The following is a 72,089-nucleotide window of genomic DNA, read 5'->3' on the forward strand; positions in this document are numbered from 1 at the left end:
TTTGTCCAGCCCATTTTTGGAGTTTGATGTGACATTATGTCCAATTTGCTTTTTTTCCTCCCTTTTTTGGTTTAGTTCCAATACACACAAAGGGAATAAACGTGTGTATAGCAAAACATGTGTTACTGCAATCCTTTTCTGTGAGAAATACTACATTTTCAACAAGAATTTCAGGGGTGCCAACATTTACGGCCATGTGTATATGTGTGTGTATTTACCAAGCCCTGGAAACCATCCTTAGAACAGCCTCTATGCTGCACATGACTTTCTATTCACTTCTGTTTATTTTTTATACTTTTACTTTTAAGACTTCTATGCTGTTCTTCTCTTTTGAACTTGACCACCAAAATTTACCTACCAGGCAGCCCCTCTCCATACTTTTATATGCAACTTTTATTTTGGACTGACACACAATAATATTTTATAACCTCTTTAGCTTACTCCTTATTTGACTAGCCACATATTTGTTTTGTAACTATGCTTGCATTATATTTCATCCATTTGAGGCTGTGTTCACACGTCAGAGTCCCATTGAATTCAACGTGATTCTGCTTCGCTGTGCACATTTCTTTTGTGTCTTTTGTGTCCACAGAAAAAAATGAACCTGTCCATAGCCGTCTATGAGACGGCACATTTCGTGCAGTCCTAACGCTGGCATATTGTGCCGGGGCTCCCAGTCTGCAGAATGTCCGCACAGAGATTTTCTGTGCGGACATTCTGAGGTGTGAATATAGCCTGATACTGTATTTTAAAACATTGGAGGCCAGAACTAGAGATCATGACCATTTTAGTCACACCCTTTTATTAATAGTTCTATTATTATCTCCTAGTATTAATCTTTCCATGATCTTTGATCCTGTTCAATCTTAAAGGCATCCAATGTTACTGTCACGATTCGGCTTACAGGTAGTGGATCCTCTGTGTCAGCGAGGGATTGGCGTGGACCGTGCTGGTGGACCGGTTCTAAGAGGCTACTGGTGTTCACCAGAGCCCGCCGCAAAGCGGGATGGTCTTGCTGCGGCAGTAGCAACCAGGTCGTATCCACTAGCAACGGCTCAACCTCGCTGACTGCTGAGAAGGCGTGGGACAGAAGGACTAGGCAGAGGCAAGGTCAGACGTAGCAGAAGGTCGGGGCAGGCAGCAAGGTTCGTAGTCAAGATGGATAGCAGGAGTTCAGGTAACACAGGCTTTGGACAACACTAAACGCTTTCACTGGCACAAGGCAACAAGATCCGGCAAGGGAGTGCAGGGGCAGTGAGCAGATATAGCCAGGGAGCAGGTGGAAGCCAATTAAGCTAATTGGGCCAGGCACCAATCATTGGTGCACTGGCCCTTTAAGTCTCAGAGAGCCGGCGCGCGCGCGCCCTAGAGAGCGGAGCCGCGCGCGCCAGCACATGACAGCAGGGGACCGGGACGGGTAAGTGACTTGGGATGCGATTCGCAAGCGGGTGCGTCCCGCTGTGCGAATCGCATCCCCGACGGCCATGTCAGTGCAGCGCTCCCGGTCAGCGGGACCGACCGGGGCGCTGCAGGGAGAGAGACGCCGTGAGCGCTCCGGGGAGGAGCAGGGACCCAGAGCGCTCGGCGTAACAGTACCCCCCCCCCCTTAGATCTCCCCCTTTTTTTGTCCGACAACTGCTTTACCTGGGACGAGGACACCGGGAGTGAATGGAGGGTTTCCTCAAAGGCAGGCAGTACAGCAGGAGTGGGAATGGGGAGGGAGGGCAGAGGGCGAAGCCTGGCACGGGGCAGTGTGTCACCAGGACGGGGGCCATGAGGAGGCACTGAGGCTTGCCTGACGGGACTGGGAGGGGGGGAGAGGCACTTCCTATGGCAAGCAGAGTCCCAGTTCTTGATCTCCCCGGTGGTCCAGTCAAGGGTGGGAGAATGAAGCCGGAGCCATGGCAGACCGAGGAGGACCTCAGAGGTACAGTTGGGAAGGACGAAGAACTCAATCACTTCGGGATGGGGTCCAATACACATCAAGAGGGGTTCTGTGCGGTAACGCACGGTGCAATCCAATCTGACTCCGCTGACCGCGGAAATGTAGAGCGGCTTGACGAGACGGGTCACCGGGATGCAGAATTTATTCACCAAGGACTCCAAAATGAAATTCCCAGAGGCACCAGAGTCCAAGCAGGCCACGGCTGAGAGGGAGGAGTTGGCTGAAGGAGAAATCCGCACGGGCACCGTGAGACGTGGAGAAGCAGACTTTGAACCAAGAGACGCCACACCCACGTGAGCTGGGTGCGTGCGTGCGTTTCCCAGACGTGGAGGACGAATAGGGCAATCCACCAAGAAATGCTCGGTACTGGCACAGTACAGACAAAGATTTTCTTCCCTACGGCGATTCCTCTCTTCCTGGGTCAGGCGAGACCGATCCACTTGCATGGCCTCCTCGGCGGGAGGCCCAGGCATAGACTGCAAAGGATACTGTGGGAGAGGTGCCCAGAGATCAAGGTCTTTTTCCTGGCGGAGCTCCTGATGTCTCTCAGAAAAACGCATGTCAATGCGGGTGGCCAAATGGATAAGTTCTTGCAGGTTGGCAGGAATCTCTCGTGCGGCCAGCACATCCTTGATGCTACTGGATAGGCCTTTTTTAAAGGTCGCGCAGAGAGCCTCGTTATTCCATGATAATTCGGAAGCAAGAGTACGAAATTGGATGGCGTACTCGCCCACTGAAGAATTACCCTGGACCAGGTTCAGCAGGGCAGTCTCGGCAGAAGAAGCTCGGGCTGGTTCCTCGAAGACACTACGGACTTCAGCGAAGAAGGACTGGACTGTGGCTGTGGCAGGATCATTGCTGTCCCAGAGCGGTGTGGCCCAAGACAAGGCCTTTCCTGAAAGAAGGCTCACTACGAACGCCACCTTAGACCGTTCTGTAGGAAACAAGTCCGACAACATCTCCATATGCAGGGAACATTGAGACAGAAATCCACGGCAGAGTCTAGAGTCCCCATCAAATTTGTCCGGCAGGGACAAGCGGAGGCTAGGAGCGGCCACTCGCTGCGGAGGAGGTGCAGGAGCTGGCGGAGGAGATGGTTGCTGCTGTAGCAGAGGCAGAAGTTGCTGTAACGTGGCGGTCAACTGCGACAGCTGCTGTCCTTGTTGGGCAATCTGCTGCGATTGCTGAGCGACCACCGTGGTAAGGTCAGCGAGACTTGGCAGCGGCACCTCAGCGGGATTCATGGCCGGATCTACTGTCACGATTCGGCTTACAGGTAGTGGATCCTCTGTGTCAGCGAGGGATTGGCGTGGACCGTGCTGGTGGACCGGTTCTAAGAGGCTACTGGTGTTCACCAGAGCCCGCCGCAAAGCGGGATGGTCTTGCTGCGGCAGTAGCAACCAGGTCGTATCCACTAGCAACGGCTCAACCTCGCTGACTGCTGAGAAGGCGTGGGACAGAAGGACTAGGCAGAGGCAAGGTCAGACGTAGCAGAAGGTCGGGGCAGGCGGCAAGGTTCGTAGTCAAGATGGATAGCAGGAGTTCAGGTAACACAGGCTTTGGACAACACTAAACGCTTTCACTGGCACAAGGCAACAAGATCCGGCAAGGGAGTGCAGGGGCAGTGAGCAGATATAGCCAGGGAGCAGGTGGAAGCCAATTAAGCTAATTGGGCCAGGCACCAATCATTGGTGCACTGGCCCTTTAAGTCTCAGAGAGCCGGCGCGCGCGCGCCCTAGAGAGCGGAGCCGCGCGCGCCAGCACATGACAGCAGGGGACCGGGACGGGTAAGTGACTTGGGATGCGATTCGCGAGCGGGTGCGTCCCGCTGTGCGAATCGCATCCCCGACGGCCATGTCAGTGCAGCGCTCCCGGTCAGCGGGACCGACCGGGGCGCTGCAGGGAGAGAGACGCCGTGAGCGCTCCGGGGAGGAGCAGGGACCCGGAGCGCTCGGCGTAACAGTTACCTGTCAACCTACTACAGCTTTTCAACCCTACGTTTTACGTTCTGAAACAAGATCGTCAGCACTTTAGTCCTACTACTGAATCAGTACATATTATAATATTTTATGTGGATAGTTCCATAAAACCCCTCAAAAATATAATATTACAGTTTACAAACTACATACTTGGGCACTAAGTTTGTCTAGAATGTGTGTGTAATTCTGGAAGAAATGTAGTAGGCTGCCACTTTCTTATTTCTGTAGCATATTTGTCAGCTTTGCTGTTCAGACTGAAACAGAATGTGCAGAGCCATCCAGATGTTATTGGAGAATGATTATTCAATAACAGCTTTGTTGTACTTGGAGGCCTTGCTGGAGCAAGAAATAAACATTTTAAACATAGATGAGGTTCTGTATACATTTATGCATCTGCCCTTACTTTAAGTTCCTACCTACCTACAGTTCCTAAAGACTGTAACAATTTAGGACATTTCCCTACCAAATGTCTTCTATTAGAGCTGTTGTAAAATACACATACCTTGCTGCTCTGTCTCTACAGCTAGTAGAGGTAGGTAGTATGCCTCTCCAATATAACTGCCTTAGAAATGACATTGCCCACGTTTCATTTTATAAGTAAATTATCACTACAACTGACACCAAATGCTTTGTGCATTTTACAGAAGGTAAATGAGCCCCTACTGGACATTTATTGAGACAGAGTAGTATGAGTTAAGTCAGAGAAGTTAGAACTTAGCTGCTGCTCCTTCTAGGGGACAAGGTTTAGCTAGGCCCTATGAGACACAGGATCATGTATAGCCCAAAATGAAGAATTTATAGATGTCCTGGAACGCTTCTACCCTATTCCAACCTAAGAAAGTAATTTAAACTTTTCAGTCTCCTGTCCAGATGACCATCATCACACTAGTCCACAGAGATAAGAATGGAACAATGGCTCCATAGCTTTATTTTAGGACCCATGTGCAGCCTTTCGGCCAGGCTTAGGAACATATAGCTGAACAGCCATTCTTTCAAATCTGCAACGCAGAACCATATTTTTGTGAATGAGGAACTTTCTTTTTGGGCAAGCTCCTGGTAGTCAACCAGTGTGATTACAAGCCACCTCAGCAAAGAAACACAAAGGGACCAGTGACACACTCTAAGGGTGCGTTCACACTGAGGGATTCAAGAGGAATTCACGAGGAATAAATTAGGTCAGGAAATTGTTGCCTTCTCCATCAAGCGGAATTCAAGCGCAATTCAAGCGGAATTTCCATCCTGAATTTGGCTTGAATTCCGCTCGAATTTGGCTTGAATTCTGCATGAATTCCACTTGAAAACGGAATTTTTTACCATTGACTTCTATTGGATTCTGTTCGCGGATTCCGCTTGAAGAATGAACATGTTCATTCTTCAAGCGGAAAGGAATTCAGCATCGGAATTCTTATAGCAGAATTTCCGCAGTGTGAACAGGACAGCAGAAATAACATTAAAGTCAATGGGCAGAGGAGATGTGCATTAATTTGAAGAGGAGAATTCATTAGGAATTACTCGAGTAAATTCCTCTTGAATTACTCAGTGTGAACGCACCCTAAGGCTATGTTCATATGGTGTTCATGCTGCTTGGAAATGCGTCAGCATGGTTCAATGTTTTTGCGGACACCGGTATCAGGATTTACACTGCAGAAATTCTGCCGTGTGCAGAGTGCAGCAGAATCCCCATAAAATCAAGCATATTCCTGCGGAATTGTGCAAGGACATTCTGCTGTGTAAGCATAGCCTAAAGCAGTAGTCTACAAAACGAGTAACCATTTGTTTGCCACCAGAAATGTGAGTTTGTCTTAAATAAGTTGTTTATACATTGATAGATTGGAAGATTGATTGTCTAAGTAAAGTACCACCTGTCACACCCCTCCTCGTTTCCCTGTGTCTGGTTTACTTCCACCTACTACACCATCAAGGGCACTCCAAATTTTCACCAGCCACATACAGTACCAAGATGTGTCCCGGGGGGAATCATTACCACCCCAAAACATCAGTGCACCACAAGGCCCAACCATTCCCTACTTTAGCCACCAGTTTAGGCTCTCCCTAGGTCTAGCGGTCACACCTCTCTAGCGGTCACACCTCTCTTAGTACTGATGACTATTTTTTTCTTTTTTGCTAAACTGTCATTAAGGCAGTTGCAAACCACAACAAACCCTCCTACCCTGCTTTCACTATTGACCTACCTCTTTATGCCTGATGTAAGGTTACATATGACAGTTTACTTGGACAACCCCTTTAAAATTACTGTGTAAATGGTTCACGTTCTGTAACCACATCACTTACAATAAAAAAAACTGTTCAGATATCCAGCAGCAGAGAGAAGCACATACAAATAAATCACTGAAGGGCATAGCTGTAAAACTAAAATATAATGGGAGATAATTTTTCTCCAGTGCATTTAGTGACATGTATAAAACATAGATAATGTCTTTCAAAATGTGCATTTGCGTAAAAAAAAAGTTTAGAGAATTTAAGAGGCGAGTATCCATTTCTGCCTAACTACTGTATCTCACGGTTATGCATTCCCCAAAGTGTATCCCATCTGCTTTTGGGAGCTCTCACTGCAATATGCAGTGATTGCTGGATAAGCACACCATTTTCCTGTCAATACTTTCCTATTAGCCTTCTGGATCTATACATCATCGTCTTGCTGGCCTGCAGTTTGCTTATCTTTGTCTCTTAGTCTGCCTTTGATTTATCTAACACCCGGGTTAATGATGAGGCATGGAGCCCAGGGTGGTTCCAAGGATAATGCACTCTTGTATAAAAATGCTTAAAGAAGGATCATGTGATAATCCATCCTAGACTAAAAGGACTAGCTCTTCAACAAATGCATATCTTAATCTCAGCGTTAAGACTATAATACAGTAGTTCCCCTTAAGCTACTATTACCATCTAGCCTGGCTATATCATATACATCAATAATACTTTGGCTAAATCCTAAATACAAAATACAAAACAGTATATCGTTCATTCAAAGTAAAAATAAAGGAAGCATATGACAGATTTAACTTGTAGGATGCCATTTCTTACAGGGTGTCTGATGGACTGTGTGAATATTGATTACTATGTGCAACTCATGTTCGGGAGGATTTACATGTCTACAATGAGACTGACATGACTATCATTTTTTATTAAGGTAATGTTTTGAGCTGCCTATTGACATGCAGAAATGTTTTGTTATAAAATATGTTTACTATAGAATCATATTCTTTCTGGGATTTTTTCCTCTGGTCAAATAAATTTTGATCTTTCTGTTCTTTCTGACGGTAGTTTTTGTCATAATCTGTAACTTTTGGCCAGATCATTCCAAAATAATTATGGTCTAAAAAAAATTCCAGTGTTGAGTGTTGTAACTAAAGTAGGCGAATAAACAATTTTAGGCAGGAACTTCACAAGTAACCATGGAGCCTCAATCCTGGAATAAGGCTTCATGTCATCATGATCTTCTTCATCGCAACAAGCTATAAACATAAAAAGCTTGTTTTCGTCTCTGTGCTATGTGTTGTTTCCTTATTTACAGGAGAAATACACAGAGTGATGTCAGTAGAGGGAAAACCTACTCAGAAAGGTCGCTATATATAGATAATACACAAGGTAATGCCATAGTAAAGAGAGAATGAACACAGTGAGGCCACATGGCATAGATGACCTATTCTGTGTAGTTACAGCATAGTTTTTCTACATTTATATGCATACCAAACCACCAGTCTCACAGAGGTCTTAATGAAAGGATTCAAGTAATACTTTCACTTTTTTCCCATGCATTTAATATGGTGTAAAATGCACTTATCTGCTGCATTTAAAGGGTAGCTCCCACCATCCTATTTTTTTTTTTGCTAGCCCGTTTACCCCCCCCCCCCGCTATGGCACTAGCCCATTCACTCCTCCCCCCCAACCCCCGCCCCGCATACCCCCTTCCCTCATTACACTTGCGGTTACTGCAGAGTCCGGCAGCGGGTGTGCAGGGACAGCGGCGGCAACGAGGCTGCGGCGGCAATGTGTGGGAGGAGTTGCCTCCCAGCCAGTGGCCGGGGAGCCAATGCGCTCGCTCCCACCTGTCTGATTGACAGGCAGGGAGCGAGTGCAGCCTAACTGAAAAAGGACTGATTGCCACTCCAAAATCAGTCCTTTTTCAGTGGCCGGTTTTTAAATGTAAATTAAGCCTTTTTAATGAAAAAAAAAATAATAAAAGTATATTAGAGATATGTTGTAGTACATAAGTACTACAACATATCAAAAAATAAAGTTGGTGACAGTGCCCATTTAAGTGTCAAAGAGGTGTGGCTTAGTGTATGCAGTGCCATCGGGCTGCAAAGCCTCTCTGCTCTGATTCCTGCCCTCTCCCTGTTTATTAGACAAGCGGGGCCAAGCCATGTTGAAATCTCATAATCGTGATGTGGTTGTGTATTCTGGCACATGTGCCTGATTTTAACAGGCCTTGATGCTGGAAAGTGAGCTATCTCAAACAGGGAGAGGGTGTTGGAATCAGAACAGACAGATATTGCTGCCCAAGATACTGCAGACCCCATGCCACACCTCATTCACACTTCAATGCAGCTAAAACTGCAAGTGCATTTCACACCAGAAGAAAGGCACAAGAAAAAGTGAAGGTATTACTTGTATCCTTTTTATTAAGACCTCTATGACACTGGTGATGTTTGATCTGGATTTTTCAGGTGACATAGTACAGTAATGGCAAATAATTCATCTTGAGGCCCATAGATAGGTAAAAATACACCAACAGAGGTTTGCGCCAGAACCCTTTTCATTTTTTAATAAGTCCAGGCTGTGTGATAAATTAAAACAAGCATCCACTTACCTCCCTCACTCTCCTGCAGCCTCTGTAATTGTGGTGCCTGATCTCTGCTGAACTTCACTCACTGGAGGGACACTGCTGATGCCAGAGATTGGCTGAGTAGCAAGGATATATATTGTTTGCATCTCCTGGAATTGAAGTGTGGCACGCCACAATAACGGAGGGTGTGGGGGGAGGTATGTAGAGCCTTTGTACATTTCTTGAGTACATTTCTTAAATTTATTTTTCTGTATAATCTTTTACCAGCAAGACCAGCATGTAAAATAGTGGTGTAAATAAATTTTCCACAAGGTTTTGGATAAAGATCCCAATTCCTACCTTGTATCACACCTTAGATTAAAGCTTATGAAAGTATTTCAACAAAATAAGCATTCACTGGGTGCAATTTACCAATGAACAATCATTTTAAATGACCAGTGACAGACCATTATTGTCCAAAAAGAGGTTGGCTATATTGAAAATTTTTGGTCAAAAGTCTTCTGAGAAAGAATATTTTCAGAATATTCCCAGAAAGATTCACTGATCATGAATGACTAGTTTGAACAACGTTAAAGGGGCACTCCAGTGGAAATTTGTATTTTAATCAACTGGTGCCAGAAAGTTAAACAAATTTGTAAATTAATTCTATTAAAAAATCTTAATCCTTCCAGTATGTATTAGCGGCTGTATACTACAGAGGAAATGCTTTTCTTTTTGGATTTCTCTTCTGTCATGACCACAGTGCTCTCTGCTGACCTCTGCTGTCCATTTTAGGAACTGTCCAGAGCAGGAGAAAATCCCCATAGCAAACATATGCTGCTCTGCACAGTTCCTAAAATGGTCAGCAGAGGTCAACAGAGAGCACTGTGGTTGTGACAGAAGAGAAATCCAAAAAGAAAAGAATTTCCTCTGTAGTATACAGCCCCTAAAAAGTATAGGAAGGATTAAGATTTTTTAATAGAAGTAATTTACAAATCTACAGACTATAGATACAGAAACCGGCACTGCTGTTTATGCGGCAATTGCAAAGCTGCAAGGTGGACATTAGAAGCCCCAACTATTCCATATGGTGCTCTGTCCAGATAAAGCAAGTATATCCAATAATCCAAGTAGTGAGAAAAGAGGACAGCACTCACCCAGGATAGTAGCTTCAAAAGTCCTGCACGCTGAGGCCCTCGGCGTTACCTGCACACTGAGGCCCTCTGCGTTCCTACCCTTGCACCTGTCTGACACCGCCACCGTGTTCATAGAATAAAGGAATTTTGAAGCTACTATCCTGGGTGAGTGCCGTCCTCTTTTCTCACTACTTGGATAATTTACAAATCTGTTTAACTTTCTGGCACCAGTTGATTTAAAAAAAAAAAAAAAAGTTTCTCACCAGAGTACCCCTTTAATGGCCAATATGGACTTAAATGGGCACTCTCATTAAAACAAATTTTTGCTATTGCACTCCTTATGGTAAATGAAAAATATTTCTAATATACTTTGTTTAAAAAAAATGAAGTTTCCTATGTTTTATTTGTGCTTAAAAAAGCTCAAGAGCACATTTTCCCCCAACTCATACACAGACTTTGGACCAAAGTCCGAACACAGGAAGTGCTGGGGCGGGGGTGTCCAGCCAACAGCATATGGCAGTTATGTGTAAGAGGAGCTATGATTGGAAGAGGCTGGACCCCCCCCCCCTCAGCACTCCAGGCAGCACTTCCTGTGTTCGGACTTTGGTCCAAAGTCTGTGTATGAGTTGGGGGAAAATGTGCTCTTGAGCTTTTTTAAGCACAAATAAGACATAGAAAACTTCATTTTTTTTAAACAAAGTATATTAGAAATATTTTTCATTTACCATAAGGAGTACAATAGCAAAAATTAGTTTTAATGAGAGTGACCCTTTAAATGTGAATGACTGTGACTGACATAAAAAAAGGTTTATTGGATGTTCATATGTTTAGGGGTTGTTCAATCATCAACCCACTTTTATCTGTATGGCCACCTTAACAGTTGACTTGAACGATGTTCCTCCATCTCTAAGATCTCTTCAAACATTGCATTGATTTGTAGCATTCTCTAGGATACCAGGGCCTCCTGTATTTTTATCCACTATGAATGGAGAAATGCTTACTAGGTGTATTGTGAGACTTTGCCATTGATAGACTAAACCAGCCCTTGCTAATAAAAGTGAATATTTAACTTAGATTTCTTTGGAAATGTAAAAAAATATACTCTAAAAAATTCTCAACTTAGAAATAAATGTACATGTAAAGTACAAAACCCTGTGTCTGCTACAAAATATATTGTAATCCTATAGGAATGCGCTTTGTATCTAAGTACTATAATATACCAGCATACACTACTACCATAATCAGAATATACAGTATGTTTGTCTCTGTCTCGTCTGTATTTTGACATTAGGGTAATAGATGCAGTTCAATTATGAAATTATGCGCGGTTCCAAACAGTACTGATCTATTGTAAACATCTTTACTTAAGAGGCAGTCTTATGAGATAGATGTTGTTATTTACTTAAGTGTTTCACTGGTACCAGTAGCATGTGCTTTAATAAAGTTTTAATTACACCATCCCATTTAAAATGTAGTGTTATGTTTATACATCTCATGATACCAAGGCTGCAAATGAGATTGCCTGTGACTTATGAGAATATTCGCGCCACGTAAAAGCATTTCCATAGTTTTTAGTGGTAATTTTTAGAAACTCCACCAAATTGCTCAGATTTCTGTTTTATGGGCAGACTAATACACTTTCCGCCAAGGACTTGCATATTTATATCTCATTCTTAATCCAAACACAAAAAATATGTATCCTTATAAATGTAATATTACTACTTATTAAATACAAAAACCTGTCACATTTTAAATGATATAAGACTGTGTTCAGCGTATACTTTAAATTCTCTGAATTGGAATTTAATTGGAGGAAATGACTATTTAGGGATATATATTTTTATAAAAAATTTGGTATTTTGACTCATTTCAAGTAAACTTTAAATGATGTTAGTTACAATGAGGAGAATTCATTTTCTGTTGTCTGCTCAATGCATGTGCAGGTTTGGTTTATTTGGTTTATTAAATGAAAGTGTACCTGTTATAAGTTAGAAAAATGCTCCAGGCTTACTCTTTAACTGGAGCTGATCCTATCCTAAATCCTGGTTTTCATCTTTTTATGCTACCTAATTGCCTTTTTTTTTCCCTCTCACACTGCATGCAGTTCACTGAGGAGGAGGGGGTATTCCCATTCTTGTCCTTATATCACATGTAGGAACTTCCTTTCTCACTATTCAGAGCCGAAAACTGGCTGCTCTGTACACTAAGGCTCTGTGAAATGCCCCAGCTCAACAAGCAGGTTGATCGACAAGACACAGAGCCCTGCCTGTCCCACCCACACTTCCTGTATTTTGTCTCAGCACAGGCAATAGCTACATGGACAACACAGTGTTCTGAACAGTGTAGGGACCCCCTAGTGGTAAGAAGTATAGAGCATTTTTTTCACCTGATACTATACATATTTTTAACCAATATATATTACAATATTACATATTACCATGTTATATTATTTTATATAAAAAAACAAAAGCTAGCAAATGACAGTGACCATTTAACCCCTTAACGACAATGGACATAAATGTACGTCATGGTGCTGTGGTACTTAATGCACCATGACGTACATTTACGCGCTGCCATGACCACGAGCACCGGAGCAGTGTTCGCGACATGCGCGGCAGGTCCCTGCTGCTATCAGCAGCCAGGGACCCCCCGGTAATGGCTGACATCCGCGATCACGTGGATGTCCACCATTAACCCTTCAGATGCCGTGATCAATACAGATAACGGCATCTGCGGCAGTGCGGTACTTTGAATGGACGATTGGATCGCTCATAGCACTGCCGCAGGAATCTGATCATCTAGCATGGCAGCCGGATGTTCCCTTACCTGGCTCCGGCTGTCTCCTGGGGTCTTCTGCTCTGGTCTGAGATAGAGCAGACTAGAGAAGAAGATCACCGATAATGCTGATCAGTGCTATGCCCTATGCATAGCACTGAACAGTATTAGCAATTAAATGATTGCTATAAATAGTCCCCTATTTAAAGTGTAAAATAAAGTAAAAAAATTTGAAAAATCCCGTCCCCCCAATAAAAAAGTGTAAAAAAAATAATTAATACACATATTTGGTATCGGCGCATGCGTAAAAGTCTGAACTATTAAAATATATTGTTAATCATCCAGTACAGTGAACGGCGTAAATGTAAAAAAATAAAAACATTTCCCAAACTACTGCACCCCCCAAAGTATTCAAAATGACATTCAGTCAGCGTTTTAACCCTTTAGGTGTTTCACAGGAATAGCAGCAAAGTTAGGGAGAAAATTCACAATCTTCATTTTTTACACTCGCATGTTTTTGTAGACCCAATTTTTGAATTTTTGCAAGGGGTAAAAAGGAGAAAATTTTTACTTGTATGTGAAACCCAATTTCTCTTGAGTAAGCACATACCTCATATGTCTATGTTAATTGTTCGGCGGGCGAAGTAGAGGGCTCAGAAGGGAAGGAGCGACAAATGTTTTTTTGGGGGCATGTCACCTTTAGGAAGCCCCTATGGTGCCAGAACAGCAAAAAACCCCACATGGCATACCATTTTGGAAACTAGACCCCTCGGGGAACATAACAAGGGGTAAAGTAAACCTTAATACCCCACAGGTGATTCACGACTTGCATATGTAAAAAAAAAAAAAAAATTCCCTAAAATGCTTGGTTTCCCAAAAGTTTTACATTTTTAAAAAGGGTAATAGCAGAAAATACCCCCCAAAATTTGAAGCCCAATTTCTCCCAATTCAGAAAACACCCCATATGGGGGTGAAAAGTGCTCTGCTGGCGCACTACAGGTCTCAGAAGAGAAGGAGTCACTTTTGGCTTTTTTGAAGGAAATTTTGCTCTGGGGGCATGCCGCATTTAGGAAGCCTCTATGGTGCCAGAACAGCAAAAAAAAAAACACATGGCATACTATTTTGGAAACTAGACCCCTCGGGGAACGTAACAAGGGGTTAAGTGAACCTTAATACCCCACAGGTGTTTCACGACTTTTGCATATGTAAAAAAAAAAATATTTTTTTTTCTAAAATGCTTCTTTCCCCAAAAATTTTACATTTTTAAAAAGGGTAAAAGCAGAAAATACCCCCCAAAATTTGTAACACAATTTCTCCCGAGTATGGCGATACCCCATATGTGACCCTAAACTGTTGCCTTGAAATACGACAGGGCTCCAAAGTGAGAGCGCCATGCGCATTTGAGGCCTAAATTAGGGACTTGCATAGGGGTGGACATGGGGGTATTCTACGCCAGTGATTCCCAAACAGGGGGCCTCCAGCTGTAAAACTCCCAGCATGCCTGGACAGTCAGTGGCTGTCTGGTAATACTGGGAGTAGTTGTTTTGCAACAGCTGGAGGCTCCGTTTTGGAAACCGTGGCGTACCAGACGTTTTTCATTTTTATTGGGGAGGGGAGGGGGGCTGTGTAGGGGTATGTGTATATGTAGTGTTTTTTATTTTTTATTTTATTTTTTGTTAGTGTAGTATAGTGTAGTGTTTTTAGGGTACAGTCACACGGGCGAGGGTTCACAGTAGTTTCTCGCTGGCAGTTTGCATCTTGCAGCCGGATACTTACTATAAACCTCCGCCCATGTGAGTGTACCCTGTACATTCACATTGGGGGGGGGGGGGGGGACATCCAGCTGTTGCAAAACTACAACTCCCAGCATGTGCGGTCTATCAGTGCATGCTGGGAGTTGTAGTTTTGCAACAGCTGGAGGCACACTGGTTGTGAAACACCGAGTTTGGTAGCAAACTCAGTGTTTTGCAACCAGTGTGCCTTCAGCTGTTGCAAAAGCTACAACCCCCAGCATGTATGGACAGCGGAAGGGCATGCTGGGTCTTGTAGTTATGCAACAGCTGGAGGCATACTACTTTGGCTGGGGATGCTGGGGGTTGTAGTTATGCAACAGCTGGAGACACACTGGTTTGCTACTTAACTCAGTGTGCTTTCAGCTGTTGCAAAACTACAACTCTCAGCAGTCACCGACAGCCAACGGGCATGCTGGGAGTTGTAGTTATGCAACCAGCAGATGCACCACTACAACTCCCAGCATGCACTTTAGCTGTTTGTGCAAGCTGGGAGTTGTAGTTATACAACAGCTGAAGGTACACTTTTCCATAGAAAAAATGTGCCTCCAGCTGTTGCAAAACTATAAGTCCCAGCATGCCCTTAAGGGCATGCTGGGATTTGTGGTGGTCTGCCTCCTGCTGTTGCATAACTACAGCTCCCAGCATGCCCTTTTTGCATGCTGGGAGCTGTTGCTAAGCAACAGCAGGAGGCTGTCACTCACCTCCAACGATCCACGCCGCATCACATCAGTCCCTCGTCGTCGCCGCCGCTCCTGGGGCCCCGATCCCAACATTGACGCCGGGGTCCCCAGCTCCCGGGGTGCACGTCCCGCACCCGCTCACGTCCTCCGGAAGAGGGGCTGAGCAGGTTGCGGGAGTGACACCCGCAGCAGGCTCCCTGATTGGTCGGCCGGGAAACCGGCTGATGAATCAGGGCGATCGTGAGGTGGCACCAGTGCCACCTCACCCCTGCTGGCTCTGGCTGTTCGGGGCCGTCAGAGACGGCCCCAAACATCCTGTAATTCCAGGTCATCGGGTCACTGGAGACCCGATTGACCCGGAATCTGCCGCTGATCGCTGGACTGAATTGTCCAGCGATCTGCGGCCATCGCCGAAATGGGGGGTCATCATGACGATTTCAGCAGGCATTGGGCACCGGCTCCCCTCCAGCTAGCGGTGGGGGGCCGGGATTTGACAGGACGTACTCAAACGTCCTGAGTCCTTAAGGACTCGGAAAAGGGGCCGTTTTAGTACGTCCTGCGTCCTTAAGGGGTTAAAAGACGAGGAGGAAAAAACGAAAATGCTAAAATAAAATTGGTCTGGTCCTTAAAGGGGTACTCCACCCCTAGACATCTTATCCCCTATCCAAAGGATAGGGGATAAGATGTCAGATCGCCGCGGTGCCGCTGCTGGGGAGCCCTGGGAGCGAGTTCGTTCTGCACGTAATGACGAGCAATACAGGGTCCAGAGCATCGTTACGTCACGGCTCCGCCCCTCGTGACATCACGGCCCGCCCCTTTCAATACAAGTCTATGGGAGGGGGCGCGGCGGTCGTCACTCTCCCTGCCATAGACTTGCATTAAGGGGACGGGCCGTGATGTCACGAGGGGCGGAGCCATGACGTCACACGGCTCCATCCCTTGTATCGAACTCGCTCTGTGCTGTAATGATAGCGCAGTGCCACAGCGGGGATCCCGGGGCTCCCCAGCAGCGGGACCGCGGCGATTTGACATCTCTTCCCCTATCCTTTGGAAGCCTGTGAGAGCTGTGCCTCACCATGCCCAACACGCACTTCCTGAGTTTGGTCTCCTGCCAGGTCGGGAAGAGACCCAACTAACTTTTTGACTTGTGCAGGGAACAGAACAGAAACCCTTTTTTTCAACCACTTTAAAACATATAAAGGTTCAGAATTTTAGCAGCAAGTAAATAGCAAAGTGTCTTATAATTACATAAAGAACATTATATTAGAAGTTTAGTTTGGTGACAAGTACTCTTTAAGTATTACACTATTAATACTTGGTGACAGGTACTCTTTAAGTATTACACACTGGCATTAGAATGGTAACATCAAGGTTGACAATCACTACAAGCATGGGAAAGTCATCATTGTCAGTTACATAATAGTTATATAATCATGTCTTTGTTAATTTAGTAGGTTAGCTTTTTAGGTTTAAATCTAATAATTTTTGTTTCTCCAAAATGAAAACCATAGATAGTAGAAAATAAACACTATTTTAAGGGTTCCTTCAGCTACATCCAGGCCTGCAGTGTAGGAGGAAATAGTAGATCAAACTGATCCTATAGTTTCCTGTGGAGTCACTTTAGTGTCTGGTGACATTAGTTTTTCTGCCAGACGTCACCCTGAGCCGGACAGAGAATAGTTACATGCAGTGTTTTTCTGTCTGGCTTATAGATTAAGTAAAAGGTGCACAATTCATCAGCTGTATGTTTTGTCCAGCTCAGGTACTGATTAAACACAACTTTTACATATGAACACAGCCCTACAAATATAATTTCCAGTTAGTAGGTCATTCTATAGACATGCTCTTAGATATTTAATCTTATAATCAAATCAAAATTTTGCAACAGGTTGTTAAAAAGCAATATATTAATGCTTAAATCTTTAGTATAAATGCCTAATTTGTAAAACAGCATTGTTGAAACACTGAATCTTAGACACAAAATTCTTAAAACTTATTCTTAACAAGAACATGCTAGCATTATAAGTTGTGGTAGAGGTAGTGAAGGTCATGGATTATAGTGTAGAAGGCCTTTTTTTTTCAATAAACCTATAATTAAGTTTATTTTGGTGAGTTGTATTTATTCTGTTCACATTGTTTAAGCTATGTTCACATCTCTGTAAAACAAGATACATTATATATATATATATATATATATATATATATATATATAGGGGAATATGCAAATCAGCTCATTACATCACCTTTTCAGGCGATGTTCCCTGGTATCAGCTTAGCTTCAGTTACGGAATATAAAAAGCTAATCGGGATTAATGCCAAGCCAGAACTCTCTCTCCAGAAGGAAAGAGCACCCATCTGCAGACAGCTGTTTCTGGGTGCTTTTTTTTTAAAATCTAAAGCCGAGGAACGTGCTCTCGATTCACCCAAAGTGCAAGCGTGTTACACTAAAAAAACATGCACAAAGAATGCGGTCTATCGCAAGCCCTTCTCCGATAGGAGAGAGGCCCCCCAACAAACCTTACCCTTCGCCTCCGGACCAAAAGGTACCTGCGAGGTTCCAGGTTCGATGTCCCTTTTCGCCGAAGCTACTAGGGGACCACAAATACTCCCGGCATCCCCCTTGGCATTAGCCAAGAAATCTGCCCGCAGAGCCGAAAACGGTAGGTGCCCTGCCAAAGCAGGAGTACCCGGGGTGTTTGCAGGGAGGTGCGGAACCTAATGGCCACACACACCTCCCCTAGACCGCCAGGAGGGACACCCAGAAGGGCTACCGCATCCTGACAAATCCTGTGAACACACAACACGAAAAAAGTGACACAGTGAGACAAAAAGAAATAAATAAGTGAATGTGTGCAGATATACTGCCCGGATCTATAAAAATTTCTCTGATCCTAGCCAGAAGGCCGGGAATCAAGAGGTGAGTGCCACAAGGTGAAGAGATTATGGTGCCCGTGCTTCAACTCAGTGAGCCAATCCTCCCAGTGAGTTTCGGCACCTCGGGGTCACCACTCCCCGAGGCACAAAAGTACCTCGGCTCTAGACCCTCTCAGCCTCATGGCGAGACCCGGAGGAAACAGGTCACATCGGGGCAGCCGTCGAGCTGATTCCTCAGAACCAGCCCCAGAAAGCCCTGGTACACCTGCATCCTTCATGCAGCACCCATCCCCACCAGCATGAAAACTGATAAGAACAGATACTACACTTGATCTTAGCCAAAAGGCCGAGAAGCGATGGAGAGCTTTTGAAAGCTCCGTCACACCAGGAGTGGTGAACTCTCCCTGAGTTAAATACTCATCCCGTTTAGTTGGTCTAAGGCCCCTCATCTCAGCCAAGCCAGATTACCCTGCTCTGTACTGATGAGGGGCAAGCACCCCATCGCTTCTCGGCCTTTTGGCTAAGATCAAGTGTAGTATCTGTTCTTATCAGTTTTCATGCTGGTGGGGATGGGTGCTGCATGGAGGATGGAGGATGCAGGTGTACCAGGACTTTCCGGGGCTGGTTCTGAGGAATCAGCTCGACGGCTGCCCCGATGTGACCTGTTCCCTCTGGGTATCGCTGAGAGGGTCTAGAGCCGAGGTACTTTTGTGCCTCGGGGAGTGGTGACCCCGAGGTGCCGAAACTCACTGGGAGGATTGGCTCACTGAGTTGAAGCACGGGCACCATAATCTCTTCACCTTGTGGCACTCACCTCTTGATTCCCGGCCTTCTGGCTAGGATCAGAGAAATTTTTATAGATCCGGCCGGATGTCCACATTCACTTATTTATTTATTTTTGTCTCACTGTCACTTTTTTTTCGTGTTGTGTGTTCACAGGATTTGTCAGGATGCGGTAGCCCTTTTGGGTGTCCCTCCTGGCAGTCTAGGGGAGGTGTGTGTGGCCATTAGGTTCCGCACCTCCCTGCAAACACCCCGGGTACTCCTGCTTTGGCAGGGTACCTACCGTTATCGGCTCTGCGGGCAGATACCTTGGCTAACGCCAAGGGGGATGCCGGGAGCATTTGTGGTCCCTGAGTAGCTTCGGCGAAAAGGGACATCGAACCTGGAACCTCGCAGGGACCTTTTGGTCTGGAGGCGAAGGGTAAGGTTTGTTGGGGGGCCTCTCTCCTATCGGAGAAGGGCTTGCGATAGACCGCATCCTTTGTGCACGTTTTTTTTAGTGTAACACGTTTGCACTTTTTCTTGCACTTTGGGTGAATCGAGAGCACGTTCCTCGGCTATAAAAAAAAAAAAAAAAAAGCACCCCGAAACAGCTGTCTGCAGATGGATGCTCTTTCCTTCTGGAGAGAGAGTTCTGGCTTGGCTTAGCTCCAGTTATATTCCGTAACTGAAGCTAAGCTGATACCAGGGAACATCGCCTGAAAAGGTGATGTAATGAGCTGATTTGCATATTCCCCTACCCAGAATGCCTGCGGAGTGCTTAGTGGCCCTTGAAAGCTCCGTCACACCAGGAGTGCTGAACTCTCCCTGAGTTAAATACTCATCCCGTTTATATATATATATATATATATATATATATATATATATATATATAATTTGCAGATAGATAGATATATATATCACAAGCATATGCCCTATAGTTAGCAACTTAATTCGAAGGCTAGAGTTGGCATCATGCAAAATTGGATATTTGCAGAATATATTTTGCAGAAGTCTCTCTCTCTTTCGAATTATTAGAATACATAACTCTTCCTTACAGTGGTTTGCATGGTCCCTATGCACTTATGGTTGAAATAGAATTTTTACTGCTATCACTTAACACCTTACAGAGTATTGCTTTCCTGCACTGACATACTATAGAAACTGAGAAAAAAAAAACATAGCAAAAATTGTACATTGACATGGAAAAATTATTAGAGAATGGAGTATAATTTCTTGTTGGGGGGGGGGGGGGACGGGGGGGGGGCATACTTCTCTTTGGATTTAAAAAGACATTTGAATCTTTAAAATGATGTGCAATTGTCACATATGGTGAGTTTGGTCACCTATTATTGTACTGTCCGTATCTGAAATGTCTTTCTTACATGCAGTCACATGACTATGATGGTGGTGTTTACTTGTTGTGTAACATCCCTTACTCTGAATACATACATATCTCCCCTCTACTCCTCCCCCCACAACCACATTTGAGTATGGGATGTCCAACATTCCATGTCTTTCTGTCTTCCTCACCCTCCCTTCTTATTTAGGTAGGATTGTGTTTCACATGCTGGGCAGCAAATATTTCAGAACCAGTGAACAACAGAACTGCAGGGTACAAGGAGACATGACACTACTATTTTACACCTTCGTATAAATGCAACTGTAGACAACTTTAAATAAAAGCTATATCGGAATTAATCATTTGTTTTAAAACATTTTTGTCAATATTTACAATTTTTTGTGCAATTTGTAAAAAGTTACAATATCTTTGTCCAAATCAGCGGGACCCCGGCGATCTGTTATCTTATCCCCTATCATTTATATAGGGGATAAGATGTCTAGGGGTGCGGAGTACCCCTTTAAGAAAATAGATTGAGGGTCTATTCACACATACAGTAGCAGGATTTGATGTGCTGCAGATTTTAATGTAAACTAAAGGACATAACACAGCTTCAATTCCTGTGCATCAAATCCTGCACATAAAATATGCGCAGGATACTGTACATGTAAATAGACTCTGTAGTGTGTCATGGTTAGCTTTTTTGCAATGGGCAGGGATTTATAAACTGTGACCTTTTAATATTGTAGCAACATTTTTGCACATTTTTTTTCACAATCCGACACCAGCCTGGACCACACTTAGAAACTTATCTATATCTATGCTACTTTACTATTTATGAAGAATGTGCTCCTCTTTGATAAATGTGGGGGAAGTCCACATGATGTTTACCCTGGCAAATAGAGGTAAAAATAACTTGATTTACACAGACATTTATAAAAATTCCCCCAATGTCTGTGGGAAGGGAGATAATTCATGGAAACTAGTTCTTCACACTGCTAATCCCAAACCCTGGAAACGTCAAAACAAAGGTGACACAAAGAAATACACAACAATATTTACCTGTGAGTATTCAGACACATATATGTACTTTTTGTATTTTTTATAAACTCTGGAAAGCCCTTTTTTTTTATTACTATAGCATTGTTATTATTTGTACTTTGGACTAAAGCCATTGCCATTAGTAAACACTTTCACTGTACAACATACTTACACTTACCGATGTTGGTAGTTATACTTTACAACACACTGATCTATATGGGATGCTAATGATTTAAAAGGTCATATAACAGTATGGCCCATAAATTTTACTAGGTGTGTTACAATGCCAACAGTAAAAAAGGGAGTTCAGTTGTTTCTGAAAACTGTATTCACCTTACAGCTAACGGGGTTGAATAACTAGTTAATGTTCATTCAATTTTGAATCTTTCATTCTCTTATCAAGTCACAAAGCTACACTTTACTTTATATTGGTTTTAACTTTTATGATCTCAAATGATGCTTTGATCCTTTTAACAATCAATTTAAAATCCTCCTACTTTTTAAAACATTAACTCCATCATTTTTTTTCCACCTACAGACCCATATGAGGCGTATAACACAAAAGAGAAATCCTAGAGCACACTACAGGTACACTCCACTCTATTTCTGTCCATTTAGGACAACGGACCCTGGCTTCATGTACTAAAGGTAGTACGTACCAGTAACAGTACCTACAGGACTATACAACTTCATACAAAGATAGGTAGTCAGGTGACACTCACCACGAGTCTTCAGTGATTCATCAGCTTTATTAGAGCTTCGTTCAGATGTTCAACAGAATCACATACTGCTTGGACACTGGGAGAGTGCAGGTAAGGTGTAAAGGAAGTGATGAGACAGTCTCGTCGCTCCCGCTGCACCTTACCTGCACCTGGGTTTTTTGTTTTTACAAAGTGCACTTCACAGAAAAACTAATATGTTTTCTTTATTCTGTGGGTCATTACAATTAAAATGGTTACAGCTTTTCTATTATTGTAATGCTTTCAAAGTCCGACTTTTTTAACAAGATAATTATGTTTAAAACAAATAGAGGGAGTGGAGGTTGCACTACTTAACTCAGCGCAGTGATTCGCCACCGGAGGGGTCACCATGTAGAATCAGGTGTAGCAAATTCCAGAAATACGTGGTGCTCACTTGACGGATTTAAGTCCCAAGATATGAACAGCAGACATGAGCATGAAGAATCCAATGGCACTAAAATGATGGATTCTATCAAACTTTCCATTTATTGTACTCATATTAGGGATGACAATCGGTCATGCAAGGAGGGAACAGACACAAATGGAACGTTGAATATCAAAAGAAAAAATATTTGTATTGTGCAGCTCACAAATAAATTAGTCGAGGCTAAATGGAAGGTACTTACACCCAAACAAGTACCAGTTAAATAACTATAAAAAAAGAAAAAGGAGGTACCATAAGCCTCTAGACTAATACCATGGAAAGGTACATGATGATTAATATATATTAAAGGGGTACTCCGGTGCTTAGACATCTTATCCCCTATCCAAAGGATAGGGGATAAGATGCCTGATCGCGGGAGTCCTGATAACAGATGGGGTGCCGCATGCATGATCCCGGGTGTCCCCAGCTGCGGGACTCCCGCGATCAGGCATCTTATCCCCTATCCTTTGGATAGGGGATAAGATGTCTAAGCACCAGAGTACCCCTTTAAATAGATATATCTCCACTGAGGAAAGGGTCGGTATCAAAGTACTCTGAAACGCGTCTAGAGGAGATAAAGATCACCGCATGATTACCGCAATCCAATAACCGCAGCTTCTGCATTCTAACAGCCAGCCATATTGAGGTGTTATCCCTTTAAGCTCTACAAAGTCTGCAAATCCAGCACTCCACCTTGCCGAATTTTACCTACCTGACTGACGTCAGATGCCGAGGGGCTCTCCACGAGGCTGCTTCTACTTCCATCTCCGGAGCAGGTCCATCTATCTCCGAGACAAGCAACTTCTCATAGGCCTGTGGCAACCGGGCCAGTCGCTGCAGCACACGCTAGCGCTGCCAACGCAGCCTCTACGGGATATACCATCTGCCTCCCCAGACGTCCAGTCATACGGATTTACACTACAAACTATTCTCATCTGCAGGAACTGGTAACTATAAATGGTGTTCTTCACCACAATCTGAACTGTACATCATATATGGACACTGACTGTAATTAATTTAACATGAGAAGCGACCGATGCCGGTTTATCAAATATCGGATCAGCGGAAGATCACATTATATAGCGGTTTACTAAGATTTTACTGTTTTTATCATTCTGTATAATTTTTAATACCTCGCCACAAGGACCCTGTGTAAGGAGGTTGTTATTAATTATATTTTTTGCAATTATTTTATAATTCATTTTCTCATCTTTAGTGAAGCACAGTTCTATTTAATAAAATTTTATATATATTAATCATCATGTACCTTTCCATGGTATTAGTCTAGAGGCTTATGGTACCTCCTTTTTCTTTTTTATAGAAATGGAACGTTGTCCTATTGCCATTGGATTCTTCATGCTTATGTCTGCTAAGTAAGTTTAAAATTGCCCTATTCTGACTTTAACTTTCTTATTTTCCTATTTTTTTTGTATATGTGGCTGTTTGAGGGCTCGGTTTTTGATCTGTAGTTTTTATCCGCTACCACTTATATGTTTATATGACTTTTTTTCTGGGATGTGATGTGAATAAAAAGCAGCAATTTTTTACTTTTATTTATTTTTAACGTTTACGTCATTCACTGCATGAGATCATTCTTCTTATATTTTAATGGTTCGGACATTTCTGTCCATAGTAATACCAAACATTTTAATCCTGTTACACAATCCTTCGTAAGACAAGGAAAGAAGTTAGAGAGTTAGGAAGCAGTGGAGATATGACCGGGGTCAAGTCCTGGAAGAAAAAGTATGGGAACTCACCCAAGATTTCCACTCAAGGACTGGTCCTGCAGGACTCTTGATAATGGGAACAAGGTTCCTGCAGTGGAAAAAGTGCAGGAACTCTGTTCCCATGAGTTCCTGCAGGACTTGAGCCCTGAGATATGAGGCATGTGATGTGTTACAGGCCTCCTAAAATTCTAATAATTTTTTACCCCTCCTTTTGCCAGGAACATCTTGCAAATTTTTCCTATCCCTCTTTACATTCTAGTGAACACTATGGTATGTGGTCTTAAAGAAAAGGTTGGCTTTGAGTAAATCAATAAATTAAATCGATAAAATAAATTTTTTATAAATATGGCCAAGAGTAACAAATGTCAAAGATCATCTAAAAGCTTCTCCTCAACGGTTAGACATGTTGGATTTCAACTGCCTGACTTCATTTTTCAAAAATGATGCTGCCAACAAAGTTGTCTGGTAGCAGCTTACCCCTCCTTTATCCATTGAGAACACCTGAACATTTGGCTGTGTCAAATGTTCATGTGTATAGGAAGATCTGTATAGGGAATCTGTTAACTCAACATGTATTGAAGGTTTTTGGGAATATTTAGACAATCAAATGAATATAACAGGGGAGTTTTAATGAAAATCTGTGCAGAGGAAAAGTTTTGCATTCCCCCCATAGTGTGTGTTGTAGAAAAAATAGAGGAGAGAAGAAAAAAAATCGAATAAAAAAATACTCCTTTCCCACCAGAAGATGGAAAGCAAAAGCATCTTTAAGGTGAAAAGAAATGAATCCTTATGTCAAAAATAGGATCTGAATTCAACTGATTCTTGCAGTCATTTAGCAAAACCATGTTCTATGGAACTTGTTCAGGGTGAGGCCTTAAAGGGTTATTCCAGGCAAAAACTTTTTTTTATATATCAACTGGCTCCGGAAAGTTAAACAGATTTGTAAATTACTTCTATTAAAAAATCTTAATCCTTCCAATAGTTATTAGCTTCTGAAGTTTTCTAACTGCTCAATGATGATGTCTCGTCCTGGGAGCTGTGCGTGATGGGAGAATATCCCTTGCATGATGGGAAAATATCCCCATAGGAGCTGGACAGCTCCCGGGACGTGAGTCATCAGAAAGCAGTTAGACAGAAAACAGCAACTCAACTTCAGAAGCTAATAACTATTGGAAGGATTAAGATTTTTTAATAGAAGTAATTTACAAATCTGTTTAACTTTCCGGAGCCAGTTGATATATATAAAAAAAAGTTTTTGCCTGGAATACCCCTTTAAGGTTAGCTTCGTCTCATAGCATTTGAGCTGCATATTTTGCAGATGCCCAGAATTACCCGTATATACTCGAGTATAAGCCGACCCGAGTATAAGCCGAGACCCCTAATTTCAACCCAAAATCCCAGGAAAAGTTATTGACTCGAGTATAAGCCTAGGGTGGGAAATACATCATCCCCCCCTGTCATCATCCAGACCCGTCATTAACATCCTCATCATCATCACCGCCTGTCATCATCCAGACCCTCATCATCATCACCTGTCATCATCCCCTTGTCATCATCCCACACATCCCCCCTTCATCATCCCCTTGTCATCATCCCCACCCCCCTTCATCATCCCACACCCCCTTTCATCATCCTCTTGTCATCATCCCACACCCCCCCTTCATCATCCTCTTGTCATCATCCCACACCCCCCCTTCATCATCCTCTTGTCATCATCCGCCCTCAGTGGTCTTCAACCTGCGGACCTCCAGAGGTTTCAAAACTACAACTCCCAGCAAGCCCGGGCAGCCATCGGCTGTCCAGGCTTGCTGGGAGTTGTAGTTTTGAAACCTCCGGAGGTCCGCAGGTTGAAGACCACTGCGGCCTTCGACATCATCCAGCCCCCTCTCACCCCCCTTTAGTTCTGTACAGTACTCGCCTCCGCTCGGCGCTGGTCCGGTGCTGCAGGGAGTAGGTCGTCCGGTGGGATAGTGGTTCCGGGCTGCTATCTTCACTGGGGGCGCCTCTTCTCCGCGCTTCGGGCCCAGAATAGAGGCGTTGCCTTGACAATGACGCAGAAGTACGTTGGCAATGAACGTAACTCTGCGTCGTTGTCAAGGCAACGTGACTATTCTGGGGCCGGGCCCGAAGCGCTTAGAAGAGGCCTCCCCGGTGAAGATAGCAGCCCGGGACCACTATCCCACCGGACGACCTACTCACCGGACAGCCCTGCAACACCGGACCAGCGCCAAGCGGAGGCGAGTACTGTACAGAACTAAAGGGGGTGAGAGGGGGCTGGATGATGTCGAAGGCCGCAGTGGTCTTCAACCTACGGACCTCCGGAGGTTTCAAAACTACAACTCCCAGCAAGCCCGGACAGCCGATGGCTGCCCGGGCTTGCTGGGAGTTGTAGTTTTGAAACCTCTGGAGGTCCGCAGGTTGAAGACCACTGCGGGTGGAGAGGTCACTCGAGTATAAGCCGAGGGGGGTGTTTTCAGCACGAAAAATTGTGCTGAAAAACTCGGCTTATACTCGAGTATATACGGTATGTAAATATAATTTTTTTTAATCATATTCTTTTCAATAGAAAATGCACTTTATTGCAATTGTAAAAAAAAAAAAAAAAAAAATTCTGTTTTGTATACTAAATGCATATATCCATATTGGTAATAGAACTATAATAGAACTAGAAGTCTCCTGCGTTCCTTTTTACAGCCATAGGGTCGTAGGATTGTATGAGATGTACAGTGCAGTGCATGTATCACTTCTCACGTAGACTTGGTTGTATCTTACCCGTTTGGTAACGGCTACTTCATTATGTATATACTTATTATTATATGTAGTCATAGTAATGACAACTTTTTGGATAGTTAGTGCAACAGTATTAAATTATACTCTTTGACTATAGACTGCAAACAAATCTCTTTAATAAAGGGTTTAATGTAAAACCAGACTACATTGGGGTATATTACAAATATTATGAACCTTATATCAACTACCTATAACTTGCTGGGTATCAGGCTACATTGTGGTATATTGCAAATATTACGAACCATATATCAACTGCACATAACAAGCTGGACACCAGATTTGCCTTCTGCCTCAGTGTTTCTCATCCTGAAGCACAGAACAAGAGGACTTCATAGTTGTTTTGCTGAGGAGGGGCTCCCTGGAGACTTTTAGCAATTACTCTGTCTCCCCAAATGCCAGTCCTGTCGGTCAGACAAATCTATGAGCTATTTGACCTCGATGGATGTAGAGAAAATGTGCTTCCACCGAGGCCCAGGAAATCACTTCAAAAATGGTGACCTTCTCTGCAGTGTCTTTAGTTCTTCAGGAACTTGGTTTAAATAAATACAGAGAGATAATGGATTGATGTTATCAATTTGTCTTACTTTACAAACATTATTTTTAGAGCAAATGCTAAAGTTCAGTAATATAAAATGTTTAATTCCAATTGATTCTGATTTCCAATGATACTATATCAATAGCGATATAGGTAAGTTCTAAATCATTATATGTGTCAGTTACATTTATTGTTCTTAGTTCAAGTATCTATCTATCTATCTCACAAAAAATGCCCCACAGGGGGTACCAGGGTCATTAGTATTCACAACAATTTTAGGGTATTATACAAATTATTTTCTCACAATTGTGTTATACACTTTAAGTCTTTTAATAGCAACAATAAAAGTTATTTTTTAATAGGAGGTACTTAGTTTAAGGGTTCCCCTTAGGGGGTTTCCTTTATCTATCTATCGTCCTACCTATCCCTTTCTCTATAGCTCTCCATACAATCATTTCTTCTATCTGTCTACCTACCTACCTACCTACCTACCTATCACTTTCTTTATATTTGTCCATACAATCCCTTCTTCGATCTATCAATCTATGAACAAAGGTGTCTATTGGTTTTATTCCATGAATTGCATAAATGTGTAGCCAGGGCCACAGGAATGATAGCTGGGTCATTTATGCAGCCCTTTTTTTTTTTAATAATCCTCTGTATAAAAAGCTCTTAATGAGCATTCTCCCTTTTTTATGCAAAGCTTGTGTATATAATGTATTTCACTGAAAGCACAGTCACACAACAGATATATTGGTGGAATCCCACAGCATGAATGCCAAGTACACCCTCACTGTGGACTTTATCATCAAGTCCCTGTTTTCTGCATCTCAGTATTCAAATCTGCACATGCGTCATGTAAGTGACTATGTGGATTCCCATTGAAATCAATGGGAGGCGTATTTTTATGAATTCTCTTCAAAAGTCACTTAAAGGACAACTGTAGTGGAACACTTTTATATATTCCCATGCCCGGGCCTCAAAAATAAACAAAATAAACTTATGCATACCTTCCTACGAGCCCCTGTTGGTCCGGCACAGGCCTCACGGTCCGGCAGTGCTGACATCATTCCAATTCCTGGGGACGGGGACGCCGCAGAGCCATCAGCATATAACTGGCCGCAGCGATGTCCCGTCCCGGCCTGTGATACGCTGAGCCCACTGTCATGTAAGGAGCTCTGGCTGGCTTCTTACATGACAGTGGGCTCAGCCTATCACAGGCCGGGGCGGGACATCGCTGCGGCCAGTTATATGCTGATGGCTCTGCGGCGTCCCCATCCCCAGGAAGTGGAATGATGTCAGCACTGCCGGACCGTGAGGCCTGTGCCGGACCAACGGGGGCTCGTAGGAAGGTATGCCTAAGTTTATTTTGTTTATTTTTGAGGCCCGGGCACATTAATATATAAAAGTGTCCCACTACAGTTGTGAGTTAAAATCTGTATGGTGAAACATCCCATACTGTAATATCAGCAAGATTTTGTAACATTTTTATTTTTGCTTTCTTCCGGGAGGTCCTCTATTCAAGTTTTATTCCAAAGTATTTTAATTCCATAATGCTTTAGAATCTGGCACTTGTCAGGTTTTCTTTATCCCAGGATATAGCTATGTTAGCATTAAATGTGTATATATATATATATATATATATATATATATATATATATACACAGACACACACACAAGCTGGGATGATGGGATGATTTGACAAGATATAGAGTTGTACATCCATTCCCAGCTGTTTACTTCCTAGTGATCCCTTATGTAATCCAATTTTTATGACCACTACAGGAATCTGGATTTGTGAACTGAAAAATAATTTGCTGGTATTATCAAGCAGCTGTATTTCATTTGATCTTATCCCAGTTCAAGGCAGGTGTATGCTAAATACTGTGTGCTAAATGCTTGTAATTAGTGTGCCTCGGGGCAATGACTGTCATCTTACATTGCCAGGTGGAGTGAGGGCACTGTTAGCATCTCTTTATTAATTTCTGTGAAGTTAAACCCTGCAGACCTATACAAAGCTGCCTCCAGGGTCAGTTTTTCATGCATGGATCAGTGGCAGATGAAAAAGATATCGACACTTTGCCTACACCATGAAATTCTACTTATGTAGGAGATAAAATTATTCATTTGTGTGTAGTAAGGAAGTGAGGGATGGAGGACAGAGCCATGAATATACTTTCTTCCGGGTCATAAATATCCAGGCAAAAGAAAGCTAGACAATGTAATAAATGTATTCCACAACTTAAAGGGGTACTCCGGTGATTTTTTTTTTTTTTAAATCAACTGGTGCCAGAAAGTTAAACAGATTTGTAAATGACTTCTATTAAAAATTATTTACCCTTCCAGTACTTTTTAGCAGCTGCATGAAACAGAATTTCTTTTTTGTCTTGTTCACAGTGCTCTCTGCTGACACCTGATGCCCGTGTCAGGAATTGTCCAGAGCAGGAGAAAATCCCATTGCAAACCTATGCTGCTCTGGATAGTTCCTGACATGGACAGTGGTGTCAGCAGAGAGCACTGTGGACAAAAAGACAAAAGAATTGAAATGCTTAAAAGTACTGGAAGGGTAAAGATTTTTTAATTGAAGTCATTTACAAATCTGTTTAAATTTCTGGCAGCAGTTGATTTAAAAAAAAAAAAGTTTTCCACCGGAGTACCCCTTTAACATTTTAGGTTCATATATGTAACTAGCTGTTAGAATTTCCAGTTCAATATACGCTTTGTGTTGCCTTCATGCATGCTTTGGTGTAGCCATAAGGCAGTAACCTGAGATGAAAACTCACGTTTAGCAAATAAGATGCTGAAGTGCAAGGAACCTACACATTTATTGCACAATAATGCCCCGTCTGTGGCACCTCCTGTTCTAAATAATATAACATTGGGGTAATTTTAGAAAATGATAATGATCCCTAAAAACAATGTGGGATGAATCTCTTAGGGGATTGCTGTTTTAGCTATAATGATAAATGCTACTTACTTACAAGTGTTTCCTCTGTGAGGCTTTGCTTCATTGTTTGCAAAACCTTTTTCCCCCCACTGAAAAGTGCTTCCATGCTTAAAATGTCAGGATATGGACAGACATGTCCATTTACATCCTCCATTTAAACACAATACATATGCACTAGTTTTCTGGACATTTAAATGGGTACTGTCAGATTTAAAAACTTTTTACATGTTTTGAATTGTGACAAAACATTAACCTTTCTAATATACTTCATAAGAAAATGGTATGTCCATTTTATAGAAATCATGGCATAGAAAAAAGACCACTAGGGGTCCCGATACAATCCAGAACATGATCCTGTCTACTGCAGCATCATCCTTGTCAAAGTTAAAGCACAGGCATGAACAAAGTCCAGTACGTGAGGGCAGGACCAGCACTCCTCTGTCTTTACTCCTGTCCTATCAGACTTCAGCATGAAACCAGAGCGGAGAAGGTTACAAAGTAGCCTGCAGTAATTAGATGAAGATACCCAGTACTGCACTGCAGACTCAGGGAGGAAGATGAGATAAGAGTGAGGACAAGCCTCCTCCAGAGCACAGAACAACACATCAAGTGAGTAACAGATAAAAAAGATATTTGTGAGAAAAATATAGGTGATAGACACATAACAAATATAAGGACATGATCAGGAGGTGTTAGCCTGACCATAAGACTAGATGTAGACATGTCAGAAGAGGTAAGGCTAAGTTCACATCACCGTTTAGTTCTGCCCAAGGGAGATCTGTTTGCTCAGTCTGTTAAAAGTATAGGAGTTAAGCAAAACAATGGACACCAGACAGAAATCCAGACAGACCCTATTTGTATGTTTGGCCACTAGCAAAAAAAATTATCAGTCTATAATTTTAATGGTAGGTTTATTTTAACAGTGAGAGACAGAATAACAATCCAGAAAAATTCATTTCAAATACGTTATAAATTGATTTGCAATTTGAAATACACACTACGCCTACATTCACATGGGTGAGGGTTTACAGTAAGTTTCCTTCTACAAGTTTGAGCTGCTGAAAATTTTCCGCCGCAGCTCAAACTCCCAGCGGAAAACTCACTGTGAACCCCTCCATGTGAATGTACCCTAAAAACACTACACTAACACAAAATAAAAAGTAAAACACTACATATACACAAACCCTTGCACAGTTACACTCCCCCAACCAATAAAAATGAAAAACGTCTCATACGGCAGTGTTTCTAAAATGGAGCCTCCAGCTGTTGCAAAACAACAACTCCCAGTATTGCCGGACAGCCGTTGACTGTCCTGGCAGGCTGGGAGTTTTGCAACAGCTGGAGGCAGCCTGTTTAAGTAATACTGCCATAGGGTTTTGGTGGAGACAAGCCCCATCCTTGTATCCGGGTCCGTCCCTATTGCAAAGTCCTAATTTAGGCCTCAAATGCACATGGGGCGCTCTTGCTTTAGAGCCCTGTCGTATTTCAAGGAAACAGTTTAGGCCCACATATGGGGTATTTCCGTACTCAGGAGAAATTGCGTTACAAATTTTGGGGGGATTTTTCTCATTTTACCCCTTATGTAAAGGAAAAGTTAGTGGCTACACCAGCATGTTGGTGTAAAAAATAAAAAAATTTACACTGACATGCTGGTTTTGCCCCAAAAAGACCCCCAAAATTTGTAACGCAATATGTGGATGTAAAATGCTCTGCGGACGCACAACAAGGCTCAGGAGTGAGAGCGCACTATGTACATTTGAGGCCTAAATTGGTGATTTGCACAGGGGTAGCTGATAGTTACAACATTTCTGACATGAATGCAAAAAAAAAACACCCATGTGTGACCCCATTTGAGGTAAAGTGCTCTGCTGGCGAACTACAAGGCTCAGAAGAAAAGAAGCGCCTTTTGGAGAGAGAATTAGGCCCCCATGCTGCCAGAACAGTGGACCCCCCCATATGTGACCCCATTTTGGAAACTACACTCCTCACGGAATGTAATAAGGGGTGTAGTGAGCATTTACACCCCAGAGGTGTCTGACAGATTTTTGGAACAGTGGTCCGTGAAAATGAAAAATTAAATTTTTCATTTGCACAGCCCACTGTTCCAAACATCTGTCAAATGTCAGTGGGGTGTAAATGCTCACTACACCCATTGTTACATTCCGTGAGGGGTGTAGTTTCCAAAATGGGGTCACATGTGGGGGGGTGTCCACTGTTCTGGCACCATGGGGACTTTGTAAACGCACATGGCCCCTGTCTTCCATTCAACCAAATTCTCTCTTCAAAAGCCCAATGGCGTTATTTCTCTTCTGAGCATTGTAGTGCGGCCACAGAGCACTTTACATCCACCCATATGGGGTTACAAACTTTTTCTCCTGTTACCCCTGTTTTCTCCTGTTAACATTTTTTATTTTATTTTTATGTCCCTTATGTCCCATTTTAACAAAAGTTCGTCAATCACCTGTGGGGTGTTAAGGCTCACTTTACCCCTTGTTACCTTCCTTGAGGGGTGTAGTTTCCAAAATAGTATGCCATGTGTTTTTTTTTACTGTTCTGGCATCATGGGGGCTTCCAAAATGCGAAAATTCGCTCTCCAAAATCCCATTGTTGCTCCTTCCCTTCTGAGCCCTCTAGTGCACTCACAGAGCACTTTACATCCACATATGAGGTATTTCCTTACTCGAAAGAAAATTAATTACAAGTTTTGGGGGCCTTTTTACCTTTTACCCCTTGTAAAAATGAAAACAATGGGACTACAGTAACATGATAGTGTAAAAATGGAGATTTTAATTTTTCTCCTCCATTTTGCTGCTATTCCTGTGAAACACTTAAAAGGTTTAACAAACATAAGAATGTAATTTTGAATACTTTGAGGGGTGCATTTTTCATAATGGGGTCCATCATAGGGGATTTCCAACATAAAGACCCTCAAATTCACTTCTAAACTTAACTGGTCCCTGAAAAATTCTGATATTGAAATTTTCGTGAAAAATTGGAAACCTGCTGCTGTACTTTGAAGCCTTCTGATGTCTTCAAAAAGTAAAAACATGTCAACTTTATGATGCACACATAAAGTAGACATATTGTATATGTAAATCATTATGTAATTTATTTGACATGTCCCTTTTCCTTACAAGCAGAGAGCTTCAAAGTTAGAAAAATGCTAAAGTAAAAGCATCCCAGAGTTATTAATGCATAAAGTGATAGAGGTCAGATTTGAAAAAAATGCTCTCGTCCTTAGGCTAGGATTCCACTGAGATTTTTGCCCTGCGATTTTTTGGGCTTAAAAACGCCAGAAAAGATGTCAGAAAAACTGCCACTGTTTTTCTCTGCGTTTTGGCATTTTTTCTGGTGTTTTTACCTTTGTATGGAATTTTTTGGCCCCTTTGGCGTGGGTGGGTACAAAAAAAAAAAAAAAAGTAGGGATGTAAAAAAAGGTATTTAACTAAATGTTTGTTTTTAATAACAACATTTTTATACATTTTTTAATAAAGTGTGTGTGTGTATTTAACTTTTTTTTTTTTACATATTTTATGTAGTACTACTACTCCCAGCATGGAACACATTGTTCCATGATGGGAGTAGTAGTACCTGTAATATAGACATATAGCCCCGGGTGTCAGTCGTGACACCTGATGCGATCATCCATAATATAGCAGAGATGCAGCTCTATACAGTGCTCGCATCTCTGCTCTATACTCCGGCCAGTCATGTGAATAGAACATCATTCATATTTTCTGCCCAGAGCTGTGATTGGCCGGATGTTGCAGCCAATCACAGCTCTGAGGAAAATGTGAATGAGTGAGTGGCTGGAGTATAGTGCAGAGCAGAGATGCGAGCGATGTATACAGCCGCTCCATCTCTTTTATAGACAGGACGATCGCAGCGGGTGTCAGTAGTGATACCCGCTGTGATCTTTTCTTAACTGCAGGTACTACTACTCCCAACATAGAGTACACTCTGCTCCATGCTGAGAGCTGAAGTACCAGCATTAATAGACAGATCGCAGCGAGTGTAACTTCTGACACCCTCTGTGATCTGTCTATTAATGCAGGTACTACAGCTCCCAGCATTGAGCAGAGTGTGCTCCATGTTAGGAGTAGTAGTACTTGTAGTTAAGGAAAGATCACAGCGGATGTCACTACTGACATCTGCTGTGATCCTCTTGTATAATGTATGAATGCGGCCGGCCGCTCTTCTATGGTCCCCTTCACTGACGTATATATACACGTTGGGATTGGCTAGAACCATCTGGCCAATCACAGCTCTGCGGGAAATATGAATATGTGTATATATACGTCAGTGCAGGGGAACATAGAAGAGGGGCCGGCCGCATCTATAAATTATACAGAAGGATCGCAACAGGCAATCTGTCTATTAGTACATGTACTACTACTCCCATCATGGAACAGTGTGTTCCATGCTGGGAGTAGTAGTACTACCTAAATAATGTAAAAAAAAAAAATGTGAAAATCACACACACACACACACTACATTTGTATTATTGTCAGCTACATTTTTAGTGCTTTACCCGCTCACATAAATTGATCCCTGTTTAAAAATGAATAAACATTTCTTAATAAAAAAAGATAAATTTAATTAGATACAATTTTTTCCATCACTACTGTATCTTTTTTTATTATTTTTTTTATGGTACCCTACGAAATTTTATAGAAAAGGTATCTCCATCACTTTTTTGGATCGCTAAAGTCCAAAAAAGAATAAAAAACGCCTGCAAAAATGCTAAATTTAAAACCAACATGGCATTTTTCTTGGTGTTTTTGCTCTCCCATGGACTTCTATGGGAGGAAAATGCCACAATTTCAGGTCAAAAAAATGCCAAACTAGGTTTATTTGGGTGTTTTGAAAATCCAGCCTCTGAGCCCGAAATTGCTGAAAAACACCAAAAGGATTAAAAAAACACAAACTGAGAAACGCAGAGTGAATCTGGCATTGTGCAGTTTACTATTGACTTGCAGCTAACATCTGGACGCTGCGTTTTTTCGCTGGAAAAACACTGTGCGGGAAAATTGGCGTTTTTTTACGGCGTTTATGCAAAAGAAAAAAAAACCTCGGTGGAATTCCAGCCTTAGGGTCATAATAGGTTCCGTCCCCAAGGGGTTAAGTGTGTGCTCCCAATCCCAATTTGTTTCCTGTATAAAAGACATCTGGGAGTCAGATATTTTGCTGATTGATTTGAGGGGATCAAACACTTATTTCCCTAAGAAAAAGAAAAATCAATTTATAACTTATTTGAAATGCATTTTTCTGGATTATTTTTTGTTTTGTTATTTTGTCTCTCAATGTTCAAATAAATCTACCATTAAAATCATAGAATGATAATTTCTTTCAAAATCAGCAGGAGATCAAATGATTTTTGCCTTCACTTTATGCTATTCTTTACATTACTCCTATTGTTGCATTTAACACCCGACTTTGCCACAAGTTTTCCGCTTTTTCTGGATATCCTGCACCATAGTAGCTATGTGCGAACTTATACCCTAAGAAAAAGGGTAAATACGTGTTTACATTCCAAAAGATAACTCATGTCTATGGCAATTTGCTAGTGAGGCTGAGATTGCATTAACACTTTCATTATTCACCCAGCTTCTTCTTCCTTCTCTGTTTGATCCCATTTTTCTTTTAAGGCTATACTAAATATCCTCACACCTTGTGCTCAAGGGACATTGTGCACTTTTACACATTTTTGCATATGTCTTAAGTTAAAGAAAAATCAATGATGCCACAGCATCGGCAGCCCAAAAGACAACGATTTAGCGTTTCTTTGTACACTTTATGTGCCTGGAGACCATATCTGTATGCTCTGTTGTAGACATCAAAGAATTGTAATACCACAATTTAAACCCAATGACCTCAGTATATTTGATGTTTTAAGGTTTGTCTGCCTTAGAGTGCTATGTGCTTACCTACAATGCTTAAAAATGCTGTATCATCTTTTTCCAATAAACCAGCTTTAAGAAAAAGCAAACATATTTGTTCTATCAGCATACAAATAACAACTTGTGCAATTCAAGTTTGTATTTATTCCCTTTTAGTGCATTTTGACAGTGCGTGCAGACTAATACCTTTTTTTAGTTGAACATTGCTGCAAATTTACCTATGTAATGTCACCAAATTTCAAAAATGGGAACTGCAAGATTATTAAAGGGGTACTCCGGTGGTTAAGATTTTTGGCTATATTGCATCTTCTTTTAATATTCATGTTTTTTGCAATTGACATATATTATATGTTTGTGTAGCATGTGTCTTTTTTTCTTACCTGTTTGTGGGCCAGGAAGTTCTGTAGTTCTGTGTTGGATCTCTTATGTTGTCCACAGCGTCGGCCATGTTAGGGTCAGGCTGTGGACAACATGTCAGGGCTTTTTTTTTGTCTGTTCTTTCAGAACTGCATGAGAGAAAGAAGCAATGCCTCCTCATCTCCCCCTCCCGGAGGACGTAGGTGTGCATGAGAAAAAGAAGCAATGCCCCCTCATCTCCCCCTCCCGGAGGACGTAGGTATGCATGAGAGAAAGAAGCCACGCCCCCTCATCTCCCCCTCCCGGAGGACTTAGGTGTGCATGAGAGAAAGAAGCAATGCCCCCTCATCTCCCCCTCCCGGAGGACGTAGGTGTGCATGAGAGAAAGAAGCAATGCCCCTCATCTCCCCCTCCCGGAGGACGTAGGTGTGCATGAGAGAAAGAAGCCACGCCCCCTCATCTCCCCCTCCCGGAGGACGTAGGTGTGCATGAGAGAAAGAAGCCACGCCCCCTCATCTCCCCCTCCCGGAGGACTTAGGTGTGCATGTGAGAAAGAAGCAATGCCCCCTCATCTCCCCCTCCCGGAGGACGTAGGTGTGCATGAGAGAAAGAAGCAATGCCCCCTCATCTCCCCCTCCTGGAGGAAGCAGGTGTGCATGAGAGAAAGAAGCAATGCCCCCTCATCTCCCCCTCCCGGAGGAAGCAGGTGTGCATGAGAGAAAGAAGCAATGCCCCCTCATTTCCCCCTCCCAGAGGAAGCAGGTGTGCATGAGAGAAAGAAGCCATGCCCCCTCATCTCCCCCTCCCGGAGGAAGCAGGTGTGCATGAGAGAAAGAAGCAATGCCTCCTCATCTCCCCCTCCCGGAGGACGTAGGTGTGCATGAGAAAAAGAAGCAATGCCCCCTCATCTCCCCCTCCCGGAGGACGTAGGTGTGCATGAGAGAAAGAAGCCACGCCCCCTCATCTCTCCCTCCTGGAGGACTTAGGTGTGCATGAGAGAAAGAAGCAATGCCCCCTCATCTCCCCCTCCCGGAGGACGTAGGTGTGCATGAGAGAAAGAAGCAATGCCCCCTCATCTCCCCCTCCCGGAGGACGTAGGTGTGCATGAGAGAAAGAAGCCACGCCCCCTCATCTCCCCCTCCCGGAGGACGTAGGTGTGCATGAGAGAAAGAAGCCACGCCCCCTCATCTCCCCCTCCCGGAGGACTTAGGTGTGCATGAGAGAAAGAAGCAATGCCCCCTCATCTCCCCCTCCCGGAGGACGTAGGTGTGCATGAGAGAAAGAAGCAATGCCCCCTCATCTCCCCCTCCTGGAGGAAGCAGGTGTGCATGAGAGAAAGAAGCAATGCCCCCTCATCTCCCCCTCCCGGAGGAAGCAGGTGTGCATGAGAGAAAGAACAATGCCCCCTCATTTCCCCCTCCCAGAGGAAGCAGGTGTGCATGAGAGAAAGAAGCCACGCCCCCTCATCTCCCCCTCCCGGAGGAAGCAGGTGTGCATGAGAGAAAGAAGCAATGCCTCCTCATCTCCCCCTCCCGGAGGACGTAGGTGTGCATGAGAAAAAGAAGCAATGCCCCCTCATCTCCCCCTCCCGGAGGACGTAGGTGTGCATGAGAGAAAGAAGCCACGCCCCCTCATCTCTCCCTCCCGGAGGACTTAGGTGTGCATGAGAGAAAGAAGCAATGCCCCCTCATCTCCCCCTCCCGGAGGACGTAGGTGTGCATGAGAGAAAGAAGCAATGCCCCCTCATCTCCCCCTCCCGGAGGACGTAGGTGTGCATGAGAGAAAGAAGCCACGCCCCCTCATCTCCCCCTCCCGGAGGACTTAGGTGTGCATGAGAGAAAGAAGCAATGCCCCCTCATCTCCCCCTCCCGGAGGACATAGGTGTGCATGAGAGAAAGAAGCAATGCCCCCTCATCTCCCCCTCCTGGAGGAAGCAGGTGTGCATGAGAGAAAGAAGCAACGCCCCCTCATCTCCCCCTGCCGGAAGAAGCAGGTGTGCATGAGAGAAAGAAGCAATGCCCCCTCATCTCCCCCTCCCAGAGGAAGCAGGTGTGCATGAGAGAAAGAAGCCACGCCCCCTCATCTCCCCCTCCCGGAGGAAGCAGGTGTGCATGAGAGAAAGAAGCCACACCCCCTCATCTCCCTCTGCTGGAGGAAGCAGGTGTGCATGAGAGAAAGAAGCAATGCCCCCTCATCTCCCCCTCCCGGAGGACGTAGGTGTGCATGAGAGAAAGAAGCCACGCCCCCTCATCTGTCCCTCCCGGAGGACTTAGGTGTGCATGAGAGAAAGAAGCAATGCCCCCTCATCTCCCCCTCCCGGAGGACGTAGGTGTGCATGAGAGAAAGAAGCAATGCCCCCTCATCTCCCCCTCCCGGAGGACGTAGGTGTGCATGAGAGAAAGAAGCCACGCCCCCTCATCTCCCCCTCCCGGAGGACTTAGGTGTGCATGAGAGAAAGAAGCAATGCCCCCTCATCTCCCCCTCCCGGAGGACATAGGTGTGCATGAGAGAAAGAAGCAATGCCCCCTCATCTCCCCCTCCTGGAGGAAGCAGGTGTGCATGAGAGAAAGAAGCAACGCCCCCTCATCTCCCCCTGCCGGAAGAAGCAGGTGTGCATGAGAGAAAGAAGCAATGCCCCCTCATCTCCCCCTCCCAGAGGAAGCAGGTGTGCATGAGAGAAAGAAGCCACGCCCCCTCATCTCCCCCTCCCGGAGGAAGCAGGTGTGCATGAGAGAAAGAAGCCACACCCCCTCATCTCCCTCTGCTGGAGGAAGCAGGTGTGCATGAGAGAAAGAAGCAATGCCCCCTCATCTCCCCCTCCCGGAGGATGCAGGTCTGCACTGAAAGAAGACAGAGAAGATAAGATTGTTATCTGAAGGGGTGGATAACAAAGTGCACGGGCTGGAGATGTATAGACTGCAGGGCAATGATTTCTATGTGTGAAGGAGGGGGGGGGGAACTCCTGAATGACACATGCTGGGAGTTGTAGTCCCTGTTATGTGTGTGCATGCTAGTGTTTACAAACCAGTGTGCCTCCAGCTGTTGCAAAACTACAACTCCCAACATGCCTGGAAAGACTTTGGGAATGCTGGGAGTTGTAGTTTTGCAACAGCTGGAGGCACACTGGTTGGGAAACACTGGCCTAGCTTATTCAGTATATTACAAACAAAGTGCATTGCTTCCCAACCAGGGTGTCTTCAGCTGTATCAAAACTACAACTCCCAGCATGCCCGGACAGCTTTTGGCTGTCCGGGCATGCTGGTAGTAGTTGTTTTGCAACACCTGGAGGCACCCTGGTTGGGTGTATGCCCTATAGAGGTGTGGTGAACTTCAACCCCCAGGAGACTACAGAGGCAGCATGCTGGTGTTATACCTCAGACTGAAGACTCCTGAATGACACATGCTGGGAGTTGTAGTCCCTTTTGTGTGTGTATGCCAGTGTATCCCAACCAGGGCTGATTATATCAGTGTGCTGTGTATAAGGGGGCGGACCCGGGAAAATAGTAGGGTGGGTAAAGGGCAGAACAAACAAACAAAAAAAAGGAGCCGCCCCAAACCAGCAAGGCATGTGGCATGCTGGGATTTGTAGTTTTCAGCACAGCAAGAAACAGGAAATTGAAGCAAAGATAGGAAAACAAAGTGGGGGGATAAAAAGACAACAAAGAATGGAAATAGAGTAGGCTAAACAACAAGAATAGAAATGAAACAAAACAAATAGGGTAAGTCAAAAACGGAAAAACACGTTGACCACCGGAGTACCCCTTTAAACTCCATTTAGTGCGGGCCAGGCATCTAAAATGGTGGATCCACATGTGAGGACATGGGGCAAGGAATCCTGGGAAGGCGGGAACAAGGGTCGGCGGGATGACCCTGAATCACATGCAGCATGCAGCCTATAAGCAGCCAGTCACCCCTGTGATGTCACAGTCCTATATAATTGGCAGTCATCTTACGGCCAGTCACATCAGCGTTCTATTACAGAGAGAGAGGGACAGACAGCAGTGTGTGTTGCACAGAAAAGCATTTTTACAGCAGCAATTCACCTCCCAGTCACATCAGCGTTCTGCTGCAGAAAGAGAGGGACCGAGACCAGTGTGTGTTGCACAGAAAAGTATTTTTACAGCAGCATTTCACCTCAAGCCCAAATAAAGCCTAGAAGCACTGATAGGGAAGGGAGTGAGATTGAGAGAGAGTGCAATTTTGGGTGCAGTACACAGCGACTGTGGGCTGCAGCACTGGTGTGGACAACAACTGAAAAGCTAATAGTAGCCAGCCAGTTAGGGTGAGCAGAGCACTAAAAGCATATTGTCCTCTATTAAGTGTAACCTGTGCGTACATCTAAGTGGTGTACCAGTTTGTTCCTGTTAAAGTCTTAAAGGGGTACTCCGGTGAAAAACTTTTTTTTTTTTTTTTTTTTTTTTTAAATCAACTGGTGCCAGAAAGTTAAACAGATTTGTAAATTACTTCTATTAAAAAATCTTAATCCTTCCTGTACTTATTAGCTGCTGAATATTACAGCGGAAATTATTTTCTTTTTGAAACACAGAACTGTCTGCTGACATCACGAGCACAGTGCTCTCTGCTGACACCTCTGTCCATTTTATGAACTGTCCAGAACAGCATATGTTTGCTATGGGGATTTTCTTTTACCCTGGACAGTTTCTAAAAATGGACAGAGATGCCAGTGTTTAAAAAAAAAAAAAAAAAAAAAAATGTCACCAGAGTACCCCTTTAAGGGCATAGATACTGTAAAAAAGGCCAGCCAAAAGTACACACCTGCTGGTGTTGTAGACAAATACTGTTTTAAGCGTACTGGAGCTCGTTGTCCTCCCCTCATAAGTGCATACTACATACGTACATCTAAGTGGTGTACCATTTTGTTCCTGTTAAAGTTTTAAGGGCTTAGATTGTGTGAAAGGCCAGCCAAAAGTACACACCTGCTGGTGTTGTAGACAAATATTGTTTTAAGTGTACTGGAGCGCATTGTCCTCCCCTCATAAGTGCATACCACATACGTACATCTAAGTGGTATACTATTTTGTTCCTGTTAAAGTCTTAAGGGCCTAGATACTGTGAAAGGCAAGGCAAAAGTACACACCTGCTGGTGTTGTAGACAAATATTGTTTTAACCGTATTGGAGCGTATTGTACTCCCCTCATATACGCATTAAGTATGTCAGGCAGAGAAGTGCAAGGATGTGCACAGAGGAGTGGCAGAGGCCTAAATTCATCTGGCAGAGCTCTTAGCAGACTAGGGGTGAGTGGCAGCATTAGTCACAGCAAGGGGCCTGAGCTCCCACTATCAGATAGTGGTCGTGTCTCAACCAGAAAACCTTCTGCCGTCATCGATTGGTTAACATGGTCATCCACTTCATCACAAGTTACATCTGACACCTCCAGTCAACAGTCAGTGGGTGATTGGCTGAGAAGGCCATCACTCCTGCTTGTCTCCGAGGGTGGGGGCCAGAGCACTGAGGGGTTAGGTAAGTTAAGCATGAGATATGAGACCCGTTCCCCTATCCTGTAATTTATTATAGCAATCCAGAGTTAGAGGGATATCCCTGTGGGGAAAAAATGTAATCAACTGTTGCTGATCAGTTAATCAGATTAGTAAATTACTTCTATTTAAAGATCTTAATCCTACCAGTACTTATCAGCTACTGTATGCTCCAGAGGACGCTATGCAGTTCTTTTCTGTCTGACCACAGTGCTCTATGCCGACACCTCTGTCTGTGTCAGGAACTGTACAGAGCAGGAGCAAATCTTCAGAGAGCACTGTGGTCAGACAGAAAATAACTATACAACTTTCTCTGTATTATACAGCAGCTGATAAGTATGCAGGGATTCGGATTTTAATATAGAAGTAATTTACAAATCTGTTTAACTTTCTGGCATCAGTTGATTAGAAAATAATAGTTTTCCACATAAGTACCCCTATAATGCAAATTGCCAATATAACAACTAAAGCAGCAAACTTAAAAAACAAAATTTGTGTCAGTCAAAGCTTTTGGCCATGACTGTAGAACAACTTTTACAACATGACCTTAACAAGACTTTATCAGTATACTACATTTGATATTACTTTAACCCCTGAAGGACGCAAGGTTTTTCCATTTTTTTCCATTTTTGTTTTTCTCCTCATCACATTCTAAAAATCATAACGCTTTCAATTTGGCACCTATAGACCAAAATGAGTGCTTATTTTTTGCACTACCAATCGTACATTATAATGACATCCATCATTTCACCACAAAACTTACGACAGAACCATAAAAAAAATATTTGTGGGGCAAAATTGGAAATATTTATTTTGTATATGTTGGGGGCTTATGATTCTATGCCGTGCACTTTTCGGTAAAAATGACACCATATCTTTATTCTATAGGTCCATATGGTTACAAGGATGCCTAATTTTATATAGGTTTATTTTATTTTACTAAATTATAACTACATGCACCGAAATTTGTATGTTTAAAATTGTCATCTTCTGACCTTTTTATTGGTCCCATTTTTGTTTCGATGGAACTTTTTGATTGCTTTTTATACATTTTTTTAGGGTATACAAAATGACCAAAAATATGCAGTTTTGGAATTTAGAATTTTTTACGTGTACGCCATCGACCTTGTGGTTTAATTAATATTATATATTAACTTTTTTTACACTTTTTTTTAGTCCCCCATAGGGGACTATTACTTGCAATCCTTTAATTGCATACACTGTTCATTGATCAGTGTTATCGGTGCTCTGTTGCTCCAGCCTGGATCTCAGGCATGGAGCAGCAGAGTGACGAACGGATGACGGGAAGCAAGTTAAGAAGCCTCTTGCTGTCCTCTCAGCTGTTTGGGATTTAATCGCGGCGGTCCCGAACAACCCACCGAGCTAAGCAGCAACAGTTTCCTCCCATTTTAGACGCTGCAATGAACTTTGATCACAGCTTCTAAAGGGCTAATACCGGACATCAGCCCGATCGTCGATGTCCGGTATTAGCTGCGGGTCCTGGTTGCTGTTAGCGGGTATCGGGAGCAAGCGCACGACTTAAATATACATCTTGGGTCGTTAAGGGGTTAAAGTGAAATCTGTACCGTTAGATACATCAGCCCATCCCATATGTCTTAATGCACTAAATAATAGAACTACATAAGAGCCAAATGCACCATAACCCTTGTATCTACTACAGCCAATGATACACAGCTCATATACTGGTCACATCTCAGCACTAACCAGGTGCTCTGCAGGGTATAATCCTGCTGTAGACCTCATATAAGTGATTACAGTTACATCCAATTACTCACAGGTGAAGTCTTCTCTGATTGTAATCATAGACAATCATGAAAATTATATTGATCCAGCACACTCCCTAAAAGTTCCCCCTGCTCAGTAAGAATGCTCCTAATTCCCCCACTCAGTATTAAGGCCTCTTACCAAAACTCCTTTCAGCAACAATGCCCTCATTGCCCCCCATAGTTTTAATACCCCACCATGCCCCCCCTCAGTAATAATGACTCATGTTCCCCCACTGTGGCATCCACTTTGTAAAATTCATCTGTACCCCCACTAAGTAATCATGTCACTCAGTAATAATGTCTCCTGTGCCTCCACTGTGTCCCCCACTTAGTAATGATATCTCTTGGTCCCCACACTCAGTAATACTTTCCCAAGTATCCCACTGTGCCCCTCTCTTTCTATTAGTGCCGCTCCATCCCCTTCTTGACAGTTACCAGTATTTTGGTGAAATTGACAAAATATAACAATACTCTCTTAGTCCCACTCCCATGATGTCGCTTTCACTCTCTCTTTAGGCCTGCAGCCTAGGATATTCTGCATGGGCTCCTCTGGCAGATGTCACATCATCATGCCAGCCACTGCAGTAATCCTGTTTTAGAAGCTCATAGGGTGCAGGTCTGAAGTGCCTGCAGCCAATGAGTGAGTGGCAGGGCAAAGAGCTAATGGCTCCATGCTCTGTCTTTGGCAGTTGCCCAGAGATTGAGGGCACCAGGCCAAAATCTGTGACTTAAACCCTGCATGACTGGTGCTAGTGATGTCCCTGCCACTGTAGTCCAGTTATTTATATTTTACAATGCCCAAGTGTGCCAAAGTTTAAGATAATTACTCAATTCAATAGATAGGTTATAAGGGGACTCCAACAATCATTATAATTCAGGTCCCTTGACCCCTGTGTGCATCTTCGGTCACAGCTCCATTCCCTCTTTATGGGACTTCTGAAGATGCCTGAGCTCTGTACTTGTCTATCTTCAGCAGTCTTATAGCAAAAAAATGATAGGAGCCCCTATTCTAGTGAGCGGTGGGGGTCTCCCATCAGATCCTCAGTGATCAGATACTTATTATAACCTATGCTGGGGATAGGTAATACGTTTTAATCTTGGGATAACCCCTCCAAATTTTATTCTTGTGAAATACATTGTAATAGAGGTACATATTCTTTGGAATAGATGTTGATAAATAGAGGTAATCAAGCTAAATTATTAATAATAATAATAATAATAAATACAATGATAATAATAGTCAACATACAATAATACTAATACACACAAAAATTGCTTTAATAACGACACTAATAGTATTCATATGACAATATCTAATATGCGGTATGTCTACCTCACTGTACAATGTCCTTGAGCAAATTATCTAATAATACAATACAGTATGTGAAATAATTCATATACTAATTTAGATGTATAGCACACATTATGCACTATGCCACTTTAAACAGCTCAGTTTCTTTTATGGGAAGAATATAGCTTCTATCTTCCTCATACCTAATGCTGTAAGATCCGGCCATTAATATGTTTATATGCAATACATAGATTGTGTGCAGCTTTAAGAGACTTGTTAAATCTTCCATATGACTGGGAGAATTACAAAGCCAGGCTTGAGGGTGACCTTTTGTCTCTTTTAATCATTAGCCGTAACAATACGTTAAGAGGATCTCTATTATGTGACACCTAAATGGGACACTGCTTGATTTGTGTTTATTTGACCCTATTTTTTTTTTAACTCTAACTTTATTAAATCAGAGGAAGGATCTGGTTCATTATGACTATTGCAGAGCTAATAATAATTATGTAGAGAAAATGGTGTTATTGAAGCAATAGATGCTATTTTATGGAGGCAATCCCAATGATGCTGATTTATATTTTGTGCAGTAGTGCATGAACTTTCCATGACCCACCATTAGTCAGAAGCCTCTCCGTTTTGGTCATTGAATGTATGTTAAAATGCAGATGTCATTTGTAATACATGTTTGATTCCATACAAAGCCATACATGTAGAGCGCATCAATTACTATATATTCACCATTAACTTTGACTATGCCTTGTGCGTTTTCTTCTACTTCCTTTATTAATTCAGTTACTTATTTTTTTTAATTTGCAACATATACAATATACTACAACATTCAATAGTATTAATTGTTAATATAAAAGACATGACATAAAGACATTTGGAAACATTTGCCCTGATTTACTAAGAGTAGAGTGTTGTTTTCATTGTGGGTATCTTTTCCCAACAGGTATTTTTTCATGGTATTTACTATGTATGTTGCGACTTTTTCTACGTTCCTATGTTTTTGCTTTTTTTTATTTTCTATTTTTTTACAATTGCTCTGAGCTGTCAGGTATTCCAGCAATTTTATGTGGGAAATTTTGGAAATTTGTTGGGATTTTTCCAAACTGTCAAGAATGTGTCCCTTTTCCTCCTTGGCTACTCCCTTTTTAGTTTTTTTGTCCGTTTCTTTGGTTTTATTGATTGTAAAATCTGGTGCACGAAACCTACAACACAATTTGGTTGCAAAACCTGAGAGTCGAGATCACATTTGTAAATGAGCCTTATTGTGCACAGTGGCAAATGGACATACAGAAACTTTGGGAGGAATTTTTTGCGTCTATTTTTGAGTCATCTTCCTTAAAGGGGTACTCTTCCCCTAGACATCTTATCCCCTATCCAAAGGATAGGGATAAGATGTCTGATCACGGGGTCCCACTGCTGGGGATCTCGGCTGTGGCACCCCAGATATCCGGTGCACGGAGTAAACTTCACTCTGTGACGGATGACTGGTGATGCGTGGCAGAGGCTATGGATGTCATGGTCATGGCCTCTCCCATAGACTTTCTGTAACGTCACGAGCCTCCGGAGCTGCACCCAACGAACGCCGGGTGCAGCAGGGGAGATCGCGGGGGTCCCAAGCGGCAGGACCCCCATGTTCATACTTCTTATCCCCTATCCTTTGGCGCGGAGTACCCCTTTAAAGACTGGCTGTCCTTGTTTTAGACATATCTATTATTCTGCCTCAGAGTGCATAATAAATTGGCCCTACTTTGATGTGCGCCACATTTCTGTCCATTAGTACTAACTGTTTTAACCATGTTTACTATGGTTTTCTACTTTAAGAAAAAAAATTAAGACAGAATCGAGCTTTGACTGGATTGTAAACACGTCTAAAACTACACTACATCAACTTTCCACCATTATCGAACAGAAATTGAACATGCAGTGTTTCAAAACCAGTGTGCCTCTAACCCTTGGCTGTTCAGGCATGCTGGGAGTTGGATGCATACTGGTTGGGAAACACTGGTCTACAGTGTCGTAAAGAGGCATTCTTTTTGGCATAAAGGTGTCACGAATGTGTTGTACATGTTGCGCACCAGTATATTGACATCATTTATGTTTATGTATTTAGGAATCCGGTTAGAAATATCCACCAGTAAATGGTTTGAAAACAATAATCGTAAATTTGAAAACACATTCAATTTACAGGTTTCATGTCTTTTATTAAAGCAAACCTTAACCACACATATATGACGCTTCAGTCCTAACGGACCTTTATTAGAATTCCAGTTTTCTGCGGAGGCTTGTATAACAAGAAAAGAGTTGGCTAGGTACCGTGCAAAAGGCAAATAATAGTTGCGACCTATGGTCGCTAGAGCATGTATTTGCCTATTGCATGGCATCTGGCTGACTCTTAACTGACTGTTCACTTGCTGCTTAATATGTTCCTCTCCTTAACAGGTGTCATTGTCATAAGATAATCAATGTTATTCAGCCAGTGGCACTTTCCATGGGGGCAGACCATACGGTTGCTGTGTGGCCAGTGGGGAAGAGGGGGCGGGTGGTTAGAGACAAACAATCCCAAATCCCACCTCCCATACAGTGACCACAACTTTCAACTGGAAAGGCTATGTCTTCTGCAGCAGATACAGTTGAATGGCATTGCCTCAGAAGTTGGAGCAGAAAGCCAATGGCCCAGCACTTAAGATTTCACTTTTTTCTTGTTAGCAGAAGGTGACGATGAAAAGGGGCCAAGTAGTGTGTGTGTGTGTGTGTGTGTGTGGGGGGGGGGGGGGTATATTACTGAATATGGGCAAATATCGGTGTCATATGATGTGGTGAACTTGTGTGGGCCATATTAATGTACAAATGGACTCCATATTACTGTGTGGGAGCACAAGTGGGGTCTTTACTACTGAGTGGGGCATAAAGGAGACATCATGGCACCTTAACCTGTTAAGGACGAAGGGCGTACCTGTGCACCCTTTTTCTGCTCCCCTTCTATGATGCACGCTCAAGAACTGAGCGTGGGTCATAGCGGGGTGGTACCGCTGTTAACCCCACAGACGCTGCAATCAAAGTTGATTGCTGCGCCTAAAATAAAAAAAAAACACTTCCCGGCTGCTCAGCGGTGCTGATCAGGATCACCCCCCTTTTCCCATTAAAAAATATATGTATTTAAACAAAAATTGACATAAACATGTGGTATTGCCCCGTAAATGTCCGTACTATAAAAATATAATGTTAATGAAGCTGTGCGGTCAAAGGCGCTTACGTAAAAAAAAATATATATATTAAAAAAATTTGCATATTTTTGATCACTTTGTATACCCAAAATTTTTTTATAAAAAGCAATCAAAAAGTCTTATCAAAACAAAACTACAGATCATGTTGCAAAAAAATTGTTACAGGGGTCAGAAGAGGACATTTTTACACATGCAAATTTTTGTACAAAAAGTTATATATTTTTTAAAAGAAGTAAAACTAAATCAAACCTATATATGTTGGGTGTCATTTTAATCCTATGGACCTACAAAATAAAGATAAGGTGACATTTTTACTGAAAAGTGCACTGCGCAGAATCTGAATCCACAAAAGTAAAAAAAACAAAAAAAAACAATGTTATTCTATGTTGCCCCACAAATATTTTTTTTTTGTTTTGCCATAGATTTTGTGGTGAATTAATTGATGTCACTACAAAGTTAAATTGGTGAGGCAAAAAAAAAGCCCTCATATGGGTCTGTAGGTGGAAAATTCAAAACGTTATGATTTATAGAAGGGGAGAAGGAAAAAAACTAAAGTGCAAAAATTTAAAATGGCTCCGTCTTCAAGGGGTTAGTTGTGTGGGCACACTGAGGGCTGTACTTTTACTGTGGGACACTGAGGGAAATTACCATTTCGGGCACTATGGATAAGGGAAAGGTGGTAATTGAGCTGTTAATGTGAGGAGCCTAAGGTGTCTGTCTGGTAGATTATGAAATTCTCTGTATAGTGTTCTGGGCTGCGTGGAAAAAAGATAAGAAAAATGTATAATTCCAATCATAGAAAATGCAGCCAGTCCCTGTCCCTGGAAGTAACTGTTCTGAAATCACCTACACAGTCTACAAAGCCTGTGTAGTACTGGAATCTACCACTGTACGGGGGGAGGGGGGATTGATTTGTTTATAATGTGTATTATTTAGTGACAGTTTGGTGGTATTATTCAGTTACTATGTTGTGGAGGTCGTGGTGGGACAGTATTATTTTAATTTATTTTTAAACTCCCCCACCTTGAGAACAACCAGCTGCTACCCCTGAATGTGTTTATGAGGGTAATATTGAACTGTGTATATTGGTTTTTATCCAATAACACTACGGTAGTATTATTTAGCCAGTATATGGTGGTCATGATGTGGTGGTACTATTTGCTCATTGGTTAATGATATTATTGCTAAAAGAAATATTACTGGAAAAATTGATAAATGTATCATACAAAGAACTTTGTCTTAACTAGGGATGAGCGAAGTTACAGTGATTCGATTAGTCACATACTTCTCAGCTCGGCAGTTGCTGACTTTAGCATGCATAAATTAGTTCAGCTTTCAGGTACTCCGGTGGGATGGAAAAGGTGGATACAGTCCTAGGAGACTCTCACCTAGGACTGTATCCACCTTTTTCAGCCCACTGGAGCACCTGGAAGCTGAACTAATTTATGCAGGCTAAAGTCAGCAACTGCCGAGCTGAGAAGTTTGTGACGTATCAAATCACTGTAACTTCGCTCATCTCTAGTCTTAACTTCAAGATATATATAGATTTAATAAACAAATCAATGAATTTATGTACATACAGTCATGGCAGTAAATGTTGGCACCCCTGACCTTTTTTTTTCCTCACAGAAAAGGATTGCAGTAACACATGTTTTGCTATACACATGTTTATTCCCATTGTGTGTATTGGAACTAAACCAAAAAAGGAGGGGGGAAAAAAGCAAATTGTTACACCAAACTCCAAAAATGGGCTGGACAAAATTATTGGCACCCTTAACTTAATATTTGGTTGCACACCCTTTGGAAAAAATAACTGAAATCATTTGCTTCCTTTAACCATCAATAAGCTTCTTACACCTCTCAGCAGGAATGTTGGACCACTCTTCCTATAACCATCAATAAGCTTCTTACACCTCTCAGCCGGAATGTTGGACCACTCTTCCTTTGCAAACTGCTCCAGGTCTCTCTTATTGGAAGGCGCCTTTTCCCAACTGCAATTTTAATATCTCTCCACAGGTGTTCAATGGGATTTAGATCTGGACTCATTGCTGAACACTTCAGAACTCTCCAGCGCTTTGTTGCCATCCATTTCTGGGTGCTTTTTGACGTATGTTTGGGGTCATTGTCCTGCTGGAAGACCCAAGATCTCGGAGGTAAACCCAGCTTTTTGACACTGGGCTGTACAGTGTGACCCAAAATCTGTTGGTAATCCTCAGATTTCATGATACCTTGCACACATTCAAGGCACCCAGTGCCAGAGGCAGCAAAACAACCCCAAAACATCATTGAACCTCCACCATATTTAACTGTAGGTACTGTGTTCTTTTCTTTGAAGGCCTCATTCTGTTTTTGGTAAACAGTAGAATGATGCGCTTTACCAAAAAGCTCTATCTTGGACTCATCTGTCCACAAGATGTTTCCCCAGAAGGATTTTGGCTTACTCAAGTTCATTTTGGCAAAATGTAGTCTTTCTTTTTTTATGTCTCTGTGTCAGCAGTGGGGACCTCCTGGGTCTCCTGCCATAGCATTCATTTCATTGAAATGTTGACGGATAGTTCGCTCTGACACTAATGCTCCCTGATCCTGCAGGACAGCTTGAATTTCTTTGGAACTTGTTTGGGGCTGCTTACCCACCATCCATACAATCCTGCGTTAACACCTTTCATAAATTTTTCTCTTCTGTCCATGCCCAGGGAGATTAGCTACAGTGCCATGGGTTGCAAACTTCTTGATAATGTTGCGCACTGTGGACAAAGGCAAATCTAGATCTCTGGAGATGGACTTGTAACCTTGAGATTGTTGATATTTTTCAGCAATTTTGGTTCTCAAGTCCTCAGACAGTTATCTTCTCCTTTTTCTGTTGTCCATGCTTAGTGTGGCACACACAGATACAAAATGCAAAGACTAAGTGAACTTCTCTCCTTTTTATCTGCTTTCAGGTGTGATTTTTATGTTGCCCACACCTGTTACTTGCCCCAGGTGAGTTTAAAGGAGCATCACATGCTTGAAACAATCTTATTTATCCACAATTTTGAAAGGGTGCCAATAATTTTGTCCAGCCCATTTTTGGAGTTTGCTGTGACATTATGTCCAATTTCCTTTTTTTCCTCCATTTTTTGGTTTAGTTCCAATACACACAAAGGGAATAAACATGTGTATAGCAAAACATGTGTTACTGCAATCCTTTCCTGTGAGAAATACTTCATTTTCTTGAAAAATTTCAGAGGTGCCAACATTTACGGCCTTGATTGTGTGTGTGTGTGTGTGTATATATATTTATATATATATATATATATATATATATATATATATATATATATATATATATATGAGGATGGGGGCAGGTCCAAAACCTACCGAGTGTGTAGCGGTAATAACTATATTACATTTTTGTTCATAAAAGTAAAAATGTTACTCCAAATATTTCCTTGATTGCACTGGTAGCTGAGTTTAAACCAAGATAGTACAGATTTTCACGTGTTGTTTAGATGTTATTATACAGCTTTACAATGACAAATATGGGTCTTAGAATATTTCCAGAACACACACAAACTATATTTTGCTTCTATAGAATCTTCATTCGTAATTAGAGTTGCTCATAGGAAATGACCCTTGATTTTTTTCCCTTCAACACATAGCCCTTCTAATTTAAACCTGCTATACCAATTACAGGCCTCCATGGAGTGGTTTAAAGTGAGACAGTCAAGTCACACTAGGATTAGAATATTTTATAGGGAGACCACTTGGGACGGAAAACACAAGCAAAACTACAGGTTTATGCCTTTAAATTGTTCTCTAAATAACAGTGGAAGTCACCTCTCTGCTACTTAAGTATTGTTTCCATAAATCATAAAAATACAGTGAACCAATATGGTTCCATGTACATTAGCTGTTATGTCTTAGCCTCTTGGCCTTTACATAGATTACCTTGCATTTTCAAATAAGGCAAACTATTAGGAAATTTAGAAAACACAATTCAGCTCCCACATGATTTCTTTTTTACGTGGACTATTGTTTTCAGATAATACATTTCAGAAAACTGGGGCACCAGTGTAACAACATTCCTTTGGTTTGGGTCCTTTAATACAGTAAAAGTGATAGTCCTGCTGTATTTCCACTCGTAATAATATATGATAGAGGAATCTGGGTTCTCACGAAACCATTCTTTTCTGAATATGTACTAGCCAGCATGTGGAAATAAAGGGAGAAGAGAAGGAACAGCTAGACTTTATAAATACCTACAATAGAATGTTTGGCCAGGAGTGTTCTTTAGAAGAAAGTGAATGCAATATTATAGTGCCCCATGCTGCAGTAAGTTAACAGAGTGACTCTATGAACTTCTTCCCATGTACATGTGTTACATGGCTGTGTCATATTTACACAATGCTGTGTCAAGAGTCTATCAACACAATGCAATCACCAATTAGAATTCACAAGTAGCAATGATAAACTTTTATACTTAATGGATGGAGTTTTTTTTTTTTATATATACGGTAAAATAACTTTTTTAATAATGAATCAAATTGACATAGTTACATAGTTGATAAAGTTGAAAAAGGAAATCCATAAAGTTCAACTTGTGACTTTACATGGTTCTGATTTTAGTACAAATGTTTGCTGTGCAATAGAATGCTTAATTCTGGGCCGCTTCTAAAAGGTTATTAACCTCTTAAGGACCAAGGACGTACCGGTACATCCTGAGTCCTTTCCCTTTCTATAAATCGTGGCCACTGCGTGGCCCTGCGTCATAGTGGGTCGGGCCCGGCCTCTAACAACGGCCAGGACCCGTGGCTAATAGAGCGCGGCAATGATCAGATCACGGCGCAAAAAATGAGCCCTCATACCGCCCAATACGCGGAAAAATAAAAAAAGTTATAGGGGTCAGAAGATGAGAATTTTAAACGTATAAATTTTCCTGCATGTACTTATGATTTTTTTCAGAAGTATGACAAAATCCAACCTATATAAGTAGGGTATCATTTTAATTGTATGCATTGTATTGTATAGAGAATGTGTCATTTTTACCGAAAAATGCCCTGTGTAGAAACGGAAGTTCCCAAAAGTTTTGAAATGGTGTTTTTTTCCATTTTGTCTCACAATGATATTTTTTTTCCATTTTGCCGTAGATTTTTGGGTAAAATGACTGATGTCATTACAAAGAAGAATTGGTGGCGCAAAAAATAAGCCATCATATGGATTTTTAGGTGCAAAATTGAAAGAGTTATGATTTTTAAAGGTGAGGAGGAAAAAATGAAAGTGCAAAAACGGAAAAAAAACCCGGTCCATAAGGGGTTAAGGCCTGCATGCTATGAAAAAAAAATCCCTATGAGGCAGATGACCCTATGAGACAGATGAAAATTCACTCATACTATGGGGGAGAAATTCCTTCCTGACTTCAACGCAATAAATCTCTAGATCAATGTCCAACCTGCAGAAATATAGTAACGATAACTTGTAAGATTAAAGTTTTTAAAAAAGGCATCCAGGCCCCTCTTAACATTTTTCAATGAATTAACCATCACAATGTCTTGTGGCAGAGATTTCCATAGTCGCACTGCTCTTACAGTAAAGAATCTCTGTCTGTGATGATGGTGAAACCTTCTTTCCTCTAGATGTAGAGGATCCCCCCTCGTCATGGTTACTGGCCTAGGTATAAAAAGATCACTAGAAAGATCTCTGTACTGTCCATTCACATATTTGTAAATTGTGATCAGATCACCCCCCAAGACATCTTTTTCTAAACAATATAACCCCAGGTTTGATAACCTGTCTTGGGACTGCAATCCTCCCATACCCAGTTCAGCTTAATCCCTTTTACATACAGGTGCCTAAATTTGTACATAAGGGCCCTCATTTAGTATTGCAAACCCGACATGGTTTGTCGGGTTGTGCGCCAGTTTCTGTCTCATTGCGCCAGAAATTCTTTCTGCGCCAGGTTTTGCCAGAAAACCCGAAAAAGGGGCGTGGCTGCCAGGAAAAGGGGGCATGGTCTCAGAAAAGGGGCATGTTCCTGACATTTTCACCAAAAAAAACAACATATTTACTAAGGTTTCCACATAAAATGTGGTGGATTTGAGGTGAGGAAAACCCTACAGGTCAGAGCATGTGTAAAAAAAGCAAAATGTAGGGAAAGTGGAAAATGTAGGGAAACCTTAGAAAATACCATGGAAAATAAATTGTAGGGAATTAAAACCCACAAAGAAACCTACACTCCACTCTTAGTAATGAGGGCCAATATTTCGTATGAGGTGTAACTATGTATTTGTAAAGAGGCCAAACGATGTTCTTGTCATGAGCCTCTATGCCTATTTTGATGCATGCCGTGATTTTATGAGCCTTGGCAGCAGCTGCCCAGTACCTATTACATAAATATTTTGTCCTGTTTGTTACTACTTCTTGTCTGCATTATCCTTATTGATTCCAGTGGTCTGACTCTGCTTTTTGCCTTGTCCCTTAGCATTATCACTATCAGGTTCATCTCTCCTCCTTGACCTCTGTACTGGATTCCTGACTTTTCATCTGTTCATCCTCTGGATTTGTAATTACTCATTGACCTCCTGGTTCCAACTCTCAGCTATCACCTGACTACTCATCTGTGCCATATCGCTGAAGGATCTTGCTGCCAACTGGTAACGGCTTTGAGGACCACAACCTGGGGATCCAACCGGTTAAGTCCAGATCTCTTATAAGAGACTCCTAGGAAAGAACAGAAGGCCACCTTAAACAATTCTCCTCACGGTAGATACCCCAGGACCAGTTGCTGTGCAAGGTTCCACTGTCTCAAGGTACATCATCCCAACAGTATGCATGATGGTCTCTTAGTGTAAACAAGCCTTTTAGTCTTCTCTATCCTCTGGAACAAACTCATCTTCTCCATGCTTAAAAATAGACATGAGTGGTACAGTGGCCATCTAACCCCCATGTGACAGCCATGAGCAACTGATCTGGTGCTGTATGAACACGGAGGAGGACATAATCAAAAGCCTATGTAATTTATATTGCAGACTGTGTTAACAAATTTTTACAGATATTTTGGAAATTTTTTGTAAATATGTGGTGGTACCTCCACAGTACCACAAAGCAGCAAAGCCAAGCGTGCCACCAGTTCAAAGTAAGCCACACCAGATTATATGTTCTGACTCAATTTAAAAATAGATATATTTAGTTTAAAGGGGTACTCCGGTGGAAAACTTTTTTTTTTTTTAATCAACTGGTGCCAGAAAGTTAAACAGATTTGTAAATTACTTCTATTAAAAAATCTTAATCCTTCCAGTACTTATTAGCATCTGAATACTACAGAAGAAATTCTTTTATTTTTGGAACACAGTGCTCTCTGCTGACATCTCTGTCCATTTTAGGAACTGTCCAGAGCAGTATATGCTATCTATGGGGATTTCCTCCTACTCGGAACAGATCTTAAAATGGACAGAGGTGTCAGCAGAGAGCACTGTTGTCATGATGTCAGCAGAGAGCTCTGTGTTCCAAAAAGAAAATGATTTCCTCTGTAGTATTCAGCAGCTAATAAGTACTGGAAGGATTAAGATTTTTTAATAGAAGTAATTTACAAATCTGTTTAACTTTCTGGCACCAGTTGAAAAAAAAAGGTTTTCCACCGGAGTACCCCTTTAAAATGTGGTTTTACAATGTCAAGTTTAAAAATGCAATATATAACACTGGGAAAATAAGAAGAGAGAGAAAAAAACATTTTTAACTTTAAACTACTCCAAAGGCAAACTTTCTGCCAGAATATTCACAGAAAGCTTTTAAAAAATGTCCCATAATCTAGAATAAATCTGACAATATGGCCAGTCTTTAAAGATTGGAGTGCATCGTGCAAAATGTTGTGTTTAATTTTTTTTTTTTACTAGCCTAGCAAGGCTTTGTCTTGTCCATCACTAAAAAGTATGATTTTGGTCCAGGAGCTTTAAGCTACAACTGTAGTAAATCCTTAAAGGGGTACTCCGCACCTAGACCTCTTATCCCCTATCCAAAGGATAGGGATAAGATGTCTGATCGCGTGGTTCCCACCGCTGGGGACCCCCGCATTCTCGGCTGTGGCACCCAAGACATCTGGTGCACGGAGCAAACTTCGGTGCCGCTCGTGACGTCATGGCCATATCCCATCAATGCGAGTCTATAGTAGGGGGCATGACAGCCCTCATGTCCCCTCCCATAGACTTGCATTGAGGGGGCGCGGTTTTGACATCACAAGCGGGGCACTTCACCCAAGGCTCTAAATGAATGCTGGGTGCATCAGGGAGATCGCGAGGGTCCCCATGGGCGAGACCCCCACAATCAGACATCTTATCCCCTAGAAAAAACTGACATTTACTGATTTATCAAAACTTGTGCAGAGGAAAAGTTGCTGAGTTTCCCTCAATGACCAATCAGATCACTTCTTCCATTTTTCAGAGGCCTTTTCAAAAATTAAAGAAGCGATCTGATTGGTTGCGATGGGCAACTCAGCAACTTTTCCTCTGGACAGGTTTTGATAAATCTCCCCCTTTGTTTTCATATATATATATATATATATATATATATATATATATATATAAATATACATGAATATTTTTTCCTTGTTCCCTATCTGTTAAACAATTAAAACACAGTAATGAAATTCACCTTGATCAGCTAATGACAAAGTGTTACCCAGTGTGAACTTTCATTTCATAAACAATTTTGACATTGAAGAATAAAAATGCCACCGTAATTTTAATGTCACCTTTTTTTTTTTTTAATTCATGCACTATTTATATGAGGAAGTAATTTAGTTGATCTACCCCGCAAAGTCCTCTAAAAGGGTTAGTAAATTCAGATAGATTATTTATGCATTCCAGAGAAATTCCATTGGAAGTTAATGTACAGAACACAGTTCATCTGGCATTGTATTCTATGCGAAGGAAACAAGTGCAGTTATAATCTGGTATGAGCTTCAACAGTCCCTATACCCCAGGAGTACCATTGAAGACAGTGATGAACTATGGTCTCAAATCCCTTATTAGCTGTAAGACCTAAAAATTATATGTGCAATTAAAAGGCAAAATGCTGATATTACTCATAGGAAGCCCTTTGTACATTAGCAAGGTACAAAAGTCTGCTGACACTTTGTAACAGAGATAGTCAGCAGGGCCGAAGATTAATAGGGCATCATAAATTTGCAGAGTGAATAGGAGTAGAATAAGCATGTTGTGCTGCAGATAAATAAAGGGCATGGTCAGCCTGACAAAAGGCTTAAAGGGAACCGGGAAGCTGCACTGATATAGCCTATATGTATTTAGAAGCTTTATTATCATTTTAAAAGAAAAGGATTATTTAAAAGAGCACAAAAGGAATCTAATACCCTTATGATCTATGTGTAGTAAATACAATATGGATTCTTATCTTCTGAAATATAAACAATTAACATCTTTATAGTTAGCTAGTGTTAAAGGGGTTGTCTGACCTTTTTGTTCTTATTGGATTAGACCATGATTTGTAATTCCTTCCGTTCCCTTTCTTCTTTCCTCCAACTTTCCTGGTCCCATTAGGAATCTGTATTACTACAATCTTTAACCCCTTAAGGACCAAGCCCATTTTAACCTTAAGGACCAGGCCAATTTTATTTTTGCGTTTTCGTTTTTTCCTCCTTGCCTTCTAAAATCCATGACTCCTTTATCTACAGACCCATATAAGGGCTTGCTTTTTGCGTGACCAATTGTACTTTGTAATGAATTTTACCATAAAATGTACGGCGAACCCAAAAAAAAAAAATTCTTATGTGGGAAATTTAAATGAAAACCACAATTTTGCACATTTTGGAGGGTTTTGTTTTCACACTATAAACTTTACGGTAAAATTTACATGTGTTCTTTATTCTGTGAGTCAATACGATTAAAATGATACCCATGACTAGATACTTCTTTATTTTTGTACTGCTTAAAAAAAAATCAAAAACTTTTTGTACAAAATCAGTAATCTAAAATCGCCCTATTTTGACCACCTATAACTTTTTCATTTTTCCGTATATAGGGCGGTATGAGGGCTCATTATTTTGCGCCATCATCTTAACTTTTTATCGATACCACATTTGCATATATAAAACTTTTAGATCAATTTTTATATTATTTTATTAAATAAAATGTGACAAAAAGCAGCATTTTTTTACTTTTTTTGATTTTTTACGTTTATGCCATTCACCGAATGGGATAATTAACATTATATTTTGATAGTACAGACATGGCATGCGGCGATACCAAATATGTTTATAAAAAAAAATACGCTTTTTGGGGGTAAAATGGCAAAAACAGACAATTTTCATTTTATTGGGGGAGGGTATTTTTCACTTTTGTTCTACTTTTTATTTTTACATTTTTCTACTTTTATTTTACACTTTTTATGTCCCCATAAGGGACTATCTATAGCAATCCTTTGATTGCTAATACTGTTCAGTGCAATGTATAGGACATAGCACTGATCAGCGTTATCAGTCATCATCTGCTCTGGTCTGCTCGATCGCAGACCAGAGCAGAAGACCCCGGGAGATGGCCGGAGCCAGGTGAGGGGACCTCTGGCCGCCATGCTGGATGATCGGATCCCCGCGGCAGCGCTGCGGCCGATCCGATCATCCATTCAAAGTGCCGCACTGCCGCAGATGTCGTGATCTGTATTGATCACGGCATCTGAGGGGTTAATGGCGGACATCCGCTCGATCGGGGATGTCGGCCATTACGGGCGGGAACCTGCCATGTATGACGCGAGCACCGTTCCGATGCTCGCGATCATACACAGGACGTAAATGTACGTCCTGGTGCGGGAAGTCCCGCCAAACCAGGACGTACATTTACGTCCGTGGTCGTTAAGGGGTTAAATGGGCATTGTCACCAACATTTTTTTTTGATATGTTGCAGTACTTTTGTACTACAACATATCTCTAATATAGTTTATTTTTTTATTTTTTTTTATTAAAGTGGTTTAATTTACATTTGAAAACCGTCCACTAGAGGTCTCCCTCCTAGTGGCCTGCTGCAGGCTGGAATGACGTCACGCTTGAATTCGGACTGATGCCGGACGGGCATCGGTCCTAATTCATTCAGCATGCCTGTCAATCAGACATACGCGCGGCGCTGCTGCTACTAATCTTATAGGTAGGGCATTGTATAGGGACATCTTATAGGGAGTTGTAAGGGATCGGGTAGTGCGGCAGTGGTTTTATGGAGGGGGTTGGGGGCGATGGGGTGGGATTTGTGCTGCGGCCGTGAAACTTTGCGGGGGTCGGGGGCGGAGAGAAAGAGGGCGGAGGGCCCGTTACAAAGATTATTTTCAGCACAGGGTGCCTCTAGTTGTTTTACCACTACAACTCCGAGCATGCCCTGACAGACAATATATTTCAGGGTAAGCTGGGATTTGTAGTGGTAAAACAGCTGGGGGCACACTGTTTAGATGAACTAAGGGCGGAAGTCAGCACCTCCAGCAGGCATCAGTGACGTCACGCCTGCTGGGGAAGTCTGCCTGGTAGTGAGCACACTACCAGGCAGACATAAAGTTATTTCTAAGATGGTTAAAAAAAATTACAGGCAGGGAGGTGGTTAGGGATAGATGGGCAATAGGCAGGGACAGAAAAAAAAATATATATAGGATGGTGGGAGCTACCCTTTAATACATAATACTGCAGTGTCTGTTAGTTGATTATATTATCAAATAGACTATTTTCCCTGGTTACTGTGTATTTTAGCTGTTGTGGAACTAAAAGCCCCCAACCCCCCCCCCCCCCCCCACATGTGTATGCTAGAAGTTGTAGTCCTGAAATAAGTACAATGCAATTCTGGAGCACAGAGATGAGACCACTGTACCGTCTCCTAGCAAGCATCACTGACCTTAGCCAAAGTTGTCAATAGTCCTGGAAAGAGATGGGCCTAACCCATAGGTGGGTGGGGTTTCAATTGTCCTGAACTAGGGCAACATCAGATGTACTTTTATGGAATGGCCATCTGGTACTTAACACACCATGCTATGCATGTACATCATACAGCCAGCACTCACAGTCAATGACTGCTTAAGTTTTGTGATCAGTAGCGATTGTGTCATTTAAGAGTATATATGTCATTTAACAGGTCAAAAGAGGAAAAAAATGTAGATTGCTCACCTCCTCTGTGACAAAGTGACAAACGGTCCTCTCCAACCACTCTTGAATATAGTCTAAGGCTGAGTTTCCACTTGTTTTTTTCCTGGCAGTTTTTGGATATCTGCCACTGCAGTTTTTGAGCCAAAGCCAGAAGTGTATTCAAAAGGAGTAGGACATATAGAGGAAGGACTTACACTTCTCCTCCCTTATGGATCCACTTCTAACTTTGGCACAAAAACCGCAGTGGCAGTTTTCCAAAAACTGCCAGAAAAAAACCAAGTGGAAACAGCCTAAGGCAAAAGGGTCACAGCACTGGGAGTTTAACCCATTAAGGACCAAGCCCATTTTAACCTTAAGGACCAGGCCAATTATATTTTAGCGTTTTCGTTTTTTCGCCTCGCCTTCTAAAATCCATAACTCTTTTATATTTCCATCTACAGAACCATATAAGGGCTTGTTTTTTGCGTTACCAATTGTACTTTGTAATGAAACCTCTAATTTTACCATAAAATGTACAGCAAAAACCCCCCAAAAATTTTTTTTAGGGAGGGAATTTAAATGAAAACCACAATTTAGCAAATTTTGGGGGGTTTCGTTTTCACACTATACACTTTACGGTAAAAAAGACGTGTTCTTTATTCTGTTGGTCAATACAATTAAAATGATACTCATGACTAGATACTTTTATATTTTTGTACCGCCTAAAAAAAAATCTAAAACTTTTTGTACAAAATCAGTAATCTAAAATCGCCTTATTTTTACCACCTATAACTTTTTCATTTTTTAATTTTTCCGTATATAGGGCAGTATGAGGGCTAATTGTTTTGCACCGTCATCTGTACTTTTATCAATATCACATTTGCCTATATAAAACTTTTAGTTTATAATTTTTTATAAATTTTTTGGGGAATAAAATGGGACAAAAAAAGCTGCATTTTTGGACTTTTTTTTACAGTACGGGATAATTAACATTATATTTTGATAGTTCAGACATTTATGCACGTGTCGATACCAAATATGTTTATTTTTTTTAAAAATACGCTTTTTGGGGGTAAAATTGGGAAAACGGACAATTTTAATTTTTATTGGGGGAGGGGATTTTTCACTTTTTTTTACTTTTTATTTTTAAATTTTTCAACTTTTATTTTACACTTTTAATGTCCCCATAGGGGACTATCTATAGCAATCATTTGATTGCTAATACTGTTCAGTGCTATGCATAGGACATAGCACAGATCAGTATTATCATCATCTTCTGCTCTGGTCTGCCTGATCTCAGACCAGAGCAGGAGACGCCAGGAGACAGACGGAGGCAGGTGAGGGGACCTCCATCCGTCATAACAGACGATCGGATCGCCGCGGCAGCACTTCTGGCGATCTGATCATCCATTTTAACTTGCGCATTGCCGCAGATGCCGTGATCTATATTGATCACGGCATCTGGGGGGTTAATGGCGGACATCCACGCCTAAAGAATAGGGTATAAGACGTCTGATCCTGGGGGTCCCACCGATGGGGATTCCCATGTTCTCCCTGCTGCCCCCGGCATTCGTTTACAGCGTTGGGTGCAGCAACAGAGGTTCATGACATCACGTTCATGGCCCCTCAATGCAAGTCTATTGGAGGAGGCGTGACAGTCGTCACGCCCCCTCCCATAGACTTGCATTGATGGGGCATTACTGTGACGTCACGAGCCTCTGCCCTGCATTGCTCTGTTTGCTGTATGTCTGGGGTGCCGCAGTCGAGACCCCCGCGAACAGACATCTTATCCCCTATCCTTTGGATAGGGGATAACATGTCTCTGGGCAGAGTAACCCTTTAAGGGCTAGAGGAGTGGTCTTTGTGCCTGAAGCGTATACATTTACATGTTGCTTCTGATGCCATTGTGTGCATGCCATTTATGTTGGACAAACATAAGATAATTACACATGACCGCCATTTTTAGTCTGTTCAGTCCTATCCCTAGCCCTTACACAATGTATACAAGCAGTACTTGCCATTACTATGCACATAGGATTCATTTTTGAAGCAAACATTTACTGGGTTCAACTGTGTGTAGTATGATATGATTTACTTTCCTGCATGTGCCATAGAAACCATGATCTTCTTAGATTACATTATGTCTTCAATTACATATACCTATGTATGTTGATACATCACTTTGTAATTGTTATCATAGCACCAAAATGTAGCAAATAGCTTTGTGGCCAGGATACTGTTATTTGATATGATATAGAAAGAAGACCTATATTATTAAAATAGCATTCCTAGACTAGCCAATTATTCATAGGATATCAGTAATCTCAAAGTTTTATGGGTAATAAATTGTGATTATTTTCCAGACCTATAGACCAATACTGAATTATATATATTTAAGTTATTGATTTGTACAATATCTTTGACCATGTTTTTATTGAGAATGAACTACTTGCATTATAAGCTGCATGTCAATGGGAAAAAGCCATTTTAACAGGTAACTCCCTTGATATTTCTTTTACCTACTTTTTTCAGGATACTTCATTACAAAACCACAATTTCAACAATGTAACAAAAATATGAAAATATGATACTACAAATAATATTATTTATACATGTACAAGATATAGATAAGCAGTAAGTCATATGCTGTCAGTGCATTTTGTACAACCTTTGTATTTGAAGCTTTTGTCCCATAAAGACAATCTATTTTAAATAGAAGCTGGACTTACACTTTGCCCTGACACTTTTAATATTGAATTGCGTGGATATGCCAGGTCTGCCAAAATAGGAGCTACCCACAATTTTGTCTCCGGTTTAAAAACCGTACTGCAACCGCATACGTTTTTTTTTTTTTTAACATGGACATCAATGGGAAACGCACATGTAGATGGTTGTATACGGGAAACCGTATACGGTTTTTACTTTGCACATGCACAGTTTACTTTTTCCCATACAGTGCAAATCCATTTTTTTGCCATACGGTTTTCTTTAGAAAAACTGATTGAAAACAGTATGGCAAAAACGTGATGCGAACCCAGCCTAACTCGTATTGTGATTACTGCATATGGAATATGTTTGTGCTATAAAAATAATGGAACTAGTATTATTATTTCAGCAATAGAAGAGGAGATCAGCTCACCCCAAAGCCAGCAGGACTGAGCACGGAGAGGTTGCGGACTGCACCTTACTAGAAATGGCAAAGACAGGAAGACTCCAGCTTGGTTAAGATCAAATTGCCATCTTTATTCACATAGAGCTACACGAATCACAGGTACAAGGCAGGATGTGACGCGTTTCGGCCAGGTACTGGCCTTACTCATGAGTAACGTATCACATCCTGACTTGTACCTGTGATTCGTGTAGCTCTATGTGAATAAAGATGGCTATTAGATCTTAACCGAGCTGGAGTCTTCCTGTCTTTGCCATTTCTAGTATTATTATTACCTCATCCCACATCAAGTGTCACACGTGCTTCAGGCTTAACTGGTTGAAAGCATAAATATTTTCATTTTTTCCACAAATCAATAGTACAAACAATGATAAGAAAGCTTATAATATATTAATAGGTATACCTTAACATACTGATCTTATTGTGAATGTTCACTTTAGCTGCAGGAAAAGTCCAGTAGTAACCCACTGGGATACAGATCCACTAGACTCCAGTGCAGTCCAGAATGTAATCACATGACAGCCTATGTCTGCTGATGCGTCTACAGATTAGCTGTATGCAATTTTTAAAATAGCTTCAAAAATAGTGCCTAACCAATTTAGACAACCTATAGATCCCATACAGGTCACCTGATGATGAGCTGATTATAGTGGTTTCCATTGTGGAGACCCCAGTAAGTGATGTTATTGTTAGGGAAAGCCTCTGGCAAGCTGCAGGGAACACTTCAATCGGCCATCTTTACAATGCACAGATGAGCCAGATCTACATTCATTGTGGCTAAAAGAGGGAACTTCTTTTATATATGAAAGCCCTATACAGACATGGTGCTATGTAGCTATTACTGTTGTTAGTTGTATTTGACTTGTTCTCTCCAGTTGCTTCTGTGCCGACTCTATGTATGTGTATCTGTGATAAGAACACTATAGACAGTCAGCACTAGGACATTTTTTCTCTAGATTTGATTGGTCCCTCTTTTGCATTTAATAGCTCTCATTGTGTGACTCTTTCAAAAAGTTAGGAATAGAATATACAATACCTGTGCCCAAAATTATTTTAGTCATTGCATGCCACAATGTTAACAAAAGACTGCTACACATTATTTGCCTTATATATTAAAATATCTAGTGAACTAGTGGAGTGAATTTTATCAGCAGCCGTCTACTTGACCTTTAACCCTTAATTGATTTACCTTTCAGCCTTTTTCTTTTGTTCATTGCATATTCCTCAGCAATGATCGCTATCATTTCCCACTGGCTTCTCCATTCATCAAAGTTACTATAAAACTCAATCAAGTCTCAAATTAGAGCCTGTACGCAGCCCACGTCCTAATGAAATGTCCAGGTTTAGGAACAGTTCTTGGATCACATTCATCCTCATGTTCTTGATGTGATTAGTTCAGATGCTATGACTTTCCAAAGATCAGCAAGAGACTTCATCACTGTCATAAGCAACAACCACTTATATGTCATAAAGACATGTTATTGTATACACATTATAGAATAACATAACCATGGTTCAAGTTAGCGAAAAGACTGATAAAAATAACATACAAAATTAATGGTATTAATGGCATAATGGTCAAAATTGCTAAAGGCATCTTATGCACCACTGAAGATGGCATATACGTAGACTGTTTGAAGTGTATGTGATATTTGAGCACCATATTATAGTTTATGCATAGATATAATTTACAGTTTATACATAGTCCAGTGCTGCTTTCAATAGTTCTGCTGGTTGCTGATGAGAGCAGTCAACAATCTCATCTTTACTATACAGTGGAAAAAACTTTTGGCATGTCTTAGAGCCATGCAATTGGTCACTAGAATAATTTGGAAGAAGAGTGCGCTAAGCAGTTTCTCTACCAGCTTTGTTCCACGTGACCCTGACTGACTTACAGTGTGAGTCTATGGGAACCTTTAGGTCGCGCTCATGGAGATTGGCGAGAGAAGTGCTCAGCCACACACTTCGCTTCTTGCTCGCTCTATCAATTGTTCAGGGTCTGAACACTCAAACTCCAACTCCTAAAAACTTTTCATGTTTCTTGGACTTTTTTACACTTTAAGCCATATAAAAGAGTACTGAACATTTTCAGCTGTGAAGCCTGTAAAATTTTGAATGCAACACTTGGCTATTAACTGTACTGTATAAAAATGTACTATACTGTGTAGGAATAAAAACAGTTTTTGTTTATTTCCCCCTAGTATCTCTGAATTAAAGTGTCGCTGTCATTTAATAAAACATAAGCCATGTTACAGAGACATGTCAAAAGTTTTGATCAGTCAAGTTTTGGGTGTTCAAACCCCCACCGATCATCAGAACGAGCAGGATGGTCAGTTCACTCTCCATCTCACTGCTATCTATGTAAAAATTCCACTGGATGAGCTCCTTAGACTTATAATGAAGACTATCTAGTACAATTGGAAGAAAATCACAGTGAATGCTTAAGCGTGCACCTCTCCCCGCTCATTGTAGGATACACGCAGACCCCAACCAATCAAATGTCTTTGTGACATGTCAAGGGCACTACATGACAAACTGCATTATTTTTTTTTTCTCCTTTCACTTATTTTTCATTTTACTTTTACTCTTTAAAAAAAATCCTACCTGGAAACTGTCAGCAAGCTACTGTTGATAGATCCTTTATGTCTGTGAAATGTTTGCTTTACTGGTTTACTGACTTAAATGGTCGATGTGACTAGTTTTTAAAAGGTTTCAATGCATGGACAGTTGATTCATTATCTAACATGAGGTATTTGTCTGTGCAGAGGAAAGTATTGTATTAATAGGATATATTAATACTACTATGTGGGTGTTTTTTTAGTTTAAACATGAATACATTCAATCATGAAATGGTCAACAAGTAGTATAAATATGTCCCGGTGTTCACTCCAAAAACACCAGTTTACCCTCAAATTTCCTAACATCAAAGTTTATGTTGAAGCATTGTACATTGATTTAAATCCCCAGTGAGCACAGAAGCTACAGACAAAAATATTGTTTTTCAAGAAAAATGCAATTGCACAGTAATGTATTTTTCATCTTTAGTTCAAAGAATGCTTGCTTTTGATAACAGCGAAAACAATGGGCCAAACTATTACTGGAGCAAGAATTAAAGACTTTCAGCAGTGCCTCATGTAAAATAATACATTTTCAGCATTACCTTGTAGACATGATGGACCCACACGAGGTTGCCTGCATAATAAATAAATATATATATTTATATATAGAACTTCCTCCGCAAGGAAACAGCACCCAACACCAGGTCCAGGTAAAGTGCAAGCTACAGGGTCTTTATTGCATCAAGAGAGACAATGCGGTGTTTCGGCTAACAAGCCTTTTTCAAGCATGGTTGAAAAAGGCTTGTTAGCCGAAACGTCGCATTGTCTCTCTTGATGCAATAAAGACCCTGTAGCTTGCACTTTACCTGGACCTGGTGTTGGGTGCTGTTTCCTTGCGGAGGAAGTTCTATGTGGATCCAGTGTGGCACACTGGGGGTTACACTGCACCACACCTGAGTAATCCTGTGCTGGAGTTCCCATAGTGATTACTATATATATATATATATATATATATATATATATATATATATATATATATATATATATAGAGATAGATATAGACAATCATGGCCGTAAATGTTGACACCCCTGACATTTTTCAAGAAAATAAAGTATTTCTCACAGAAAAGGACTGCAGTAACACATGTTTTGCAATGCACATGTTTATTCCCTTTATTGGAACTAAACCAAAAAAGGGAGGAAAAACAGCAAATTAGACATAATGTCACACCAAACTCCAAAAATGGTCTGGACAAAATTATTGGCACCTTTAACTTAATATTTGGTTGCACACCCTTTGGAAAAAAATTACTGAAATAAGTCGCTTCCTATAACTATCAATAAGCTTCTTACACCTCTCAGCCGGAATGTTCGACCACTCTTCCTTTGCAAACTGCTCCAGGTCTCTCTTATTGGAAGGGCGCCATTTCCCAACAGCAATTTTAAGATCTCTCCACAGGTGTTCAATGGGATTTAGATCTGGACTCATGCTGACCACTTCTGAACTCTCCAGCTCTTTGTTGCCGTCCATTTCTGGGTGCTTTTTTATGTATGTTTGGGGTCATTGTCCTGCTGGAAGACCCAAGATATCGGACGCAAACCCAGCTTTCTGACACTGGGCTGTACAGTGTGACCCAAAATCCATTGGTAATCCTCAGATTTCATGATGCCTTGCACACATTCAAGACACCCAGCAAAACAACTCTAAAACATCATTAACCCTCCACCCTATTTCACTGTAGGTACTGTGTTCGTTTCTTTGTAGGCCTCATTCCATTTTTGGTAAACAGTAGAATGATGTGCTTTACCAAAAAGCTCTATCTTGGTCTCATCTTTCCACAAGACGTTTTCCCAGAAGAATTTTGGCTTACTATAGTTCATTTTGGCAAAATGTTGTCTTGCTTTTTTTATGTCTCTTTTTCAGCAGTGGGGTCCTGCTGGGTCTCCTGTCATAGCATTTAATTTAATTTAATTGAAATGCCCACGGATAGTTCACGCTGATACTGATGCTCCCTGAGCCTGCAGGACAGCTTGAATATCTTTGGAACTTGTCTGGAGTTGCTTATCTACCATCTAGACTATCCTGAGTTGACACCTTTCATCAATTTTTCTCTTCCGTCCACACCCAAGGAGATTAGCTACAGTGCCATGGGTTGCAAACTTCTTGATAATGTTGCGCACTGTGGACAAAGGCAAATCTAGATCTCTGGAGATGGACTTGTAACCTTGAGATTGTTGATATTTGTCACGCCGAGTGCTCCGGGTCCCGCTGCTTCCCCGGAGCGCTCGCGGCGTGCCTCTGTATGCAGCGCTCCGGTCGGCACCGCTCTTGGATTGCGCCCCGTGTCTCTCACCTGCCCGTCCTCCTGCTCAGTCCCGGCGCGCGCGCGCCGGGTCTCTCAGATTTAAAGGGCCAGTTCACCATTAAATGGTGCCTGGCCCAATTAGTTCCAAGCACTCCCTACACTATATAAACCCACTTCCCCTTCCTGTCCCTGCCGGATCTTGCTGCCTTGTGCCCTGAGAAAGCGTTTCTGTGTGTTCCATTGCCTGTGTATCCAGACCCTTGCCGTTGCCCCTTACTCCAAACCGTTGCTGCCTGCCCAGACCTTCCGCTACGTCCGACCTTGCTCTTGCCTTGTTCTCTACCAGACAAGTTTGACGGGGACTCTAAACAGTGCCGTGGATTCCTGTCCCAGTGTTCCCTACACCTGGAGATGATGTCTGACCAATTTCCTACAGAATGGTCTAAGGTGATGTTCGTGGTCAGCCTGCTGTCTGGAAAGGCCTTCTCATGGGCCATACTGCTTTGGGACAGCAACGATCCTGCCACTGCTACAATCCAGTCCTTCTTCTCAGAAGTATGTAGTGTCTTTGAGGAGCCAGCCCGGGCTTCCTCAGCCGAGACTGCTTTGTTGAATCTTGTCCAAGGGAGTTCTTCAGTGGGCGAATACGCCATCCAGTTCCACACCCTCGCCTCTGAGCTATCCTGGAATAATGAGGCCCTCTGCGCGACCTTCAAGAAAGGCTTATCCAGTCACATCAAAGATGTCCTGGCCGCACGAGAAATTCCTGCTAACCTGTCTGAACTCATCCATTTGGCCACCCGCATCGACATGCGTTTCACAGAAAGACGCCAAGAGCTTCATCAGGAAAAGGATCTTGTTCACACCAGGCGGTTTCCCTCCCAGGCTCCTCTCTTTCAACGTCCTTTGCAATCTGTTCCTGTGCCTCCTGCCGAGGAGGCTATGCAAGTGGATCGGTCTCGCCTGACCCAACAAGAGAGGACTTGCCGTAGGAATGAAAACCTGTGCCTATACTGTGCAAGCACTGAACATTTCCTAAAAGACTGTCCTATTCGTCCTCCGCGTCTGAGAAACGCACCCACTCACCTAGTTAACGTAGAAGAGTCATTGCTAGGAGTGAATTCTACCTCTCCACGATTTACTTTACTTGTGCGGATTGCTATACCCGCTAATGCTACTTCCTTCTCCGTTGTGGCCTTCTTGGACTCGGGTTCAGCAGGAAGTTTCATTGAAGCCTCCCTTGTCAACAGATTCAACATTCCAGTTACCCGTCTTGTCAAACCTCTCTTCATTTCATCCGTCAATGGAGAGAGACTGGTCTGCACCGTGCGTTACCGCACTAAACCGCTACTCATGAGTGTTGGAGTTCACCATCACGAACATATTGAATTTTTTGTGCTACCCAACTGTACTTCGGAAATTCTTCTGGGCTTGCCCTCGCTCCAATGTCATTCACCTAGCCTCGACTGGGTCACCGGGGACATTAAGAGCTGGGGATCTTCTTGCCACAAGCGATGTCTCCACCCAGTTTCTTCCTGCCAAGTCTCCATGGCTATTCCATTGCCAGGTCTTCCTAAGGCCTATCAGGACTTTTTGGACGTCTTTTGTAAAAAGCAAGCAGAGGTCTTACCTCCACATAGACCGTATGACTGCCCTATCGACCTGCTCCCTGGTACCACACCGCCCCGTGGTAGGATTTACCCACTTTCTGCCCCGAAAACGCAAGCTATGTCTGAGTACATACAAGAAAACCTCAAAAGAGGTTTTATCCGGAAATCTTCTTCTCCAGCTGGAGCTGGATTTTTCTTTGTCACTAAAAAAGATGGATCTCTCCGCCCTTGTATTGATTACTGCGGTCTCAATAAAATTACCGTAAAAAACGCTATCCTCTACCTCTCATCTCCGAACTCTTCGACCGACTGCGAGGTGCCAAGATTTTCACTAAACTTGATCTAAGGGGCGCATATAACCTCATCCGTATTCGAGCAGGCAACGAATGGAAAACCGCATTCAATACCAGAGATGGTCCGTTTGAATACCTAGTCATGCCCTTTGGTCTATGCAATGCCCCAGCAGTCTTTCAGGACTTTGTTAATGAGATTTTTAGGGACATGCTGTACTCCTGTGTGGTAGTCTACCTTGACGACATCCTCATTTTTTCCTCCAACCTAGAGGAACATCGCCTTCATGTTCGTCAAGTGCTCCAGCGACTATGCCAAAATCAACTTTACGCCAAAATTGAGAAGTGTCTATTCGAACGCAGCAGTCTTCCCTTCCTGGGATACATTGTGTCCGGACAAGGTCTTCAAATGGACCCTGATAAACTTTCTGCGATAATGGATTGGCCTCGTCCCACTGGCCTGCGAGCAATCCAAAGATTTCTCGGATTTGCTAATTATTATCGTTAATTCATTCCCCACTTCTCCACCATCGTTGCTCCTATTGTAGCACGGACTAAGAAAAATGCTAATCCGAAATCCTGGCCGCCACAGGCGGAGGAAGCCTTTAACCACCTCAAAGCCGCCTTCTCCTCTGCTCCAGTCTTGTCCAGACCAGATCCTCAGAAGCCCTTCTTCCTCGAGGTTGACGCCTCCTCTGTTGGAGCCGGCGCTGTTCTCCTTCAAAAATCTGCTAAAGGAAAAAATGTCACTTGCGGATTTTTCTCCAAAACCTTTTCTCCTCCAGAAAAAATTATTCCATTGGAGACCGTGAACTATTGGCGATTAAGTTGGCCCTTGAGGAGTGGAGACATCTTCTGGAAGGTTCCCTTCACCCCATCACCATCTATACAGATCACAAAAATCTGTCTTATCTCCAATCCGCCCAGCGGCTAAATCCTCGCCAAGCTAGGTGGTCGTTGTTTTTTGCCCATTTCAACTTTCAAATCCATTTTTGTCCCGCAGACTGTCAGAGCTGATGCTCTATCTCGTACCGCCGATGCCTCTGAAGCCGAGACCCTTCCTCAGCACATCATCCCCCCTGAGTGTCTGATCTCTTCTGCTCCTGCTTCTCTGGTGCCTATCCCTCCAGGAAAGACTTATGTTCCTCCCCGTCTTCGCCTCCGGATCCTCAAATGGGGCCATTCCTCCCTTCTGGCTGGTCACGCTGGAATCAAAAAGACTTTACAGTTGATTGTCAGACACTATTGGTGGTCCTCCTTGGAAAAGGATGTGACCGATTTCGTACAAGCCTGTAAAGTGTGTGCACGTAACAAGACCCCTCGTCAGAAGCCTTAAGGTCTTCTCCATCCGCTGCCGGTGCCTGAAGAGCCTTGGTCCCACATAGCCATGGACTTCATCACTGATCTTCCTGTATCCCATGGTGACACTGTCATCTGGGTGGTCCTTGATCGTTTTTTTTCCAAAATGGCTCACTTTATTCCGCTTCCAGGCCTTCCTTCTGCGCCACAGTTGGCGAAGCAATTTTTTCTGCAGACTTTTCGTCTTCACAGGCTTCCCACGCATATCGTCTCGGATAGAGGCATTCAATTTGTGTCAAAATTTGGGAGAGCTCTCTGTAATCAATTAAAGATCAAATAAAATTCCTCGTCCTCCTATCACCCCCAATCTAATGAACAAGTGGAAAGAGTGAACCGGATTCTTGGTGACTACTTGCGACATTTTGTCTCCTCCTG

General features: G+C 42.2%; 2 pseudogenes; one reads left to right on the forward strand and one right to left on the reverse strand.

Annotated features, from left to right (window-relative positions):
* Window positions 1-18,166: 18,166 nt before the first annotated feature.
* Window positions 18,167-18,326, reverse strand: LOC130359079 (U2 spliceosomal RNA; annotated as a pseudogene).
* A 142-nt stretch (window positions 18,327-18,468) lies between these two features.
* On the forward strand, window positions 18,469-18,585 carry LOC130358998 (U2 spliceosomal RNA; annotated as a pseudogene).
* The last annotated feature ends 53,504 nt before the right edge of the window (window positions 18,586-72,089 follow it).

Source organism: Hyla sarda, chromosome 2 (assembly GCF_029499605.1).
Source record: "Hyla sarda isolate aHylSar1 chromosome 2, aHylSar1.hap1, whole genome shotgun sequence".
NCBI classification, from domain to species: Eukaryota; Metazoa; Chordata; class Amphibia; order Anura; family Hylidae; genus Hyla; species Hyla sarda.